At 39.1% G+C, this 59322-nt stretch overlaps 1 protein-coding gene across 1 annotated transcript; it reads left to right on the top strand.

Moving 5' to 3' along the window:
* Window positions 1-1877: 1877 nt before the first annotated feature.
* Window positions 1878-52617, top strand: syt9b (synaptotagmin IXb). The gene is made up of 8 exons (XM_040035927.1): window positions 1878-2732; window positions 25549-25724; window positions 28667-28884; window positions 31194-31734; window positions 44011-44131; window positions 44258-44429; window positions 44528-44657; window positions 51219-52617. Exons 1-8 carry the CDS (start codon window positions 2585-2587, stop codon window positions 51294-51296), a joined length of 1584 nt encoding a protein of 527 aa, XP_039891861.1. The 5' UTR covers window positions 1878-2584; the 3' UTR covers window positions 51297-52617.
* Window positions 52618-59322: the final 6705 nt, after the last annotated feature.

Genomic DNA, 59322 nt, shown 5'->3' with positions numbered 1-59322 from the left:
TGTAACCTCTCTCTCAGCACTTTAAATCAATTGAGCTTTGAAAACACAACCTTTTCATTCAGACTTTGAAAAGATGAACGGATTATGTTTTTCATTAAAAATACACCTGGTTAGTCGGCGAGCTTCATTCAGAGATGCAAATTAATCACGTCTCCAAAGACTCTGATTTCAGAAAGCTGGTCAAATTTGAAGTAATGTTATTACCAGAAAACTGGATCCATGTGAGCTCGGGCTAAAGCTGTGTCTAACGATAAAAGGTGTGATAAGGCTACCCTACCTATTTGAAAGTGTCAAATTTTGATAGGTACTCTGTGTTAGAAACTGCATCTGGCATCACACACTGGGTTCTGGGGAGTTTGTAATTTTTGGCTTTGTGCTTTGTGCTGGAGGTAAGATTGTGTTTGTCACAAAAGTTTTCCAGCTGCAACTTTCTTGTTCTTAAATTTCAACTGAGCAGAAACTTCAAGGCGTGAAAAATAAAGCCACTGTTTAAGTGCCAAAAAACACCACAGAAGTTCTTCCAAATGATGTTGCTTCAATTTCCGTGGAATCACATGTTAAAACGCCCAACTTAAGAGAGAATGTATTTACTTGATTATTTTCTGTGGTCACTTATAGCGTCACATTAAAGTCACTGTTGCCTGGGCAGACCCTTGACAACTGATGTAGAGTAACTAGAAGAACTTGAGGTAATTTCTGCTGTAACATAAATCGGGACAACCTGCCATCCTTCTGTGCATCCATCCATCATGTTCTGCTTATTCAGTGCTGCTGAATGCTATCCCTGCTGTCACTGGGCAAAAAGAGATGTACACCCTAGAGAGATTACCAGTCTATTGCAGGCTTCACACAGAGACAGACAATCATTCATTCCCATATTCACAACTATGGCCAATTTAAAATTACTACTCAATCTGACAAGTATGTCTTTGGATCGTGGGAGAGCATGGGCATGTAGGCTATGCAGATGCATGAAAGGCCCCTGCTGGCCAGTGGACTTGAATTCAGGGCATTTTTACACCACAGTGCCGCCCCTGCATCTGTTAATCACTGGCTAGTCTTTTTTTTTATTTGTTGTTTTGGTTTTTGCAATAACTCTTAACAGGGTCACTCATTTCTCTCGATCCAACTATGCATTACAAAGTTATGGTGCTTTGCTAGCTTTTTTGACCAACACCAGTCTTTTTGCTGGTGGAAATGCATGGAACCCATCCTAGATTAGGCAAGAGTACTGCGTTGGTGGGGTGTCAGTAATTGTTTTCCACTGAGAAGAGCTGCCTACTATTGACATGAAACCAAATAGTCATTTCGAAAGAAAGAAGCTTGTTTTAAAGCCAAGTTTCCATCAAAATTTAGCATGAAATTGAAATAAATTTGTAGAAAAACTGAAAATATGACATTGCATTAGTTTTTTCCTGTGATTATCTTCATGTGAACAGAGTACAAAAGCAAAACTATGATACATTTTTTCTCCCCTAATTTTCTGGGTTTCTGGGTTCTTTCTTTACAACAGTTTTGTTCCAGGTTTGCAACTGAAACACCCTCAACAAATATAATATAATATAATATAATATAATATAATATAATATAATATAATATAAGCACCGGAGATACTTTGTAGATACTGAAAGGTTCTCTTCTAACACTTTCTAAACACAGAGAATGAGGCTAAGATGTGGAGGTCGTTATTAGCCAAGGCTTTAATGTGACATTTATCCGTCGTTCTCGCCCTTCATTACTTCCATCAGTAAAGGTCAGGCTCGTACATGTGGGCCCTCGCAGGTGTTTGAGCCCCTTACATCTACTACCCAGGAGCGCAAGCGGATATCACATTACTCATGTGATTACCTGGTGAAAGGAATCCGATCTTTGACTTTACGCATGAGATAAAAGAGAATAAGGAGATAACCAGGGTGAGATTCCGTGACATTTCCGTTGTTTAAGAAGAGGTACTCTTGGCGGCTTTTCTTCCTCAAAGGACTTCGTTGGTGTGGGAAGGGGGGCGCTGATGGAGGCAGAACTTCCTGTCTGTCTTTTTGCATCCCAGTGCGTGGAGAAATAATTGAGTGCAGTGAAAGCCGAGCATTCATTCAAAGACCTTGACTGGCGCTACTGAAGCCTGGAGGCTCAGTAGTGATTCAGCAGCAGCGGAGCAGCGCTTAGGAGACAGTGGTGGTGAGAAGGAAGGAATAAAGGGAAAAAAGAGAAAAGGAAATTTCAAAAGAAGGAGGTGAACAACGTGAGCCGCGCGCCGATTTGGAGCCGCGTTTTCATCGCTTAACAAAACGGAGTGAAAGGGGATTTAAAAAAAAAAACAGAGAGAGAAGCCGGTGAAAACTTCTCCCATCGCGGCCAAAACCTTCTGATTTTACTTAAAAAACAATTAAACTCCGGGAAATTCGGTTTGCAGCGGATTTTGACGGATGCGCACCGGAGCTATCCAGGGGTGTAGCCGCGGTTCCCGTCGTGCGTCTTTGCGCTGTTAGAGGTGGTGTGTGACTGAGTGTGTGTGAGAGAGGAGGATACAGATAGAGGTGGAGGATCAGCCGGAGTGGCCGACCAGCCAGAAGGATGCTGGAGGGCAATGCCTGCAGAAAGAGAGGATGAGATTTGTCGAAAGGCGCTGGAACTGCTCTCGGACCTTTGCTCCAAGGGAGAGGTGCAGGACGACAACTGCCTGGATTTCATTTACTACTTCAGGGATCTGGCCAGACCCCGTTACACGGACTCAGGTAGGGCTCCACGGTCTTCTCTTTGATAAAGTAGGATAGAGTTATATTATATCCAACACTAACTCGTGGCAGTTTAATTTTATTATGAGCTCCAGGAGCTCCAACAAATAGGTTTTTTTTAGTTTTTGTTTTTATCTTTAGGAAAGCACTAAACAAACTCCAGTTTCCCCAAAATACACGAAACCCTCAAACGTTATTCCTCCAGTGTGTGTGTGTGTGTGTGTGTGTGTGTGTGTGTGTGTGTGTGTGTGTGTGTGTGTGCAAGACTCCAACTGTAGGAAAAACGGTTGCTCTGTACAATCACCACATTAAGAGAAACGTTCAGGGGGAAAAAGCATTTGAACCTTTTCCTTTTAATTGTATTTTTGCAGTAGTAGTCAGTCTAAACAGAAAAGAACTTTTTTTCTCCATGCACATAATTGTATTTCACTATTTTTCCAGTTCACTACAAATGCATTAAGAGTGTGAATTGTGAACTTGTTGCTTGCATCCATTAGTGCCAGCAGAATCCACAAAACATTTCGGATCTATAAGTGAGTGTGAGTGTTTGTTTGCAAATGCTCCGGCGGCATCCATCAGCTTCTTCACGCAGACTGAAAGGGAGTGCTGCTTTGATTTCTCTTTTACTCTGACAGCCTGGAGACAGGCAGAGAGAAAGCCCCACCCGATAATTCCACATAACTGCCATCATTGTGCAGACATAGCTCCAGCAAAAGGAAATAAGGATCGACAACTTAAATTAGTTACTGTATTTTACACAATCTGTTGGGCACACCCAATAAATTTAAAGTTTTTCAGCAAAACCTTTAGAGATAAAATGAAGTGTAAAATCAATGAATTTGAAAGTTTAGAGAGTTACTTTTACTACATATTGATATGATGTCCTTCAATCTTTGTTTGTTTTAAGAATCATCCATTTGCAGCCATCGCAGCCTCGCAGACCCCTGCAGCTGTCACTTTCACACCGTGTTTTCTGAAGTGCCTCCCACATCTTGGTTTGGTTTGACTGACTCTTTTTCTTTCTTTTAAATACCATGTGGTCAGGGGTTAAAGTGGGATTTGGCAGGTGTGCACTCCTTAAGATCTGATGGAGCGGTGAAGTGCGGTGAAATGACTCACTGAAAAATAATTCACTTAATCTTCTCTACTGTAAGCTGCAGTAGATTTTTCTTTGTGGACAGGCTGTGATCGTCTGACCTGTGTTGCTGCAGCAAACTCTGATATTTATTGTTCCTTGTGGTCTTGCAGATGTTACATGAGTCATTGTGGGCTCTTTTTAAACCATTAGCCAGTAAAAAGATAATATAAAGGTGGAATCTGGTGTTGCTGAAGCACTTCATCGAATAACTCCTACCTTTAACTTAACTGAGCAGAGAGGACAGTAAACACAGTCTACCCTACACCGGATCTACAGTACCCATTACTGAAAAGTTTGGCTTGTCCTGTATACCCTTTCAGCCAAAGTCAGTCATTTGCAGTAAAATCACCACATAATTTCAGAATCACAACATTTATGCATTAATTGTCTGATGAAAAAAATCGAGCAAACTTACATCACAGTTATCTGACTTTAACTTTTTAAACTTTTTAATTTTCAAATATCGTTACTGTGCCTTTAGCTAGCAGACAGACTTTGTGCCAAACTGCATATAAAATACTGTATTTGGTGATATTTGTTAAGCCATTTGTGTGGTTCGCTTCAAAAAAATCACCACATTTTAAACTCACTCAACTCTATCTGCAGTTGCTAGACGCTGATGTACTGCAGCCACAACTTTATTGAGATCTGAATGCATGAATGCATAACAGGGATGAGAAGGAAAAGAGAATGTGTGGAGAGTGTGCATGCTGGAACATGGAGACACATTACTTTGTGATTTATTGAGTGAGTATCTCCGTGGCATGGGCTAGAACGAATGCCAAGCAGCAGCGTATGAAAAATCAACTCAGTTGATGTCATTATGCATTAAACTATTATTATCCTCTTTTTGATTCAGACACTTCAAACTTCCATTAGTCTGAAAATAACACTTTTTTCCTCCAAACCTTTTAGTGGCCAGTCTCTCAGATATTGATTGCTCTATGTCAGTGTTTAGGTGGCTGGTTCGTGTCAAAGTAACATCCACACGTAGGCCGGGACCTGAGGGTTTACGGGAGAGCATTGCACTATAAAGAAGTGATTAATTTTCTCCTCTCCTCCTGTCAGTGGTTTTAATGCTGTGGCTCAGTGTATTTCCCTCCTCTTGTCCTTGTGTCTGTGTACACATATGTTGTTTTTTGTAGATAACCGCATCCTTTACACATTCATCATTAAGCATATATGATGAGGCGGAAGTTCAAGCTTCCACTGGCTCCTCTGAGGAGCTCTGACCCACTTCCTCTTGTGTTAGAGTTCTAAAAAATGCACGTGCACTGTTTGATACACAGCAAACAACTGTCCCTTCGGGAATTGCGGGAGACTGGAGCTGGGTACAACTTTCTGATATCATTTAAATCTGATAAAATTTGATTAAAAAAATCTTTACTGGGTTTGGCATGAAATGAAACATAATAATATAATATAATATAATATAATATAATATAATATAATATAATATAATATAATATATCATGATTATAATAAGCCAGGAAGTATTAAAAGAGAAGTTCAAGGATATCCATTTTTCTTCGCAATAATCCTGTTGTACAGTAATTGGCTGCATTTCAGCCAGTGGCACAGCAGGGGGCGCTCTCAGGATAGTTCGCAATGAATAGTAGTGTGTCATTATTATGACACATTTACACCTGCTTCTAGACAAAACAAAACAAAAACCAAAACCCTTCCACATTTAATTTAGTCTTTGCATTTAAATCAAAATTCAAATAAAAAAATATTATGATATCCTTTAGTTTTTCTCACCATGAAGCAAATTTTGCCCTTAAATCACTAGCATTTCAGTAATGCATGCTGATTGGTGCAGGGGCGGAGCGTGGGGGTGGCTTACTGGGCTTAAGCCCGGGTTGTTTTGTCAGAAGCCCGGGGTCTTTTGAAGTGTAATTTTTTCATAGTTAGATGTCTGGCTGACAACTGTATAAAACAAAAAGTACACACAATATTCGAAGCACATAGTGCACACTGTGGGAATTTACGACTGTGCGTGAATCCCCCCTGATATTGGTATGATCCGAGCTCAGGCACTAAGCGACTGAGCGAGGGGGCGGGGCAGCTGCTGCCTGTGAGTGCGCTGTTGGAGAAACGGAGCCAGCCATACTAAGGAGAGTTTAAGTTTGACCAGGTACCAAAGCAAATCATTCGTACCGTACAAATAATGTAAATATGACGGTGTATCACAAAAGATTGATATCAAACTGATCACTTGACCCATATTACGTTACTTGCTCTTCAAGTGAATCAACAAATGGCGAAATGAAAAGCCGAACAAATGCTATTTTTTTTAGAGAGTCTTAGCTTACGTGTGTTTATTTCATATTTTCAGTTCTTACCCTCCCCGACTAAATCGGTTTCAGTTATGTACTGAAATATAAGAATGGACATTAGAGGCTTCTTTCAAAGAAAAAACTCAGGTAAATGTTATTTTATATATTATGCTTTGTATGTTGTTCAGTATATTTCTATGCAAAACAAGAGGAACTTCAGTACACAGCAGGATATTCACATTTGTAACCAGATATTTACACTTTAGGGAGAACACATTTTTACTGTACAACATCAATTTAGAGTAAACTTTTGTTTTGTTTTGGTTAAATAAATATTGAAACATCTTTTGAATTAGTTAAATGTCAGAATAAAGAGAGACAGAGCTGTCTATTTTTTATCACTTTCATCAAATTTAGGAGTACATGTACACTAAGTTTATTGTTAATTAATAAGAAAACTCCAGACATTCCATTCTGAGCTTAAGAAGCTTCTGATAGGTTAGTAGAGTCCATGTGAGTAAACTGGTGGCACAGCTGTGGATGCATATAAGGCAAAACACAGAGCCTGTTTCTGTGACATGGGAACATCAAGAGATGTCAACCAAAACAACAGGAAAAGAACTGTGGAGCTCCATAAGTGTGGCTCAATTTTGAATACAATTTGGTGCCATTTGCAATTAAGAAATACAGATAGTTTCTCTCTTTACTCTTAAAGTTAACAAATATGTTTTTTATATTTATCAATCTAAAAAAATAAACATTTAGTCTGATTTGATGTTACAATAAAAAAAGTGTTTGTGTTTTGATCTGAAGAGTTTGTAAATATCTGGTTTCAACTGTATATTTGATGATTGTCAGCACAAAGAGGGAGAGAGAGGAACAGAGAGGGAGAGAGAGGAACAGAGAGGGAGATGGAGAATGAGGACAGAACAGAGATGGAACAAGAGCAGGTGAGACACACATGTTAGTCAAATGGTTGCTTACCAAAAGTATCACCGTATCGTAGGTCCTCATGTATCTCGTACCTAGTGTTTCTTTTTAGGTTTGTTATTTTTCAAATTCTATATTTATTAAGTTATGCAGGCTTGTTTGCACAAAAAGGCTAAATAATTATATAAACTTTTCTCAATCTAAATAGTGGACTTTGGTAGAATTAAAAAATAAGTGTAGTGCAGGTCTATGATGATTTTTAGTGCTACTGTCATCTAGTTCTGATTCTGGTTCTGTCTTGGTTAAGTCCTAAGTAGTCCTGATTTTGAACTGTTGTAGTCCTGTTTTAATTCCGGATCAGTTCTGGGTCTGGTTGAATTGGGGTTTAGTCCTCATGTCTTGATACAGCCCCGACTTTGTTCTGCCTTGCTGCTTAATTAAAAAACTAGTTTAAGGTGTCCTGCACATGTGATATATATTTTTCCCTATATGAAGTCATTCTTTTTTGAACAAAAGTCAAAACAGAGCCAATTAATCTTTCAGTCATTTCTACCCCCCCCCTCCCACAAAAACAAAAAAAAAAAAATCCCACATGCATACTACCCTTTAGGGCTAAGCCCCGGGTGTTTCAAATGTCTGGCTCCGCCTCTGGATTGGTGCATTAAAAAATCACATGTGTGAAAGAAACAGCTCTCTGATGTGTTTGAAGGTGATGCCTAGAGCCTGACTGATATAAGATTTTGAAGACTGATGCTGATACCAATATTTGCAAAGCTAAAAATTCGATATTGCGATGCTTCAGCCAGCATTTTTTTTTTCTTTCAAACACATGAATAAACTGATTTCCCCAACATTCCCCATCTTTTATGCTCTACCTGACTCTGCATGGATCTGCTGATTATGTGTGTTGCCAACAGGAAAGTTGCAGATTGCGCTCTAGTGCACAAACTCTGCAACATCGCCACTCTTAAGGCGTTGAAGGATGTCTTTTCAGTCTCTCCTTTTTTGTTTTTAACTTTTCATTTACTGGCTGTTACAACACAGTACAGATAGAGCTGCTGTTATTTAACATCAAGTGAAATTTGCTGAAATTCTCAACCGGCTGTTTTATGTTTAAAATCAGAATATGTATCAGAGTATCTAAAAATTGAATAAAATACAGCTCTATTCAATCTAGACTATCTTGCGAGGACCCTGTGAGGGCTTTTATGAAACCAAAAGTCTAAAAAGCAGGAATTTTCAATTATACTCACAGTAGTCTGCTTTAATAATGTGTAGATACGCCTACCACACAGTTTAAACAGTCAGAAATTTCTAATGTGTGAATGCATCGGTGCAACAACCTGATTGGCTCAAATGATTTCAGTTCATCTGGCTCTCTTTTGGGAAAGACGACAGGATAACCTTCAACTTTGCTGTTACCGAATTCTGCAACAATTTCTTTTCAAAATTGTCTGAATGCCATTTCTCTTTCTTAGACTGCTTCTGACAGTACTTGCCCTCAAGAGGCTAAGGCTGAGTAAACTTGCAGAGAAACGATACATTAAAAATGACAAAAAAACCATCCAAAAACAACAAAAAGAGCACACACCTCAAGACAAAAAACGTTTTTTCTTTCTTAATTATACTGAAATTTCCACTCAGCATATGTATGAGATCCTAATTAAATGAGCAGAGAGAAAAACCAAACAAAACAATGCATTTTGCATTTTAAAATGGATTTTCCACTAGTGCATTTTCTTTTTAACTTGTCCCACTTAGAGTGAACTTCTCTTCTGTTTCATGCATGTCTTCACAAAGGAGCTGGATGAACTGTGCAGATGACTTTATCCCTTCACACTTACCCACAACTATCACTGACATGAGTTTGACGAGTCAAAGGCAAAATGTGAAGTTAAACTTACATTTTAGTTAATGGGAGATTACCAGTAATTCTACCTTCTACTCAAAGGCTTGAGGAGACACTATACTGAACTATTAGACACATAAATGCTTAAATATCAAAAGCACATGTACTGAACTGAGCAAAACAGCTCTACACAACAGTAATGATCTCAGAATAAAAGCTCCTGAAATCAGAGGCTGCTTTTGGATCAAATCACCCCCGTGCTCTTGCTGGCCTGTGTGCCTGTTAGATTGAAAAGCATGCTTCTTAGTTTCAAACTGAACTTCTCCTGTATCTCTATTTTTAAGCGTGCAGCCTGCTCCATGCTGGACCTCCATAATGGAACCAGCTGTGGGGGCAAGATTAGTGATGCAATCACCAAGCTTTTTTTCTTCCCTGCCGTCTCTTATGCACTTGCTAAAACGGCTTCTTTCTGCCCATGAGAACAGTCCAACAAAAGGATATCTTTTTAGATTTTAAAATATTTTTGGAGTCAAGCTTCAACTTCTTTTAATGTATGTTAATGGTATTGAATGCAATAAAACGCAAAAGCAGGATTAACCTAACTAATTTCTTCATCCTTCATGTGCTATGATTCTGCAATGCAAAACAGATGTATTACTAATATGTACACATAGGTGCCGTGCTGTGAGATCCAATCTCCGAGGAAGATGAGGCACTAATTCACACATGCCTAGTTTCCAGTGTAGCTTCATTCAGGATAATTATGTGCAAGATAAACCAATTATATTATGACTCCCACAAGCACTTCTATGACTCACGTGTGTGTGAAAAAGAGTTGGACGAGAAACATTTAAATAATTTGCAATTTGCTTCATCCGGGCAGGGATGCACCTATTTTTATGTTTGTGTATACATTCTCAGTTACTACTAGCTAGTTTAGTTGTTAACTAGTGTTTTTCTGTAACTGGTTACACTGTTAAAACCTTATATTTGACCTCATGAGAGAAGTCCCAATCCAGGAGGAAGAGTTTAGTGGATTTATTCATAGAGATGGTGCAAGTAAGGGTTGCTTACAGGTAGATGGGCACAGGATCAGATATGTTCCATGACAGCAGGATGGCTGTGTGACATATCTCCCCTGTCGTGGAAGATTTGCAGTCTGACTGCGTGAGAAGCTGCTTCACCCATTATGAAGTTCTTACTGGGAGGTATGATTAAGCAGCTCTAATGTCCTGTAATGCTGTTTCATTGTAGCAGCTATCCAGATGTTGTCATTACTGGGCTATGACAAAGGAAAAAAAGGCAGGTTCATGTTCATGCAAAGTTAAGGGAATATCTCTTTTCCTCTCCTTTCATCCTTTGTGAAGAGTTGTTCCCAACAACAACTTTCAACTTTTGATCAACTGCTAAATTCAAACAGAGCAAAAACGAGGAGATCCAGTCCAGTTTTACTTATAAAACCTATTTAACCTTCATGTCGCGTTCAGGTCAAGTCTCAGTCAAAACAATGAGCATAGGACACTATTTCAAACTGATATGTTAAACATTGTTTAAAAAGATCAAAGATTTAAAAGTGGGCAATACCAAAAAGTTTAATTGTATTCTATGATTTTTATATGATTGTGTAAGATGAGAATGAGCCAGCTGTGATGCCTTATTCTTTCACACCCATGTGGTGCAGAATGACGATCAGATAATATACACTGTGTGTAAAAGTGAAGCCACTGTGACATCACCCATTGGTTATTGAGGTGTTGTGAAGCCTTAAGTTTGGTATTTGAACTCGGAAATGATGAATGAGGGGCCGTAGATGCTCATGTGTGCTAGTCCCACGTCAATGCATAGTCTGCTTTTTCCTTGTTTTTGCCTCTGATACTGGTGGTGGTCAGAGGGCCCGGTGGCGCCTGTGTCCGGCAGCCTCGCCTCTGTCAGTGCGCCCCAGGGCAGCTGTGGCTACAATGTAGCTTGCCATCGCCAGTGTGTGAATGTGTGTGTGAATGGGTGAATGACTGAATGTAGTGTAAAGCGCTTTGGGGTCCTTAAGGACTAGAAAAGCGCTATACAAATGCAGGCCATTTACCATTTACCATTTAATAAGAAACACATTTTATGAACTCAAACTCATGTTGTTTTTAATAAGACTTATTAGAAAGTAATTACTAGATTATTATATTGCTAGAGATCGAGTGCTGCTGTCTCAGACTTTTATGTTTTTACATGTAACAAGAGTAGCTTTGTAAGAAACTTGTGGTCTGCTCAGAAAATGTTGTCACATGCACAAAATTAAATAAAAAATGTAAATAAAATTCCACCCTTATTTGTATAACCGTTTCATGCTCAAATGTACTGCTAACATGAAACAGAGATGCACAATGACCTTTTTAATCATTTAATAAATGACTTGATTTTTTTGTCACACAACAGTTTCTGCCTCTGAATGTTAACATTACTGTTTTATTGTCTTACACTGAACACTAAAACCGGGAGAGACAGATACAATGCAATTCAATTTTATTTATACAGCGCCAAATCACAACAACAGTCGTCTGAAGGCACTTTATATTGTAAGGTAGACCCTACAATAACACATACAGAGAAAAACCCAACAATCATATGACCCCCTATGAGCAAGCACTATGGCCACAGTGGGAAGGAAAAACTAGTTTTTAACAGGAAGACACCTCCGGCAGAACCAGGCTCAGGGAGGGGCGGGGCCATCTGCTGCGACTGGTTGGGGTGAGAGAAGGAAAACAGGATAGAAGACATGCTGTGGAAGAGAGACAGAGTGAGAAAGGTGACTGAAGAACAAACACTCAATGCATCATGGGAATCCCCCAGCAGCCTACACCTATTGCAGCATAACTAAGGGAGGATTCAGGGTCACCTGATCCAGCCCTAACTATATGCCTTAGCAAAAAGGAACATTTTAAGCCTATCTCTACTAAGAGTAATCTTGAAAGTAGAGATAGTGTCTGTCTCCCGAATCCAAACTGGAAGCTGGTTCCACAGAAGAGGGGCCTGAAAACTGAAGGCTCTGCCTCCCATTCTACTTTTAAATACTCTAGGAACAACAAGTAGGCCTGCAGTGTGAGAGCGAAGTGCTCTAATAGGGGTGATATGGTACTACAAGGTCATTAAGATAAGATGGGGCCTGATTATTTAAGACCTTGTATGTGAGGAGCAGGATTTTGAATTCAATTCTGAATGCAACAGGGAGCCAGTGAAGGGAAACCAATACAGGAGAAGTCTGCTCTCTCTTTCTAGTCCCTGTCAGGACTCTTGCTGCAGCATTTTGGATCAACTGAAGGCATTTCAGGGAGTTTTTAGGACATCCTGATGATAATGAATTACAGTAGTCCAGCCTGGAAGTAATAAACGCGTGAACTAGAGATACAAGTTATAGTCATGGGAACGATGTTCAGCCGAAAGCAGAAAAGCTTTATTTTCCATGCTTTCTAAGAAGAGTGATTGATTAAATGTTAGGAGAAATAGGTTAGGGTTCATTACACCCTCGATTGCATTTTCAAGGTATTGTTGCCAGGCAACATAACATTATTGGAAATTTGGTTTAGAAATCTCTGATGATTTTCTCGAATGAGCCCAATAAAGTTAATGTCTCTTCTCTTCTCTGTGAGGTGAATAACACTGATCTTCCTCTTGCAAAGCAACGTTGTGCTCAGAAAACCTCGTCCTGGCTCACGAGCGAATGTTACGTTGACCTACCTGAACATTGGCAGCAGCCTACTCCAGCAGGATGATGTCTCCTGTCACACCACAAAAGCTATTTGGGATTGGTTTGAGCAGTGCAACAAAGACCTCGGGGCACTGACCTAGCCTCCAGACATCCTGGATCCCAATCTAACACCTCTATCAGCTGGAAGCATCAAAACAAGCTTGAGCCAAAGTCTTCCCCTGCCTCTCAGCTGGACCCTGTTCCTGAGCATGCCATCTGTTTTTACACCACCCCATCTACAACCATTTACTGCTTGACACTTCAAGAGTGTTTTAGAGGATATTATCCCCATTCTTCCCCTTAAACCCTCACTCCTGTGCCATTCCACCCTTTCACCACAGCTATTCTCTCTTATTGACCCACTGCTGACTTGAACGTAGCAGCTTATTGAACTGTACTCAGTACTGTACTCCCTGGAGTGAGGTCAACTGTACATAGAAGAGTTTAATAAGATGACTCAATGCTAAGATCGCTTATTGACAGTGTGAAACTTTACAAAACTCAATAAATCGGTTATAACATTGGCTTCGTCCTCAGCTGATTACCATGAAGTTGTAGTCAACAACAACAACAAAAAAAATTCGACTAAAAAAAAGAATTCACAATTTTTCTAAATGAAATGAGTCTGTCAAATAACGTGGCATGCACTTTATTTATTAGCCTTGTGCTTAACAAGCAGCACAAATTCAGGTTTATTTTTCAACATTTCAGCATAAACACCCAAGAACACAAAATACAGATTACAAAAATTCATATGCTGAGTTACCGGAGTGACGTACAGATTGATATGTATGATTAACACTAACAAATGAAAGCTGTGTTTGTTACTTTCAGCTGTTTGAGTTAAGTTTAAGGATCCGTATGTGTGTCCCCAAAGCAAGAGAGCTGCACAGCCAATTACTTCTAATTCAACTCAATTCAAGTTTATCCCAAATCCCAGTAACAGTTGCCTCAAGCTCCTTTATACTGCCGAGGATTTCCAACATAAAGATTGTGTTTCACCGTCCTGACCAATCCACTATCTGCTGTGTACACCCGAGATGGGGAGGTGTTACACACAGCCACAGTTTTACTGTTTTAGTCTAGGCGGCTGAGCGGTGTTACACGTTTTGCTGTGATATCAGCATAGTGATATATATGGATACATAGGCTAGTTTCTTTGATCTCTTTACAAATATTTAACTTAAGATTCAGTGTCAAATGAAACGTCAGAATTTAGAGTAGTGGTTACTGCACTCTTGGATTATTGCACTCCTGGATGTTTACGACAAGCCGTGCTCAAATGTTCAAAAACACTAAGACTGATTAATTGTGTTTATATTATGTGTGAATGTGTGTGTAAGTGACAAAATAAAACATGTGATCTAAATACACTTCCAGTATAACCTACTGAAGTTAGATAAGCTATCACACATGCACAGAATTGTTGCATTGGAAGTTGTTCAAAATCAAAAGAATTTTGAAAAACAAAGTTAAGAAACAGCTTTGATAATTCATTATTTATAATATGATTATATATATATATATCATAGACTTACTTATTTACTGCCAAATTTTACATTAACCTTTGGGTGACTCCACAGATGTGAAAATTTAATGTTTGTCTTCCAATTTTCAACTTATGAACTTAACTAGAGAGACACTGACTGCAGTTTTCTTGGTCAGTTCCAGTTGACCATCCAATGACCAAGTGACCAACCAATACAGATTTTTGACTACTCTGATTTTAATTCTGAGAACTGCAACTAACAGCATACACAAACACATTTTTATCTCTTTGATACAAAATATTATTTTAATGACAAATGATTCAGCATTACAATTTCTACCAAACTGCAATAAGTTAATGAGATCTTCTCTCCTTTCAAAATAAAATGCTCCGCTACTGGAAAGATTTAAAAACTACTAACTGAAAATGAGTTGCTGTACTCCCACCTTTACCTCACATATTTTGTCTTACCAAACAAAAGCAGAACCAACAGTTCAAAAACAAAACAATGGTCAGTTATTTACATCATTTTCCAGAAGCATATTTTTATATCTTACAATATAACGACCTGGCTGATTTCTGTTCCTGACACTGACGATTAATGGCCAGTTATAATTTGGTCAGATGAGCACATATCAACCAAATACCTGACCAGTCGACCCCGAGACTATAGTCTTTTTGGTTAAAACGAAAAGAATTTAAAGATCAACAGATGATCAGAACTGATCTTTCTTAGAAGATGAAAATGTGTATCAAATCACATGGATATTTATCCAACCAACTGACTAACACTGCCTCTATTCAGCTAGCATGTGTCAGTTATATACAGATATTTATAGACGAAGATATTAAGCTTCAGTGTAGGACGCAAAAATGCTCTCCTGGTGATGCTTACATCAGTACAATAGTGTAATTGCAGGTTATTGTCTGTGTAGGTGTGCTGGATAGTATACAGGACTAAACAGAAATCATCATGACAGTGTTTTATGTGCCCCTGATTGGCGTCTGCTCTGTACAGAGACTAAACAGAGGGCAATAATCAGATTTCTTCAGAGGCATAGGGACCTTGGTATCCACTCTTCACCACTAATGCATGCAACCACAGAGATGGTAATGCACCGGAGGAGCAAAAACAAAGCCAATAATAATGAGCCAGAGTAGAAAGTCCCCTAACAGTTAACATCAGTTAGAGTAGTGAATGGCAGGCTTATTTCACAAGAATCGGCCCCACCTAGATTCTACCATGTGCGCTTCACATTACCGTAACGTCTCAGTCATTTTGGGCTGTGGAGAAAATTCAAATGTTTCCTAAAAGATGCCCATTATTTTGTGATTCTACAGCCCAAATTACCAAATAAGTCCAGGCAGCCCGTGTGATACTTAGGTGATAAAGGGTTAAGGTTATTATCAGGATGTATAGAGCTGTTAATGAACTGCAAAATGAAGCAGAGACAGAGAAGGCTATGTTTAGACAGCCCTGTGTCTTAAAGGATTCACATTAAAAATTATTATTAAATAGTTTGTAGAAAGATATGTCTGATCTACTACAGACCCAGTCTCATTTACATTAGCACCCCCAAATCAACCATATATAATGTACCACTTCCTTTTAAAAGGCTCTGATTGCAAGCTTGTTTCAGCCATCACATAACAAAGACAGATAAAGAGAAACTTTGCATACTGCGAGGCAGAGGTCCTGATTAACGAGGTACTGCTTAGTATACAGTTAATTTGGTCTCACAAAAGCGACATTCTCACAAGATGTGGACAGCTTCAAAGAAAGAAAGGAAGAGGTAGAGAAAACAAACAATACAAAAAAAGAAAACTTGGAAAAAGTTCATACACTGTGTAAAAGCTTTGTGGTTTTGAACAACTGCTAGTTGAGCCATGCTTCTATTTGGATTGTGCTATTAGCTATTAGCTGTTTGTTTGCAGCCTTTGTTAGGCTCAAAGCCTTTTAGATACTTTTGTAACCACTGATGTTTCTCCTTTATCAGCCATTTATCTTACAAAAATCTCTTGGATGGAGTGTCATGAAATTTTGGACATCCAGTCAAATAGTTCAATAGCTGCAAGATACCTGCAAGACACAAAAGTCTGTACAGATATTTAAGGGTCTGTTAGCATGATTCTTAGGCTAATACGCTGACATTTCCAGAAAAAAAATAATATTTAAACATTGCATTATTCAATTTCTGTACAGTGTTTGCTTAACAAGGGATAACGTGGTTTATATGTACATGCAAATGTGAGTGACTGTCAAAATAACGTATGTTAAATTAAACATATGAAACTGGCAGGAGCATTCAAGTCTCAAAGTGCTGGAGGCCCTCTTTAAACCTCAATTTCTGCTTATTCTGAGCCTCAAAACAAGTCAGCCTTTCTGAACGGTCGGGCGGCCTTAAGTGTTTTGCTGATTTAAACAACGCCTCATCAAAGAGAGATTTAGTCCAAATCAATAAAAGCAGCCATCTGTGTGTTCACTTTGGGGTTTTAAGCTTCAATTGGTTCAGAGGCAGGAGTACGCCTCTGCCAAGGCTTCTATCAGGACAATCCATTTGCATTGTTGGGCAGTGAAAATCTAACTCTGATCTCTTCTTCCTGTTGGTAAAGCATTCTGTTTCACAATCTGAAATGCATTGCTTTTTTCCACCATTTCCTGTGCAACGAGTGGTTGATGGGACTCGTGAAGATGCCTTGTGGCTCATTTGCGATTAAAAGTAATAAAGATGTATCCAAATGGCACCTTTCAGGACCAGATTTGCAAAGTGCTTGTCATTAAAAGCATCCAGTGAGCAACAAAACAGCAACCAACAAAATCAGTTTGTCAAAACACACCAGTCTCTTAATTACTCTTACTATGGGTGTTAAGCTGTTGCCAGGTGCATAATAATTATCATATTTAGCCATTTGTATTAAGCATGAGCCCTAATTCTTTCATTTCCATCATCACTGTTCTCTTACCATGGCAGTAATGCATTATTGGGGATGACAGTGGATCCAATCTCATCTCTGCTGACTATCAGAGCTGCTTCTATTTCCACTTGAAATACTTTTTTTCTATGAATATCTGATTTTCAGCATGTAGCACCTCTGCTTTTACTTCATGTGAATGAATTTACTGTAGAATATTAATGGCCTCACAGCCTGGAATTCTTTGAAACCTTGCATTCAAACAAAGGTCTAAAACACCATGCATTTCTTTTCTTATTCATTTTTAACTAAATGGCCGAGGCAACATAGACATCATAGACAGGTATACAGAGCATAGACAGGTGGACATAGACACATTCTAAAATATTGTTTTGAAGCCTCAAGATGAGCGTTTCTGTTGTCACCATGTTAGTTCCAAAAGTCGAGATTTCAGGATGGTTGAATGAACTGACAGTGAAACTGCGCGCTCACTTGTCTGCCCTAAAGTGTTAGTGGTCAAGAGTGCAGTTTCATAGCACAGGTAGTTCTCTTTTTTGAAACATGAAATGCTCAATAGTTGCAAAATAGATTCAATTTTTTGTTCAATTTGACCTAAAAAGAGCAACTGGGCCCAAAAACTTGGCATTAAAAGTGTTTATAGAGATCTCAGACTTCTATGGGAGCAGTAGTATTTTCTTTTTAAACCACAGCTATCTCCATGCAGGCTTTTAGGCACTTTTATAGTGGCTTCAATTTAACTGCATCCATGTTTTATACTGTAATGTCAACTTTATGTATCTAGTGTCTAGAGGCACTTATATAGTATATTTATATACTATATAAAGTGCATATATAGTATATAAATATACTCTGAAATCCTTCACGTTTTTCCTTCTTGTCTTCAAAATCATGCAGTCATTTTTTGCAAAATCCATTAACCTATCAATTTTCTACCACTTATGCAGTGATACTGAATTAGGCATATTCAAGCTTGCAGTTTTTGAGAATTAAAAAACAAAGAAAAAAAAATAACATATGAGGTAAAGTAAAAGTCAGGGTGTGCTACAGAGTACCTGTTAGAGTGTGCTCCATGTAGCAGAGCCTCTGTTCTCACAGCAGAAGCCTGGGTTTAATTCTGTCTTCCACCGCAGGCCATTTACTGCATGTCATCCATCACTATCTTACCTTCTGGTTGTTCAGCTGTCACTATCTAATAAAATAAAATAAAGTCTTTAAAAAATATTAGAAGCAAAAATGGAAGATCAATCCTGTCTAGCTACTTTATTAGTCAAGCAACACAGTGGCTGGAGTCATCCTTCATTGTAACTTTTTCCAAGGGAAAATGAACACAATGTTGTCCAGATAATGACTTATGAAGTCTAATTCTGACAGGAGGAATAAATATATTAGCCTAGGTATGAATTAGGCTACAAAGAGAAGCGGTGGGCTGACAGGAAGCATGTTGTACTGCTTTAACATCCACTTCTGCACTAATTGCACTGATATACGCCACCCCTTAAATCCCAGCAGCTATTAGAAACTTTTTAGGTGTACCTGTAATTCCTTTATGTATAGTCACATAAAAAAAAAACCTAGAAACCACAACTCAGACAATTATATTAATCAGAACCTCTCTGACCTTTTTTTAATTATAATTGTCAACTTCCTTTAGTGAGGAGTGAGCTTACTGATTAGTGGAGCTCCTGAATCTAATTAACTGCCACCAGCTGTATAGAGCTGAGGCCTTGGCGCGTTGATTGCACCCTGCACGAGAAGCTGACAAGCTGAGACACCCTGTGGCTTTAGAAAGGGCTGTAACAAATGTAACTGGATGAAACCACTAGATCAAAGAACAACAGTGTTTTCAGTATTTAAAAAAAATTCAAATATTGAGCAGAAGTGGGTTTGGAAGGAACACGGTGAGCCTCGAAATCTAACACGGTTGATCTGAGTACAAAATAAAGATATTCTGAGCTGCATTGTGTTTCAGTTTTTTTAAAAGCAGGATTTTGGGTGTGAAATATCGAAGCAAATGCATCACCTATTTGGCACATCAAAGCCAGAGCACAGCAGAACAAGCTGCACGCTTTGTATTTGTGCCAGCTGAGAGCATAAGCCAGGCACTGTGTCGGGGACACATATTGTAGATCATTTTTTTCTGCTTTCAGTTCATCCCAGCTGCTTGCAAAGTGCAGAGCTGCGCACAGGAGGACTGTGTTCTACCTGCCTCATTTCACAAATCATAGTGCTGACTCTGCTCTACTTCTAACGTCCGTGTAATGCAGAGCTTTGTCGACACATTCAGAAAGCTTTATGTTTTACCCGTCTTATTGTGACATGGCATGTCTTTACTGTTGTACACCACCACACTGAATTTCAAGTGAAGCAAATAAAATGGGATTAAAGTGCCTTGTCACACCATTAATTTGTTAATATTGCATGGCATTAAGTGGGGATTTTTTTACGTTGTCCCTCTATTTTCATAGGTTCAAAAGTAAGTTTTTCCATTATAATTTGAGTGTTGAATTTAATGTTTAAGCTGGGCGTTCATTTGATAGGTGCTCATGGGAACGTGCAGTTCAAAGATGTCTCGAATCATATGGAGGAGGCTAAAAAAATAAAAATAAAAAAAGCCTTTTACGTAAAGAGCAGAAACTTTTAAAGTATCTAAATCCACATTTTTTAACTAAATAATTAACTATTTTAGTAACAGGTTTTGCTCCTTTTCCTTCTTTCGGCACCATTATGTGATGGTGATGGTGACGGTGGGTCGCCCAGTTCAACTGTATTTATATAGTGTATCAGTCGCCTGAAGGTGCTTTTATATTGTAAATTAAAGCCCCAACAATCAAGCTTGGCAACAGTGGGAAGAAAAATTCCCTTTAAACAGAACCATGCTTGGGGGGCAGGGAGGCTGCCCCTTTCCTTCTCGCCTACATAATGGGAGGTCCCCAGCAGACTAGGCCTTTTGCAGCATAACTAAGGAAAGATTCAGGGTCACCTGATCCAGCCCTAACTATATGCTATAAAGCAAAGTTTTAAGGCTAATCTTAAAAGTAGTGGGAGCTGGTTCTGCCTTGCATTTATAACTTTATCTCCAAACTGATTAACTGGACCTGTTCCTCTGATGCACTCACCTCTAGTCTTGTCCATCCTGGGAACTCACAATGAAAATCTTAGCATCATCAACAATACCATGTTCAGCTCTTCCTAATGTCTGTATCATCTCCAAGCAATACATCATAGCAGGTTTCACTACCTTGCAAACCTTTTTCAGTCTTGCTGCCATCCATCTGTCACAAATCACACCTGACACTCGTCTCCACCCACTACGCCCAGCCTTCACTCTCTTCTTCACCTCTCTTGTGCACTGCCTGTTGCCTCATCTACTTTTACTACCAGTGACAGGCTTAGAAAAAAAAATTAAAAGCACTCACTTGGAGAGTCAAAATTCAAAACTCAGAGGCGCCTTTGTGATTGTAAATACAGAGGATTTACCCACAAAATGTAAACTGTGACTAAGTTTTGGTAAGAAAAAGGTCAAATTAGGCTTTAAGAAAACTTTTTTAAATGCATGCCCAGTTCTGGAGAAAGAACTGCTCATTGTTACTGAAACTACCAGAATCATATGATAAAAGACAGTAGGGAGAAGGAAAGGTTTATGATCTACAGCACATCATCACGTCATCTATCAAACACGATGAAGACAGTGTTAATTCATGGCTGTCGGAGGAACTGGGTCACTGGGATCATGATGGAAGTAGCAGAATTCTTGAGTGTATAAAGCTGTTCTGTTTGCTCAGATTCAGGGGGATAAAGTAATATGACACATGGATAATAAAACAAAACAGGGGCAAAAATAAGTGGTAAATCTTAAGATTGCTTAGATGAAAGCAGTAAAGAAATTAAATATGTGCTTATATTAAACTCATCAACAGGATTTTTCTTATTTCCTACTTATTTGCATTCAAATTTCAGCCTTGATTAAAACTGCAGGGAGTCTGGAAAGTAAAAAAAAAAGATAAATTCTCTTTAAAATGGTCTTCACTGTCACAGCAGCTTATTCCTTCAGTGTTTGCGTTCTGCAAGCTGAAAACCTCAATGAGTGAAAGTGTATTTGCATCATGCATCTTGCACAGTGATATCGTATTGATCTAATGTGCCACTAAAGGTCAGCAATATTAACGCAGCGGGTAATGAGTGTACTAATGTCTGCAATCCGACATGTTGGATGCAACCTATCCCTACGTGATGCTACAGTGATGTGTTATAGCCGTAGTGAAGGTAAACAACAGCAACAACCTGATTGAAACTGGCACAAAGTTGATCCTGAGCACATGGTGACCATGTTCACATTCACTGGCTTTGTTGAAGAAGCCAATTATAGTTGTTGCTAAGGAAACCATTCAGAACTGAAATCTCTGTATCTTGTGCCACTTAATATAACCTGACTCGATGAAGGTAGCATCTCCAAGGTAAATCATTAGTTGTGTAGCATAATTAACCAGTGTGCACATTCTTTTTTTAATCTATATTTTTGGGGGGCATTTTTGCCTTTACTGGATAGTGACAGTGAAGACAGACAGAGGGGAAGCCACAGCAAAGGGTCACAGGTCAGACATGGGGAATTCTGGGCAGGTGGTCACTTGCTCACCCACTAAGCTAAACCAGCACCCCACTGGGCACTTTGAATAACATAGGTACATATGGACTTTATGAAAGTGATTTTCCATTTGTCATGATACTGCTTTTATTCCTAAGTGATTACAGTACATAACTGTTTTTTGATTAGGTATCAAAATACTCATTTACAATAACAGGCCAGTTTACATCTTGTTAATACTGGGTCGGACTCCCCTTTATCTTTAGAACTGAGACCTGGTGACTGTGGAGGCCATTTGAACTGATTGAGGTGGCTGTGGTTTGGATAAAAGCACTGTATGAATGTGTGTGTGATTGGGTGACTGAGACTTCTAGTAAAAGCTCTTTTAGCGCTCAAGTTGAGTAGAAAGCTGCTGCCTAAGTATCAGTCCATTTACCATTGCCATGTTCAAGAAACTCGTTTGGGATGATTTAAGCTTTGTAACATGGCATCCTGTCATGCTGGAAGCAATCATGCAAAGCAGGGATAGACATGTTCAGCAACAGTACTCAGGTAGGTGTTTAAGCAATACTCAGTTGGTACTAAGGGGCCTAAAGCATTGCCAAGAAAACATTTCCTACACCACCATCACCATGTTTATGCCAAATCTTGACCTTACAATCCAAATGTGTAAGCAGAAAGTGAGACTTATCAGATCTTCTATTGTTTAATTTTTGTTGAGTCTGTTTGCTGTGCTTCACAGGAATGTCACCGGGTGTGATCATCTGCTGTTGTAGCCCATCTTCTTCATGGTTTAACATGATGTGAATTCAGAGAATTCTGCATGCCTTATTTGTAATGAGTGTTTTGTTGAGTTACTGTTCCATTTTTTTCTTGAGAACTGCTGCTCACTGGATAGTTTCTCTTTTCCAGATCATTCTCTGTAAACTCTAGAGGTGGTTGTGCGGGAAAATCTAGTAGATCAGTTGCTTCTCAAATACTCAGACCAGCACCAACAACAATGTCGGCGTTCAAAATCACTTAAATCACCCAATGCTTGGTTTGAACACGTCTACATGTCTAAATGCACAGAGTTGCTGGTGATGAGGATGGTTAGATATTTGCATCCAGTAGCCAATAAGCGTGAAATAAAAGCTTTATTTATAAATATTTATAATAAAAGACTAATTATATGTATTACTTAGAAAATATGGGGTGTTGTGTGCAAATCACTTTCACAGTGTGAAAAAACTCATCTAAATGTTTTTCAAAACTTCAGGATGCTGTTTTCATCTGTGTGCTTAGAATCTGTTTCTGCTAAATTGATTCCAAATATTTCGACATAAATCATTCTGCAAGGCTGCTTTCCTCAGTGATTCCGTATAAAGTAAAAGTAGAAGTTGAAATAAGTTGCACAGTACAATGCAAAGAAAAACATCAAGTACTAAACTCTAATGGCATCCATAAATTAGCTGATTTCACCCTGGTTTAAGCATTCTCTGCTGTACTGTTAAGAGAAGCTCTTAGCTCTGCTTAGCAGGAACGACAAATAATAAACACTGTTAAAGAAGAATGGGTTCACGACCACAGATGAAATGTAATATAAACATGGCTTTCGGCAGCTGTTAAAAATGTAGAACAGATTCTTGCTCATGTGATGGCATGCCACTGGTACACAACTACTGCAGACATTGTGAATGCTGAGTTTATCACTGCTATTGTTCAAGCATAATCAAGTCTGCAGGGCATTGTACTGAGCAAGGAGCCTCAAAATTTCAGACCTTTGTTTTTGTGCGAGTTTGATTCAAAATGACTTGCAGGAAGAAAAAAAAAAAAGAAAAAAAGGAAGATCCAGAGCGCTCAGTCGTGTCTCTAAGTTTTCCTCTTTAAAGCATCTTATCTCAGCAGACATTCTTAGCCAAGCTTTTAGATGAGTTTGAAAAGGCTGCTTCACAAGAAAGAGGTATCAACAAACATTATCTCTCTGAAGCTACAGGGTGCTATTACCTAGCAGATAAGAGGCAAACTCTCTCCTTAGCTAATGGACGACAACATTTTATCCAGTTGTCTCAAACGTCCATCAATCACTACTGCAGTCTGGAAATAAATATTGCATATTTTATGTGGTCCATACAGATGGAAATACAGAACAGATGCCCTGTAAACAGAGGGATACACAGGGATATTACATTTTTTAATGGCTGGAAACAGCACTGATGAGGACTGTGAGACAAAGAAATAAACTTGTGGCCAATAACCCTAAAACAATGAGGTGAGAGACATTAAAATGCATTGCAGTGCGGAACCGCAGTTTGGATAATCATTCTCTGTGGGTTTGTCACAACCAGAGACCCTTTCAAGTTTGCTTTAAGAACTGAAGCATTTGCGTCATTGTTTATTTAATGCCCTAATTGTTAATTTAACAATTGTTAATTTAATTGTTAATTTAACGATAAAAATGTAAAACAATACCTAATTTGACAATTTCTGTTTGCACAATGGAACCCACCAAAATCCAGGTGTTTCACATTAAACCCCCTCATTGACATTCGGTCGGAATTCTAAGATGCGTAAACATGTAAATGTGAATAAGCATGCTCCTGCTTATGGCTCTTTGGACCCTGCACAACCTTCTGTGCTTTGGTTTCTGGGTCATATTCAGAGCCCCTCACTCATGCAGAAGTCCGGTCAGTTTGTCAGATATTTTCCCAGCACACTTTGAGCCCCTTTGTACCAACTGAGCATGACTTCAGTGCCACAGCCTGCCTGTTTATTCAGCTAACCATGTAAATTCCTTCATGACTACAGTGTACCATGTCACAAAGCTCAACTAGCCAGTTTCACCACGGAACTTGGTACTAACTAGGTGTGCCTAATGAAGTGACCAGTTAGCATAGATGTGTACAAGTCATGTAATGTGATATAAGATACGATAATACACTTGTGCTTATACTTATGTATACAGTTGTTTGCCTGTATACATTTTCTGCAGCCTCCGTTGGCTCTCAGTGGCACTCCGGCTACTTTATGTAAGCTGTATTTTCTTAAAGCATCTTTTATTTACTACAGCTTCAAAGGCAGCTGGGCTTTATTTGAAGCAAGCTTTTGTTATTATTAGTATGTGATTAGTGTATGCAGTGTATGTATCCTCCACTAGACAAACTCTCGTTTTTCAGCATTATGCTGTTAACACTAATTCAACAGTTCGGTGTCCATTTCAAATTAAAAGCCCTCTTATGTTTCTGTGCATTCAACAGACCAGGCAGTGTCTGGCCACAACACATTCCTGCACATGTTTTCCTGACTGTAGGTTATTTGCAATTATTTATACATTGGTTTGTTCACCTGCAAAATATCCATCCATTGCTCACCTATAATTATGTGTGTTGCACTGAAAGTGTCAGTTGTTAGATTTGTGCTTTTTGATTTAAAAAAAAAGAAAAGAATGAGTGACATCTTTCCACATTTTCTTCTATCTATTCAGTCTTTAAAACATCCTAATAAGAGGAAAGATTATATGACTGTTGAAAAAGAATTATAATTAATAATCATTATTTATTAGAATTAGGTAATAATTTAAATGGGTCATCTCTCCCTGATCATTTTTTCCCTTTCAAGATTGTTTAGAATATTTTGATGTGGCCTTTTAGCACCTTATCAACATGGTAATGTATCTCTGTCTAATTGCTGGGATTTTTGGATAGTTCATTAAACATATTTTTTTCTTAAACTTTAGCCTACTATGAGAAAATGTTATATTTTCTTTTTTAACTTTGCATTCTTAATAAACACAGTCTGTCCTCCGTAGGGAGCTTGGTTTATCTGTGCCAGCATTTTTCACAGGCAAAGCTGCGTTCACCGTTCGCTGAGCATCTCCGCCTCCTTTTTCTCTTCCATCTCTAGATGTATCGGTGAGCCTGTTGTCTCTGCTGGTGACCACCTGTGGTCTGGCTCTCTTCAGCGTCTCCCTCTTTGTCTCATGGAAGCTGTGCTGGGTGCCACTAAGTGGTCGTTTCCTCCCAGATGTCCTCAAGGGGGCACACTTCTTGGGAGGAGACCAACAACCTGTCCTCACAGAGGTAAGGAGGAAGAGCAGGGTTAATTACTTGTATGAGCAACATTTAGTTTTAATGGGAATATCATGTAAACAGAAAGGAGCAGTAAAAATCATTTTTTTTAAAGAATACTTTTCTTTGAATTTGCCAGTATTGAATTTCACAGTACAGATGCAGATAGGAAACCAGGGGTCACAAGAGGATATCACATGCAACCAACGTCATATTCGGCCAAAATCCAACCCGGTTGTTACAGTGATATGGTGTGCATCTTGGACAACCAGATACTCCAAAAATCTCCAGTGAAAATTGTATTTCACTTTGTCTTAATGCCGCTTTTTTGTATGTAATCAGTCTACTTGCACTGCAAGATTACTCCTAAAATAATACGGCCTTTATAGAATATGATTTATATAAAACTCTTATACTACACAGTTTAATACTAACAGGACTTGATATTGTACTTGTGTTGTCAAACTGTAATGATGTTGTTAGATAGCCACTGCCAAATTAGAATTAAAATCCATTTTAAAGGTCATCCTACAACCTCATACTGCAATATTTCTCTCAAGCCCAAAGAGCTGCTCAGCTAATTGGTACACGATGACAACCTGAACTGAAATGCTGCTGATTGCAAGCAGGTGTCATCTATACCATCAGTGTCGCTTCTGCAGCTCTGCTACTGCCAGCCTTGTCTTTCTATATTGAGTTTACCTTTGACAATTATAGTCACAGTTGTGCCAGTGTAACAAACGGGGACACTAAAGCGGTCGCGCCAGAATGTCGTGCTAAAAAGAAAGATTCTTTAAAATACAAGGGGGAGCAAGCGAGTCAGATACCAAGGGCACAGAGATGAAGCAGGTCTGATCAGAAACAGTTTATTACTAGTCCAGAAAACACCAATAAAAACCACCCTTAAAAACATACATGATAAAAATATTATTGACAGCTAAATCTCCCCCCGGAATAAACAAACCCAATGCTAAAACTAGTAAAAATACAATTTTCTACATTTACTAAAATCCCCTGATGTAATGTCCCACAACCCTGGATGCATTATGGGTCCACCAGCAGGCCAGAGATTCCTTTGCATGAGTTGGGTCCATGCCAGCCCTGTCTTAGGCCGACGAGGAGGAGCCTCCTATCCCCCTCTTGTCCACTCACTGGGCCCACCACATCCCAGCCCAGCTTCCATTTCGCACCGGAATCCTCCACGCGATGCCACCATGGATCCCCTCGCGTCAGCACCCTGCAAATACACAAATAGGGGCCAGAAAACTCGTCCCGGAAGAGACCCTGGCTTATAGCCATGGCAACCCTTTCCCAGCACAGCTGCACCCAGCATATGACAGTGGGGAAAGCGTTACTCACATATGCCCATGTGCAGCCAGTCCACAGTGGATAAAAACCATGTCACATAAAACACTAAAAGCAATAGAAACAGAATAAAACCATGCAAATAAAACGACACTCATAAATAAACACTAAAAATCAGAATAAAACCCACATACAAGATATACACAAATTTCCACTGTGTGACACCAGCTCACATGTGGCATGGAATGGAAATACCCAGGTTCTGGGATCAGTGCAACTGCTGTACTTTTTGCACATTGGCAATAGACAGATAAGCTGGAAAAATTGAAAACCCTTTATAAACCCATCCAACTTTCTCTATAACTATATAACTAACTATACTATGTTGGAATTTTTGCGTGAGAATGCAGATACCCAAGGTAATGTATAAAACGGTTCTTATATATTCTAGATATTAAAAATGTAATGAAAAGCATAAATTATGTAATGCTATTGCCATGATATAGATATGACTATGAAAAGTGGTTTGTGGTCTACTTTTGCTGACAAATGTGTCACATCCAATCTCTACAAAACAAACAACTCACATGAGACTAACCTGTTAACATTGGTGCTAACAAAGAAGCACATGTGTCATGCACAGGTACAAGAAGCAGTGTCTCTGAGAGTCTACTCTTTTGAATGTTTTGTTGGGCTTGTTGAAGCTGTTGGGACTGGGCAGTGTAACCTTATCATTCTTCTTGGTCTGTAGAGTTTTTTCACTTAAAATAATTCCAGCTCTACTCAACTTTTACATGACTAAAGATCTAATCACCCAGAGTGATCCAAAAATGTCCTGTTCTCTATTAGATGGCCTTAAAGAGAGAACTTAGTAACATAGTTTTGCATCTGTTTCAAGCAGTAGTGCTATTTGAACTATGTATAATTATACACACAAACAGGAAGCCTTTTTTATAATGTGTATTTTCTATTTGACTGGGGTTTTCTACTTGGCATTGTACTGGTGCGAGTACACTGCCACCACTACTTTCAAATTGTGTACAAATTTCATCCTGAGTGTTTGTCGTCTGAGCTATGTTAGCGCAAAGGGAAGCTAAAACAATCGTTTGCTTAATCAATCAAAGCTACAGTCAAAAGATTTGCTTCTTTTTTGGTGGTTGTCTGCCAACTTTACAGCGATGATAAGATCCCAGAAACTTAGGAAAGACTTACTGGACTGTCCTTGAACTATTTTTTATTTCATCTAGTTCTAATGCTAAGCTAACAACCTTGCAGATATCAATCTCTTTATTTGATTGTTGCCATGCACTTATTTTTTTTTACTTATTTTCCAAGAAGGGCAGTCTTTAGAGCTTCATATTATAACATTTTAACCGTGATTAGTGGCAGTCGCGCTACAGGAATAAGTCTACAACAGAAACACATCATGTTTCAAAAAAGTACATGTCTTTTAAAAAAAATTTTTTATCTTAAAATAAGAAAAAGGATAATGACTCAAGTATTTAAAGAGCTGGAAGCATTTCAGGTTTAAGGCACTTCTGTTTAAAAATACAGCCAAGAAATTAATTTAACAGTCTAACTAAGCATTCCCACATTATATTTTTTTAATAGCATGCAGTAATGCAGACACATTTATATGTGCTGTGCAGGTGGACGGGGAGGAAAGGGAATACAGTGAAGATGGCTGTGTGAAGGAGCCTTCGGGGCCCCCTTCGGGTGTGCCTGTCCCGGAGTCGGCCTTGAAGATAAGCCACACATCACCTGACATCCCACTGGAGACGCAAACTAAGGTGGAGAAAAACCATGCTCACACTCTGGCCAGGGACAGGGTTCAGAGACAGATTACTGAACCTACCTCTTCTGTACGGTAAGTAGTTCTTAAAACTGTTGTCCAGTATTTAGTGTTGCTGACAGGTTAAATACAGATGACAGACAGAGTTCAGAGATTCTTAATTAGGAAAGTGACAGTATACATCAGGGATGTGTGCTACAAAGCAAGTTCGGGATATCCAGGATATCTTTTTCTTAACTTTCTTAACTTTTTCACTTACCCTGTTGGTTCTTTCACACCAAATGTTAACTTCCAATGTGACATCATTCATTCAACTAATGCCAGGTGAAGCTTCACATCAGCTGTGATTACACTACGACATCCTTAGCATAGAAATAAAGGTGCTCTTAATATTTATTGATGCGTATCCGGGAACAACAGACTGTATATAGTTTGTCAGAACTACAAGACCTACAGTGGGGCAAAAAAGTATTTAGTCAGCCACCGATTGTGCAAGTTCCCCCACCTAAAATGATGACAGAGGTCAGTAATTTGCACCAGAGGTACACTTCAACTGTGAGAGACAGAATGTGGAAAAAAAAAATCCATGAATCCACATGGTAGGATTTGTAAAGAATTTATTCGTAAATCAGGGTGGAAAATAAGTATTTGGTCAATAACAAAAATACAACTCAATACTTTGTAACATAACCTTTGTTGGCAATAACAGAGGTCAAACGTCTACTATAGGTCTTTACCAGGTTTGCACACACAGTAGCTGGTATTTTGGCCCATTCCTCCATGCAGATCTTCTCGAGAGCAGTGATGTTTTGGGGCTGTCGCCGAGCAACACGGACTTTCAACTCCCGCCACAGATTTTCTATGGGGTTGAGGTCTGGAGACTGGCTAGGCCACTCCAGGACTTTCAAATGCTTCTTACGGAGCCACTCCTTTGTTGCCCGGGCGGTGTGTTTTGGATCATTGTCATGTTCGAAGACCCAGCCTCGTTTCATCTTCAAAGTTCTCACTGATGGAAGGAGGTTTTGGCTCAAAATCTCACGATACATGGCCCCATTCATTCTGTCCTTAACACGGATCAGTCGTCCTGTCCCCTTGGCAGAAAAACAGCCCCATAGCATGATGTTTCCACCCCCATGCTTCACAGTAGGTATGGTGTTCTTGGGATGCAACTCAGTATTCTTCTTCCTCCAAACACGACGAGTTGAGTTTATACCAAAAAGTTCTACTTTGGTTTCATCTGACCACATGACATTCTCCCAATCCTCTGCTGTATCATCCATGTGCTCTCTGGCAAACTTCAGACGGGCCTGGACATGCACTGGCTTCAGCAGCGGAACGTCTGGCACTGCGGGATTTGATTCCCTGCCGTTGTAGTGTGTTACTGATGGTGACCTTTGTTACTTTGGTCCCAGCTCTCTGCAGGTCATTCACCAGGTCCCCCCGTGTGGTTCTGGGATCTTTGCTCACCGTTCTCATGATCATTTTGACCCCACGGGATGGGATCTTGCGTGGAGCCCCAGATCGTGGGAGATTATCAGTGGTCTTGTATGTCTTCCATTTTCTGATGATTGCTCCCACAGTTGATTTTTTCACACCAAGCTGCTTGCCTATTGTAGATTCACTCTTCCCAGTCTGGTGCAGGTCTACAATACTTTTCCTGGTGTCCTTCGAAAGCTCTTTGGTCTTGGCCATGGCGGAGTTTGGAGTCTGACTGTTTGAGGCTGTGGACAGGTGTCTTTTATACAGATGATGAGTTCAAACAGGTGCCATTCATACAGGTAACGAGTGGGGGACAGAAAAGCTTCGTACAGAAGACGTTACAGGTCTGTGAGAGCCAGAGATTTTCCTTGTTTGAGGTGACCAAATACTTATTTTCCACCCTAATTTACGAATAAATTCTTTACAAATCCTACCATGTGCATTCATGGATTTTTTTTTCACATTCTGTCTCTCACAGTTGAAGTGTACCTCTGGTGCAAATGACTGACCTCTGTCATCATTTTAAGTGGGGGAACTTGCACAATCGGTGGCTGACTAAATACTTTTTTGCCCCACTGTATTACTGTCAGTGAAACTATATCTTTGGACTCTTTAAGGAACGGTGACAATATTTAGTTTTTTATATTTTGCTCTCATTTCTCAAAAATAACTCCCTCCAGAACATTTTACATGTGCAGTATAAGTTATCAAGGAAAATTTGTACCAATCTTGTAACACTGAAAACGCAGGGTTAGACCTTAAGTTAGCCTGTTAAACCCAAAATCCTACTTTGTAGTACAGGCCTCAGCTGCTAGAGAACACAGTAGATGCAAATATTTAAGAATATATTTGCTGAATAATTTGAATTGCCTTATATACCTTCCAATTACACCACTTTGTTACAGGCACAACTCCTTCCGTCGTCAAATGAACTTATCCAATCCCGACTTCAACCCTGCTCAGTTCCAGCGCCAGGAGTCTTTGTCTGGTTTGGGTCGGATCAAACCAGAACTTTACAAGCAGCGCTCGATAGATGCAGAAGATGGCCATAGAACCTCTAACTGTGGGCGCCTTCACTTTATCCTTAAGTTTGACTTTGACCTGGAGCAGCTGATCGTGAAGATCCACAAGGCCCAGGACCTTCCTGCCAAGGATTTCTCAGGGACCTCTGATCCTTACGTCAAAATCTACCTGCTGCCCGACCGCAAAACCAAGCACCAGACCAAGGTGCACCGGAAGACACTCAACCCGGTTTTTGATGAAGTGTTCCTCTTTCCTGTGGCGTACGCAGATCTGTCGAATCGTAAGCTACACTTCAGTATTTACGACTTTGACAGGTTCTCTCGCCATGATTTGATTGGCCAAGTGGTGGTGGACAACTTCTTGGATCTTTCCGACTTTCCCCGGGAGACAAAACTGTGCCGGAACATACAATATGTAACCTCGGTGAGAACTAGCTTCTTTACATTCTTTGACTGTCCATTTTACTCTCTCTTCTCTTTGTCATATTAAGGCCACATTTATTACATTTACTAAACGTTTTATTATTTATTGTCAGTACCATGAGACTTGATGGCGAGACCGACACTATCTGTAGCTCCCAAAATCCCTTGTCCTTTTTTCAGTCTGTAACAAATCTGCTCAAACAATCAAAAAGAGCAAGAACTCCTGTAAAACCCTGTTATAACAGCAGAGGAAAGGAGATAAGTCAGCGGACTTGTATCTCATTTCCCCTCCAAGTGGAACTCATCTGTGGTTTCAAGAGGCATAGACATAAAAATATACTTAGACACAGTTAATGTTTAATGAAACCAGTAGGGAACACTTGGGGGTAGTGACCCAGATCTACACATAAGATTAGGGTTGGTTTGACAGAGATACAGTGACACTGTCTATATTACATTATTCACTGGAATAAATCTACAGGATTGGTACACAGAGTAACTCAGTTAGGAAGTTAGATCCTCCTATCAGGGAATTTGTTATATCTTCCCTCCTTGTTGAACAAGAGTTACAGTATGGGATAGACATTTTTGTTGTTGTTTATGGGCAAATAGTGTCAGATCACACTGATTATGAGCAAATGTAATCTGTTTATGGAATCGTAATGGGCGGACTAGGATTAAAAGACCGTTCTGCATATTTAGTCATTTGTAAGTGAAGCATTGCTTCATTGTGTACGGAAGTTTAGAAGTTAAGCCTTACACTAATCATTGAACAGAAATCATAGCATTTATTCCTCAAAACATACTCAAAACAAACTAGTGTATAATCTGATTTTTAGGCTGGTGAGATATGCAAATAGATTTAGCAGAGTAAAAACTCCAAATGAGAAATTCCGTGTTTCATTTAAAGCTGGTATCAGACTTTATGTTCATATTCATCTTATTCACGCTGCTGTAATTAGGCCATTTGAACAAAGAGATGCTGAAGTCAGGTAGACAAGTGAGTCAAGGACAAGGGTGGAATAATTAATTTAGTTTTGAGCCTGTAAACAATTTACAGAATAAAAAATAGGCCAAGGCTCTTGATTATGGATGCAGTCGATGTTTTCTGTGCTTTGTCTTTGTACTGCAAAAGTAATGACATATCCATTAGTCGTACAGAAATAGTTTGTGTTTAGCACAATAAAACACGCAACCAACATGGCGGTGATGCTATACACCTGCAAAACATAATTAGTGTAAGCTTGCTTGCATGATGATGTTTGCATTTAGCTCAGTTAGCAACGCCTCACTGTTACCATACAAGTGTAGAGGTTGTTGTGCGCCAAGTTGAATACATGCACTCAGGCAGGTAAACGATGGCTGTAGCTTCTGGGTGTGAAAAGTGATGCTTGTGCAGAAATGCTTTAAACCCCCCTTATTAACTATTCGTAAACTGTTTACTGTAACATTTCTGTAATGAAGTGCCTTGATATTAGTTGTTGAGGTACCTTGCTGATGCATTTGTAGTCAAACCATTTACTTTTTCCCTTACCTCTTGCCGCAGCCCTTTGCTCTGAAACCAAAGACATGATAGTGTGAGTTACATTTTTCAGTTTAGTAGATTTTGCCCTGATTCCCATTCCAGAACCAAAGTGTCCACCAAACAGAACATGTCCTTTTGTCCTATTATGCAACTCCTGTATCAATTGAGCATTCAGTGCAATTGTGATTTTTCTTTGTTGTTTCTGTTCCCTTGTCTAATAACTGTTGCAAGCAGCATTTTTACATGCAAATGATTAATTAAGAGTGTTTACATAGCTGAAGATGGTAGTGTGTATTAGACTTGTGTTCCTGCTTTTATCTGTGATTCTGTTTATAAAAGAGGCCCATACGTTTGCACGTCTTTAGAAAAGCATCTGACAAATACAGTGCATATGAACATGTGTGCCAAAGTGTCAGGATTGTGACCACCACTCAGCCTAATTTTGAGGCTTTGAAACTTACAAGGCCAACGCAGCTGCTCCTCATCAACTAATTAAGTTCAAAGAGAGAAAATGATCGTTAGCTGGGCCAGCGTTAAACCAGTTCTGACCTGTTTGTGCCTCGTTAACTACAGTGATGTGAAGACGCAGTGGGACAACACTCCCACCTCATAAACACACACATACTAATCTCGTTGGTTCACAAATATTGTTTCCACACTGCGCAGACTCAACAGCATTGCCAACTAAATAAGGTCAGTCTAATTGGGTCAGGCCCTCCTCTGAGACTTTCAATATGTGATGTATAGCTGTCCTGTCTTGTATGTCCAAGTCATAAGGCGTCCACTTTCTAGATATAATGCCTTTTTAACCATCTACCTTAACACCATAGATAAAAATGGACACTGACAGACATCTCCAACTCTGCATAGTTTACCTTTACCTTTATTTTCGTTTTAAGCAAGAGGATATACAGTATAGTTCAAGATGTCAAACTCAATCATACGTGAACTTTAGTTATAATGAAACAGTGCCATTAATACAGGTTCTATTTGACTGAATCACCTGTAGTTCAAGCTGCAAGGCTGAATTAGAAGTCGCTTTCTATTTTTTGAATTGGTGAATGGGTTTTTTGAACAAGAACACCAACTTTGGCAGATGGATAGTTTGGATTGGTGAAGCTGTATGTGGTCGTTATTAGGTTGAGTTTGGTTATCACTGAAGTATATTTTTAACCTGTGTCACATCAAGTCAAGAATAGACCAGAAAGAGCCCTGGTACTATGAAAAAGATCACACTCAACGCACGTAAAACAACGGACATGTCAGCCTCTAGAAAATGAATGAAATCAACTGGTAAATGGATACATTTAAACACAAAGGCCTCCATCACATAGTTTATATTGTGTCCACTGACTCAACTCTCTGAGAGCCACTGTCACACAGTGATATACAAGTGGGTGAACAGAGAGGGTAAAACTATCCCACTCTTGCTTATCACTAGGAAATAATAGTTATACACTATTCTATCAATTTACAGTGGAAACCGCATTTTCTATTTTTTTAATGTCACAAGAACAGGAAGAGAGCGAGATCATGCTGAGTTGCATGCTGAACATTTTGTAAATGTTTTCAGAGTATTTTCTCCATATATCTTAATATGACCCAATCTGACTTTTAGCTGGTTAAATTTCACAGGATTAAAAAGGATTTTTGTAAAGTTGCTCGGCAGGTCTTTTATTTTTATTTTGCTGCATTCATGTCAATTTTGTAAAAAATTAAAAAATATGATGTTGACGGCTTGTACAGCAAGTAACGTTAATCCAAACTGCAACTTGAGTCTCTCTAGCCTTCAGATTAGGCGTCCATAAACGAGGTTACACGTGTAACTGTGCTTCTCTGTTTCCAGAAAGCAGTCAAATCCCAGAAATCTGTTAAAACAATCCCATGTTTTTATATGCATGCACAAAATACATAGATAATGATTGTTCTCTCTTATTTTTACAGAGAATCAGTTTGATTACTCAGATTTGTGTCTGCACAGCCATGTGAACGTCTCAGGATTATAGGTCTATGAGGGAGGTCTAAAGAAAAATATAAAGTTTCTATTACCTCTTTCACTATCCCCAGCAGAACTAGGTTACCTCCCTTGAGGTTACAGATTGGGACCCCGTGTTGGTCTTCTCACAGTGTCTGTGCATTAATCATGGCTCTTGGCAGTGAATGAACCCCTAGCCATTGCAGGCCATATGCACTGGACTCTAATGCATACATGTTTCTGAGTTGCATGCTTATAGACATCAGAGCCATGATGTCTATAAGTTATGGTTATATATATAACGTTAGGCATAAAAGCAAATTCTCAAGAGCTTGAACCTGTTACTCTAGCATGTTGATTTTTAATTAAAATTAACATATTTCTAGAGTTTTTATAGCCCCAAGCAAGTAATAGAAAGATGTTTTGTGAATTTGTGTCAGAGTTATAACACTTGTTATGTTGTTGTTGTTGCTGTTAATGTGATTAATTACTGGAGCAGCTTTTGAAATCCTACTCTGGAATGCTTTGCTGGCACAGGAAGGAATGCAGCTTCACTTTGTCTTCTATTTTTCAGTAGCACTGCAAAGGACTTCAGTCATATTAAAAAATATATATTATACATACGGGGATTTTAGCGATGATGAATTAGGAAAAGGTTAAAATGGCCAGATTATATATCAAGACGCATACTTTTCGTTTTCATCAGTGGATTACCAAATGGGTGAAAAGGAAGTTCTGCATAATATTTTCCTAAAACTAAAAGCTTACTGACTGAACTGCTTCAGTTATTTTGGGAGTTTTGTCTTTACTCATCTCTTTTCACTTTCTATGTGTTTACAGACCACTCTGCATTTAATCACAAGTTATTATTTATCTCTGGCTCCCACCCTCACCCTGAACTCAGATGGCCGCCCCTCCCTGAGCCTAGTTCTGCCGTAGGTTTCTTCCTGTTAAAAGGAAGTTTTTTCTTCCCACTGTTGCCACGTGCTCTTATGATTGTTGGTTTTCTCTATATTATTGTTGGGTCTTTACCTTACATTATTTTTATATAGCGCTTTTCTACTCTGTCAAAGTACTCAAAGCGCTCTATACAACATGCCACATTCACTTTCTTCTAAACTTTGAGTGCTTCCTAACCAGGGATTGAACTGGTCAGTAGGTGACCTGCTCTACCTCCTGAGCTACAGCCACCCCACTATTACCTTTGCATTTAAATGTAATTTTGTTAGTTACATAAGATTTTGAAAATTCATGTTGTCCAGCTAAACTATACTAATGGAAACATAAACTGGAACAAAGAGCTAAGACTCGAGTTCCGAAAGAAGAAGAAAATCTGATATAAACAATAAATAACTAAGAACAAAACCAAAAAGTAAAAAAAATTTAAAGCCCAAGAAAACTCAAAATTCTGGGTTGGGGACTCAAAACCTTGACAAGCCCTTTCTATATGTTATCTGTATTTTCTCCCTTGAGCTATGCAGCTTCCTTGAATTATTTGCTTTCCAGCAGATGACTTTTTGCCACATAGACGTCTCTGTCCTCTTTCTTCTTAGCGAAAGATTTTTGGGGACAGCAAGGACAATAAAGAGCTCAGAGCCACTGTAACCTGCAGCATCTGCAGGGCCAGTCAATACTATTGACTGCAATCTGCTTGGCCTGTAATTAGGACAATGATGAATGGGATCAGCATGTACATTCAAAGTGTGAGTGTGTGTGTGTGTGTTGTTAATTCAGTAAAGGAGCTTTCCATTTCCCGACAAGGTCCTTTATCCATAATAATGGCATTTTTCCTGATTCATTATAAGATTTCTACATTTCTTAAGTCTTGCTGTAAAGGTATATGCTTTATACGTACATGTACAATGTATTTATATTGAGACAATAAGAGTATGAAATGCCCCCCAAACTGTTCAGTAGCTTGTTATACAAAGCAAACAACTACTGGTAAATTCTACTTCATGTTCATGCATGCACTCAAAACGTGTACTTGCTAAAAACGCTGAGAGTGTATGTGTGTGTGTGTATATATATATATATATATATATATATATATATATATATATATATATATATATATATATATATATATAAAAATATATAAAATAGCAGTCTTTCCTCAGAGGAGCAGATAGGATATTGGCATTCCAAGTCCTCCATTCTCAGCAGACGTTTTTCCCTCTAAAATATCCTGTTAAAGAGGGTAAAAAGCTAAATCGCCAAAGTTGTAACATAGTGGCTATAAAAGGTAATATGGACTTTCTAGTACTAACATCTCAGAGGTAATTGGACAATTGACTCACAAGTCATTAGGCTGAAGAAGCAAAACCTTTCAGAGAGAGCAAAAAAGTTAGGAATGGGCAAATCAGTCTGTTAATCTTAGATTGACTAGAGTAAGCATACATTTTATGCACAGTGTGCCAGAGGAAGAAATGTTCAGATCTATGGATGCATCTCTGCTGGAACCCATGTGACAGAGCAACTTTTCCTTTATAAGTTGCAATGGATTTAGTTTGCTTCTTTACAGATTAAAGTCTTACACTAGTCTTACTCGACTGGAAGTTATGAAGGATCCTTTTGCCTAACCTGATTCTGCCAGGGTGTATTTATTTATGCAGCTGAAGTTCAGCCTAGTCAGTGATTTATTTATTTCCACCATGTTCATCCAGGCAGATATATTGTACTTCTGACTGGCTCTCATGTAACAGGATTTCCAGTGTTTAAGGGAGTCAAATGCTCTGATGCTTACTTTTTGGTCCTTGTAGTTTTCATTTCTTTTACTATTCAAACTGAAAAGATGAAAAAGAAAAGAAAAATCTTGAAAATTTGATTGTAATCATAAATAACACTGCAGTGCATATAGTACACAGAGAATTTGTCACAATCAGATTGTGGCAGTTTACAGATATTTATTCCAGAAACAAGAAACATCTAACATCTAATGAAAGGTTGGAATAACAGACTCGGGTACTCCTCTGCAGGAACAGGAACGGGCAACAGGTGTGATCACTGAAGCGAAGGTAACCCAGCCCACATCTCTAAAAGGAAAACAATTTCTTGGCTCAAAGGGACCATGAGTTTTGGGCAGGAAACAAAGGTGGTTGTTACCCTAAAGAGGTCTTGATAGGAGAGCTTCCAGTAACTGCAGAGGTGGAAGTGTTAAAAGCATATTTAATCCAAGTTAGATAGTTAATACAGGAGGTAGGATTTGAAGAAACAAGACAACATAATCCAGCTTCTAACTCCTGATTTGGTCTCTTAGTTTGGCTGCTTGATTGGAGATGGAACCCTGAAGACAAGCTAATAACACTAGGTCTAAATGCCCCACAACAAGTCTTCCCTACTTAGGAGATTAATTGAAGGCCTCTATCTGATACTGTATCAACAGAAATGGGAGAACACGTGCTGGACAAGTAGTTGAGCAGTCTCTGTGGTCAAACGGGGCTTGGGTAATGCTATAAAAGGAGCAGCTTTAGAAAATCTATTGATAAGGGTGAGCATTATATAGTTGCCTTCAGAGGAGGGCAGACCAGTAAAAAGATCCAGAGCTATGTGTGACAGAGAGTGACTAGGAACTGGCAGGGATAGCAATTGACCAGAGAAAAGTGGTTAATAGCTTTGTGGTATTCCAAGTTTCTGAATAAATTGACTGTCTAACAAGCTTTGTTTAGCTCCAGAGTCAGTTACAGCTTGGAAAGTCACAGAATCCTGAATAAAACAGAAGGATGCTGGCAACAACATTTTAGAAACAGTTTGAAATTGGGTGCTTTCCACCAACATCCCCACTTCTCCTGGGAGGCATTTTCTTTTGGCCTCCTGGGGCTAATGAAATGGCCGGGTTGGCCACAGTAGATGCAGACTTTAGCCTTGATCCTTTTCTGCAATTCTTGCAAAGTTAGTTTAAGCACGGCTGAGCTGCACTGACTCCTCAGAATGATCCTGTCCACTGACACCGGAAGTGGAAGTTAGAGAGGATCAGGTGGTAGGAACCGCGGATAACTGGAATTTAAGGTTTCTCTCCAGAACCTGCTTCTGCTGGTGATAGTTAACTTTTATGGTTAATGAGATTAAATGATCCAAACTGGCAGGGTCACCTTGAGAAGATAGCTCAGACATGATAGAACATATACTCTCGTTTCAGCATCCAAAACTCAACAGAAATTGCTGCACACTTTTACTTACTTGACATAAATTTTAAACCCTCCTTGCTTCCTCTTCCTCATGAAAAGGATGGTCAAAAACCATCCTGAATCCTCCACAAATCATTCATAAATGAAGGACTCAACAGGGTTAATGTTTGGGTAAGATTCTGCCCACTGGAGAGCCCTACCTCTATAAGCAAACCCATTAAGTGGTGCATTTAAGAGGGATCATTTGTAAAGGAGCAAGATGTTTAGCTAAACAACAGTAACCATTGCAACAGAAACCATCCACAACAACCCAAATGACTTCCAAAGGGCTCAGGAGATGGAACAGATGGAGGGCAGGGGTTCAGCTTCAACCATCTGAGGCGTGCCTGTGGGTTCAGTGGAGCAAGGCTGTGTCAGCTCATGATTTGAATTGCACTGTTCATTTCATTTATTTCGCCATTTCTTTCTGTTCATTTGAGCCATTGGTGGACTACTTGTAGCCACTCAGCTGACAAGCTCTGAATCTGCTCGTGTTGGCCAACCAACAACATGACATGGGACACAGCTGCACGCATGGCCAAATCGTTCTGTCATAATGAATTGGAAAAAAGACTCAAAAGGAGGACTCTTACGTCAGTTTACAGATCATTATTACAGCAACAATACCAAATAATTAATCAAAGTAACCGAATTGGGTAAGTGCTGCTCTATAGGAATGGGTCAAAGTTTCCTGTCGGAGAGGGAAACAGGAGTTAGCTGAGATCCACATGAGTATGAAGTACTTGGTTATCTTTAGCAGCTGACTGCAGGCGAGTATACAGGCAGCCAATGGAGTCCAGAGGGAAAGAGAAAGAAATGAATAAGCAGAAGAGAGCAGGCAGGCAAGTGAGCAAACCAAATCTTCCTCCAAACAGAAGGTGACTGGCTGGAGTTAAGCAGGTAAGTGTGGCAGAGAGAAACTAGAGATCTTTCAGGCTGGGGAAGATGGAGGACTCTGTCTTCAGCTGTTGTTCTTCAAAGTATCACTGGGAAGGAGACAAAAGAGCATGGTCTCAGACCGAACACACACAAGGAAAACTTGATTTACAGCAGAGGGCCCGATCACCACCATAGGCAATAATGATCTGGCAAGAAATATGAGCACCACCTGGTCCTTAAATATGGCATAGCTTGAGTTTGACCGCTAAAGAGCCCAGCACCCCACTACTCACAGGGCAGGCCATCCAAAGAACCTGACCCATTACTACGCCTGAGAGTAGTAATTGAGTAAGGAGATAAAGGGAGAGAAGAAAGAGAATTGGGGAAACCGAAAACCTCCCATTACAGAGCACAATAACCTTAACGCAATGATTCATTGACATATGTATCTCTCTCTCTCTCTCTCTCTCTCTCTCTCTCTCTCTCTCTCTATATATATATATATATATATATATATATATATATATATATATATAGTCAGTAAAATATAAAGTAGAAGAAGCATGAATGAAAGCTTTGTTTAAAGCTGTGGAGATCTAATGAGCCAGTACAACTGTAATCAGTTTGCCATGGATACAGTGATTGTTAAAAAAAAAAAGAAGAATGGAGTATTTCACAGTCTAAGTGCATCTAAGTGGAAGAAAAAATTACTCTCAATCTACAAATGGAATGGAAATTTCTGAGTACAGATTGCAGCTGCTTGCAGTCAGATTCAGTTTATAGAAGTACAAAATACAATTATGTCAATAAAGCATGTGAAATGGGTAGGCCGTATAAAGTTGAGTAAAAACATAATCTTTGTCAAGTCAGTTCACGTTTGTAAAATTATTTAAATACATATATGTCTGAGCAATGAGAACTTTACAGGTCCTAAATATTAGCATAGCATTTCTGGGCACCCACTTTATTTTAGATGAATAATTTAACAGCAAATCTGCTTAATAAAGTAAAAGAGGAATACATTTCTTGTCTAATGGAATGACTAACTCTATTGCCTTGGAGTGCAATTGTTCAGTACTTCTGTGATGCTCTGCAGTATCAGGCAGCCAAACAGTACGGTCTACTACCACAACAACAGCAACTGACAGGGACTCTTATTGTCACAGCACAAAATGATTGTTTAAAGTTGTTTAACATTCCACTATGTGTTGTTTTGGTGGCTGTAGCTCAGGTGGTAGAGCAGGTCACCTACTAACTGGATGGTTGGTGGTTCGGTCCCAGTCTGCTCTAGTCTGCATGCCAAGTACAAGACGCTGCAAGATGCTAACCCCATGTAGCTCTCCAACGCATCCATCGGAGTGTGGATGTTGGTTAGGAAGCACCCAGAAACAGTGGAAAAAAAGTACTGTGTCAATGTGCAAGTTGTGTAAAGTGCTCAAGATAGAGTATAAAAACAAGCTATATAAGAACCAGTCTATGTACCATGTGTCATAAAATATATATTTAAGACGTGGTTCTTTCACGGTGACATGTTAGCATGTACTATTGCCTCACAGCAAGAAGGTCCTGAGTTTAATTTCCATGTTTGTGTGGGTTCACCCCGGGTACTCTGGCTTCCTCCCACAGTCCAAATACATGCAGTTAATGAGGATAGGTTAATTGGAAACACTAATCTGCCCATAGGTATGAATGTGAGCGTGAATGGTTGTCTTTGTCTATGTGTTGGCCCTGCGACAGACTGGCGACCTGTCCAGGGTGTACCCTGCCTCTCGCCCTAAGACATCTGGGATAGGCTCCAGCAACCCTGAGAAGCAGAAGCGAATGGATGGATGGTTCTTTGCTTCTCATTACCAGTAGAAAAAGTTACTTTTTGGTGCAGCACATAAAGAAAGTGCTTCATATGGTTTTTTATGTCCGGATGTCTAAGAAATATCAAACACAGTGGTTTATTTCATCATATCAGAATGTTAAACATGACACTTTAAAGACAGGCTACAAGTGGAAGGACGAAGCAGAATGATGAACGAGAGGAGAGTGATCAAGTTAGACTGCGTGATTATGAAAGACACAGCTAGAGAGAGGCTCATAGATAAAGCCTGGCTGCTCCTGAGGGAGAGCAGGTGTTAGTGTTATAATTGGAGAAGATGGACCGTCCATATGCTCTCTCTGCTTTATTGGAGCGCTTTAAAGCACCACTCTAATTTCATTGGCCGAGCGCAAGTGACCATAATCTTGACCGCAGGCTTGATTTGAGTGCTCATAAGAGTAGTGACCGACATCCTATAGTCTGAAAACTTTAGTATGTGTGTATGTGTGTGTGTATGTGTGAAATAGGAGAAGGAAATCACATTATCCTGTAGTGAGCTGAAGGGCTAGTTGATCTACCTTCCCCGCACACGCTTACCTTTATGTGAGTGTCAGAGTGTGCATTCCTGTGCTTGTGCCCCAACTTGTGTGTTAAACCTCGAAGGCTGCATAAGCTGCATATCATTAATGCCCGAGGCTCGCAGCTACACCAATAATGCGGTGTTGGAGGTAGATTTCGCCTCAGCAACACGTGTGATGAATCAACTCATCGCCCACTTAGAATGTCACAGGTCCTGGACGACGCATGTGCGCGCGTGTGTGTCAGTGTGCTTGCAGGCATGCATATGCTGTCATCTATGATGAATTAACTCATTTTGTTCAATTTGATTTTCAGTGATTTTCAGCTGAAGACTCTGAGCAGTAGCTTCTTAATGGGCATTTCTGCTGCTCTCATAATCAGACTCCAAATCATCTTGTACAGTATGCGATGGAGCACTTATTAATTTCCAAGTGAAACAATGGTGTTCCACTGTCTCTGCTACATCTTTAACAAGTCTTTCTAGCAGACTGGTTTCTCCTGGCGAATCTTAAACACATTATCGCTAGCATCCTCTGTATTAATCACTCTTAACCTGCTTTGCTACCCTATCCATTGAAACTTGTATTTTTAGTTCTTATTTTAAAAACTGCAAAAAAAAAAAAAACCTTTTCGTAAATATATCACTTAATTTCTAAGGTTTCCTAACATGAAGCTAACTACCAGCCAGATATGTGAGAGGAGGCATAAAAATAGAAATCAGAGTTTCCCTGTGATAAATCTTGTCAGTGCTTGTACCTCGTAAACGCACTGCTCACTATCACACCATCACACGTTATTTTCAGATGTGTTAATTGGGAAAAGAGTCTGGCATATGCATGAATGTGAATAAGAAGCAGAAGCAGTGACGTTTTTATAATCTTAGTAGTAGCTCAAACTTGATTGTAGATTCCACACATTTTAGCACAGACTGATACTGGGATACAGTAATGCCGTGGTGATTAGTGATTAATGATGAATCATCCGGACATGATTCTGAAAGGCTTCCGCGTTTCAGCCACGATCCATATGTGAAGTTCCTCTGGTGTTACATGTTGGATCCGCTTTAACTGTGCTGCTCATTATAAACCAAAGCTGCTTTTATCCATGATCGGTTTCCTGAAATAGATGTCTCTTAGTTTTTGTTTGGTTCCTATTCCTTCATGTTTGTTCTAACAGCAGTTGTGCTTTTCGTTACCCATATAGTATAATTTTATCACCAAACCTCTTAACTGCCAATATACAGATCCCTGTGTGTTCCATCTGTGACTGTAGTGTTGAATCTAAAAAGTTAATTAAAGTTGATGATGTGCAGTGCTAATATAGGAACACAATATATTTGTTTGTAGGACAATGTGGACCTTGGAGAGCTGATGTTCTCACTGTGCTATCTCCCAACGGCTGGCAGGCTTACCATCACAATTATCAAAGCCAGAAACCTCAAAGCCATGGACATCACTGGAGCCTCAGGTGGGTGCCGATCAACAGTACAGTGTGTCCAATAAGAGGTGGTGTAGGAAGATGAGGTATGCATGCATTAGTGTGTGTATATCTGTTTAATTATTTCTTCAGTCTTAACACCTTTTCTCTTCTCAGATCCATATGTGAAAGTATCTCTGATGTGTGATGGTCGAAGGCTAAAGAAGAGAAAGACATCGACTAAGCGTAACACTCTGAATCCAGTGTACAATGAGGCCATTGTGTTTGATGTTCCTCCTGAGAGCATTGACCAGATCAGCCTGCTAATAGCTGTCATGGACTATGATCGGTGAGTTACCTCTGTACATTTAGCACTCTCATGTGACATGCCAGCACATTTTAGAACATTTTAGAGTCTCTGTGGGTGCTGTTTTTTCTGTCCTGCAGGGTTGGGCATAATGAAGTGATCGGGGTATGCAGGGTAGGCAGTGAGGCCGAGAGTCTTGGGCGAGACCACTGGAATGAGATGCTGACGTACCCACGGAAGCCAATCGCACACTGGCACCCGCTCATAGAGGTATGGCCTGCTTTGTGTACTAGGTGTTTTAAATTGAAGATACACTTGATAAAAGTCTTGTAAAATAAAGCAAAAATATAATTATTTTTCATGAAGATACTGGAATATTTTCTTAATTGTAATGACATCTCTTAATAACATAGCACTAGACATAACTTAGAAACCACAAAGTCCCTAATGAGGCGGTGGATGAAAGGTTGAACAACCATAAGTCATTTTTCAGTTGGTCCTGAGGGGAGTAGAAAGATGTCCATCAAATTTTATGGCCATCAATCGAATTCTTTATCATAAATGGTTATAATGTAGAGACATTTAACTGTTAAAAGAAAATATCAAGACTCAGTGTGGCTCAATCTACAATAGTTTAGATATACAATGACAGCTATGTATAGGAGAGAAGGCACTGGACTGTTTGAACCAGATTGATGTTTCAATCATGTGGAGTGAGAGGTTCCCTAAAAAGTGGAGATGAAATGTGCTGTTTTAAGAGCACACCATGGGTATGGGGTATGGTGTTGAGGCAAAAGTATAGAGAAGGTCAGCTGTTGCACTGTTTTTGTGGATCTACAGAAAGCATATGATAAGATGCCAAGAGAGGAAATGTGATACTGCTTTAAGAAGTTGGGAGTTGCATAGAAGTACTGTATGTGAGGGTGGTGCAGGAAATGTATGAGGACAGCAGAACAGTGGTGAGGTGTGCGGTAGGAGTGACAGTTGTTTTTTTTTTTTGAACAAAAAAGTGAAGATAAACTGAGGAGAGATTGTGAAGGTAGCGTAGTTAAAATACCTGGGGTCAGCCATTCAATAAAACAGATAATGTGCAAGAGAGATGAAGTAAAGAATGCAGGCAGGTTGGAGTTGGTGAAGATGAGTGTTATCTCCACCAACTCCAACAGATTTGTGAGAAAAGGATAAGATCCAGATTGAAAGGGAAGATTTGTATGATGGAAGTCAGCCCGAGATGGTTTGGGCAAGTGCAGAGGAGGGATAGCAGATATATTGCTCAAGCGCTGTTGAAGATGGACCTACCAGGCATGAGGAAAGAGGTAAACCACAGAGAAGATTCATGGATGTGACAATTGTGGACATAAAAATAAGAAGGCTAAGGATAGTGTGAGATGGAGGCATATGATCTGCTATGGCAACCACTAAAGAAAGCAGCCAGAAGAAGGTTTATACTGTATAATGAGAAACACACATATAAAGATTTCCCCCATACTTCTGATGCAAGGTATAAAAGTTAAGTAGTCACCACAATCATTAAGATCTATCCTCTGGGTACCAATCATTTCTGAACCAAAGAAATGGATAGTCTATATCTGATATGCATTCAGATATTTTACTGAAGAGAGTTTTATGTATTTATGGATTAAAAGTGAGGGAATCACCAGTCAAAGGGATTCATACTCTGGTCCAGAATTTAATATTTAGCTTCTGGATGAATTGACATCAAACAAATGCCATTTGAGCAGGAAAGCTGTGGATCAACTAACTGGCATTGGTTTCCTGACAAGCAAGCTTTTGCCATAGAAAACAATCAATTTAGCATATCAATATTAAGGCTTCTAAGTGGCCATTCACTACTAATGTCTCTATTAGCTTTGATTTCAAATATGGCTTGACTGCTCATCTCTGACTCGCCATAATATACTGTCCATAAAAGATGGTTTGTACACTCTATCTGGCAAGCAGTAGCAATGGAGGGGGTTGGAGAGCTAAGCTATCAGCTAGTATTTGCTAGCTTTGTTAGCAAGATCCATAAACTTTGTGAACATATCACACAGACAGTCAAGTGCTAGCATTTTTAGTACAAAGGACATGAAGTGACATAATTTGCAGAAAATTTTCATTCAGAAGGCAACAAAAAGACATTGTGCTCGATATGTTTATGCTTAGGACACAGCCTGCCTTGGCACTATGAATTGCATATAAAATATAGACATATATTTTATGAAATTATATGAAACCCATTGGTTTGTGAATGCCCATTAAAAACCATATAGTACAGCATTTTCGTCATTGCCTTCCTGATGTAGATCTGACTGAAACTGTACACATATTGGGATTATATCCTAATATATTATTGTGGCAATGTCTTTTATACCATCTATGAAACTAGCTAAATTGATGTCACAAAGTAAAATAGCCAAGGGAAATTTCCTACACACTTATAAAACTAGAAGTCTTTTTGTAACCACAGGTTTTGTAACCATAGATTATGTCTGGCAGACACCAGGCTCTAAAGATGTTTATGTTTGCTACAAAGTTTTAGCAGCCAGCCTCAAGTGGCTGATTTGGATGTTCTGCCCCTCCATCCCTTTATAGTCACTCTGAGGCAATGCTTAAGCCAGATATACTTGTGTAATGCTCAAGTAACCATATATACAGAGATCCATTGAGTTACAGTAGTCTGAGGCAGTCCCAAACAACTGCTTTTAAATGCTTCTCTTACCTAAAAACAGTTCTGTCAGAATAGCGCACTATTCCGATAAAAAGAAAACTTATTTTAAATAAGCTTCACATTCCGTGTTAAATTTATGTTTTGTATAGTTCATTTGACGATATAGTGAATGAAAAAGAAATAAAACAAGTACTGCACAACCCCTGTGTATGCTTGACTTGTTTTGTTGTGATTGCCACAGCAGAGGCGCCTAGCTATCAGAGAAAGGGAGGGAGACATACAGAGAGGTGGCTACATTCGGTGAGATGCTTCTATTTCTGAATTCCCAGCCCACACTCATTAAAAAAAACAGAGCAAGCTAAAACAGATGCTGGACTGATTCATGTAAATTCATGATGAGTTGTCAAAGCCAAACATTTTGGTACTCAGCTAAAGGGGGTCACAAGATAAAAACACCTCAAAATGGAAAGCTGTCCAGGCAAATGTAATGACTGGCATCAGCCATGGCGTGCATTAGCAACTGCCAGCTTCATGTGCCCTGTCACTTATTTGCACAATTTAAAGAAGGACTTTGACTGAAATGAGATAACTTTAGCACCTTATAGTGATTAGCAGCTAGCTAAAGGCTAACTTGCTAGCTACTGACACTGGATTTAGCTATCTGTAGATTTTTTAACACAGGAAGTAGAATGGTCACTATGAAATCAGAAGCCTGGAAATTTACATGGTAACCAATAATAACTATTTCAAAGAATTAATGTGTGATTCTAGAGTTTTTAATAACATTCATTTGTTACGTCATAGCTCCTGCAGCGGTACCATCTGACTTTTCCAACGATATTGTCAATTTAAACAGACTTTTATATGATACCTTTAATCATTTTGGGGTTTGATGCCAGGAGCATACATATAAATTTTAAATGAAGCAAAGATGTTTATTATAACTTAATATTTCCCTAGAAAGGGCCTCTGGATGATAAAATATCCTATTCACTAATATTATGTTTATTAACTGGTTGCTTACTTTACACATTTCAATGACTTTAAAACTATTGGTATGTATACATTTTGAATTTTTACATAAATTATTTATTAGCATAAAAGAACAAAATGCACATCAATTTAGTGCTTGCCCCTTAATGAATTCCTATTATTTTCTTTTTCTCATTTATAATTCAAGATCATCAAACAAATTTTAATTTTAGACAAAGATGACCAACGCAAATACACAATGCAGTTTTTAAAACATGATTTCATTTGTTAAGCTGCCTGTCAAAGTGAAAGAGGCTAAACACAATGCAATTATATACAATGCAAACAAATTGTCATAAAAAACATAAACATAAGAATCTATTTTGGTAAGTAGAAATACTTTTGATTTAGGACAGCTGGGCTCCTTATATTGTGTGGTAGTCTTATGCTTTAGTTTAACACTGTGTATTTTATGGAGGTGAGTTTTGAACTTTGAAAAGTACCAATTCATGTGCCTTTAAAAAACATTGTTTTTAGTCTTATCTGCTATGTACACCGATTTCTTGGGATTCTTAGAATAAATCTCTAAATTCTTTTCGATTTATTCTTTTCTGTTACTCCTGAAAGGCTCAGCAGTGATTTTTTTAAGATCAAAAATTTTTTATGTATCAACACTTTGTCTTTGTGTTATTGTCAATTAAACGTAGGCTTCAGATTAGTAGTAATTCATTGCATTTTGTTTTTCTTGTCAATCATTTTTGAAGCTCTGATGCTTTAATTTTAGTTTTTCTATCTCATAATCTGCCTGTGAATGGTTTGCTGCCTCTAAGTTTGAGTGTGTATATTGTAAAATTAAACAAAATTCAACTGCTTTTTGAAAATAACATGCAGGTTGTTAAGTCCCGTTTTACACCACAGTGTCAGTCCCCACTTCTCCAAGTTAACAGCTAAGTGTTGTACTAAGAACCACATAAAGCCATAAAGGAAGCCATCCTAAAATAAAGTAAATGAAGCACTAGCTGTCACACTGTGTACTTTCAGTATTGGTGAGAGGTCAGTGACCCTGATATTTCCAACAGTGTTGAGGCCAGAGGAGCTCTTTCACTGTCTCTGAGGCCATTTGTGTAGCACTAACACACCCATCCACACAAACAATGGGCTGTGTCAAACACTCACCAGTAGCATTTCTTGTCTAAGGCCATTAGCAGCAGCTCTGGACTAGAGCAGCAGAGTCTGAGATCTCATCTAATGGCTTATTTGTGTAGAGATCCGCACAGAAGACCTAAGGGAAACTGGCTCGGGGGATATTTCACATCCTTGCACACAGTTATACACACATATGTAGCTGAAGCCTATGCATAATATGTAAGCAATGAGTATTCACACATTCGCACAAAATTTATGTTTCAACAAATAAAACTAAACATATCTGACAAGTTGGCTTTCACACTCACACACATGCACACACACGTGGCTTTCACACACACAGACATGTGCATGTGTGTGTGTGTTTTTCTGACACACACAAACACTTGCTGGTTTCCTGTCCACTTTAGTTTACGGCTTTTTGAAAGTGTCGGACTGACCCGCTGACCACTGAGAGCATTAATAATTCAGCAGCTTGAGCTCTTCGGCCCAGACTGTAAACTCTCTCACACACACACACACACACACACACACACACACACACACACACACACACACACACACACACACACACACACACACACACACAGTTCAGACGTTACTGAGTAGAAAGTAAAGTAAATGCAGAAAGTTGAAAGCTCGGTTGCTTCCACTTTGTCACATGAATGAGTAACTAGATAACAGACATGCACACTGAAGGGGCTGCTCTCATGAAGTGAGGTAAGTGTGTTCCCAAGCCAGCTTTGGAGTTTATATCTCTGGATTTTCAGTCTCACGGGGCTGGCTCAGGTTAAAACATTTCTCCATGGTAGTGTGCACTTTCATTCTGCTCCCGGGCAGGTTCATTTCACATCAAAGAGGACCAGATCAAAATCATAACACCAGCTCTCAGATAAAAAGGCTCACTTTGACAGAGTCCAACCAATTAATTATATAGCATGATTTCCATGGGATTTCTGTGAGGAACAAATTTGTGGTTTATGCATTTTTCACATTTTGCACTTGTCATAGCAGTATTTAAAAGAGAATTTACAAAACAAAAGATGACTGGCACCTAATTCGTCTTCATCTGTGAAGCTTTAAACTGCTCCACATAACCAAACATGACACAGTGAGTATTTCACAAGATTTTTAGAAACTCCCCCTGTCTGCCTGCCCACCCAGCAGGGTGACAACAATACCCCATCGGCCTTTTAATGGCTTTAATGGGGTAAAAAGTTTAAAAAAGAAAAAAACATGTTGAAGATCTGACTCTGGCTGCTGGGGTCATCATGCTGTCTGTGCAGATGTTTGGAAAGAACCGATTTTGTGTTAGCAGCAGTGGAGTTTATGTCTTGGATGCAGTTTGCACTTCAGTTCAATATAGCACCAAATCACAACACATTTTATATTGTATGGTAAAATCCCTTTTACAGAAACATGTAATGTAAATGTGATTGTTGGAACATGCCTGTTAGTCGGAAAATTATGACCTGCACCTTTGTGTTTTGCACTTGGTTTTGCTTTTACCTCCTGGAATGGATTAGGCACTAAAAATTCTGGATTACCATAACAAAGATATTGTGGTTTGGATTGAAAAACATCACTTTGCACTCATTACCATATGGTTTTATATTCAACGTGTTGGGAGTGACAGCCCTGTCTCATGCAGCAGACAAGGGATTTAACAAATGGGACTGAGAGCAACCTGTTAAATCTGAGGCTAGTTGACTAACTGACATGACTCATTATATAGATATGTGTCAGGTGAGCCACCCCCATTTAATTTTGAAGGGCATTTCCACATGTAGTTCATGATTTCTCAGCTGCAGAGGCTTCCACTTGGACAAATCTGAAAAATCTTCTTATTTAGAAAAACTGCCACAACTTTCAAAGCACATTAAGGTCTGCCAATTAACCCAACAGTCATAGCAAACCTGGATGCAAACCATCCTGGCTTACAGTGCATATTTACTGAGTATGTCAATCCAGTCTTTGGAAGTTTCTAGACTTTCGTTCCCTTTGGTCTTTAACTAAAACTCTCTTTCTCTGTTGTGGTTCAGTGGGTCGGACAAGGAGCGACGGTGAGTGGAAGCCAAGGAGGATCCACCAATTCCCTGAAGACACCACCATCACCATAACCACACACACACACACACACACACACACACACACACACACACACACACACACACACACACCAGTATACTCACACCAACACACACAGACACACACAGATATAGAGCCTCAGGGTGGTAGAACAACGGGCCAACAGACAGTCCTACTTGATGTTAAAACATACAGTACAAAGTGTGGCTAAGAAGTGGCTGCAGCAGTGGGCTAACATCAGCTATAAGCCAATACTCAAACTGTGTGTCATTAGATTGAACTAGGTGTTAGTGTGATAAGGCTGGAGCAAAGTCTGATTCCCACTTCCTCTTGTGTCTTCACAACCAAATAAACACTTAACTACATTCCAACTAAACTAGTACAGTACTTATTGAGCTGTTACTGACAGTATTAACAGATTATCTAACAGATTAAGCTTATGCCTCTTTTTTGTTTATAGGAAAATTGCAGTTTGTGGACCAAAATATTATATTTTTAGGTGAATATGCACAGCTGTGACTGTTGATTTGTGCAAGTGATCAGCTATCGTAGGCAACATATTTGCTCAATAGTAGGATTTAGAAAGGCGAGTTGCAGAATTAGAAAGCATCACTGTTCAGATCAACACATTTCAGCTCTTTTAAAAGTTTTATTTGTTGTGTTGAAGATTCATTCTCATCATGCGTTTGGTTATATCTTGTGTTGCCTTTATCAGTGGCAGCCGGAGCAGACACGAACAGAGGAGATTCAAATGCAAACCTTAGTTTTACTTCACTGGGCGAAGACGATTTCCTGTTAAGAAGTAAAATTGAAGAGGATTTGATTTGATCCAAGAATTTGCAAAATGTCAGAATGAACATTTTTAGTGCATGTTAAATTGGCATCCTTTTTTTAACAGGGTGTGGTCATAATAAAGGAAACATAAGTTGTCATCGGTGGGAAAAAGAGCAGTCCACTCATCTCATCTAAGGCAAATGAATTATGATTGTTTTTAGACATCATCCTGATAACCAGACATAAGTGTCATCATTACTTACTAATGTTATTTGGCTTTACAAGAATTTACAATTACAATTTCAGCACAAACATTAATAACATGAAATAAAAGTTTTACATTAAACTGTATGACTTATGGTTGACACTGTACTCTACTTGGTGTCTCGTCTGTCATGGTTACTTTTGGAAAATGTTTTACACTTTTGCAGATAAATGCTGACTGAAGGTTTTGACTGTTTTTAAAGCTGTTGCACTGGAAACAGCTGTGCGCTTCTGCTGGAAACAAGACTGATGAGCCATGAAAACAAAACATAAACAGGAATCTGTGGACTGTAAGATCTAAAGAAGTTCCGCAGAGCAAAAGGGGGTTGTAAACTTCAGTTGTTATTTTCAGTAGCTAAGGCAGGGGTCCCCAACTCCAGGCCTCGAGGGCCGGTGTCCTGCAAGGTGAATGGAAAGGGTCTTTTACAGGAGGCATTACTGCCAACATGAGCTCAGTTTGCTTCAACATGCTGAATTTAGGCGATCTAAATACTCTGAATAAACAGCTGGCTTGTTGTAGTTTGTCTGATTATGTGACTGCTCATGTTTTTCTGTCCCCTGTAGTGATGTCACCATGTTCCCAGATGCTACAAAAAATATAACCCATGTTGTAACAAATCAGTTATCCTTAGGGACTACACAATGACTGCAGATGTTATTGTGCAACCCCTTTGGGACTCCTTTGTGCCTTTTTAATGTGCTTTGCCATTTTGCCATTCAGTGTTCCAATTTAGAGAGGTGCTTCGAAGACCATAAAGGTGGTAACTCTTAATAATTTGCGAGAAATGAGGAGCTTTTGCAATTAAAGGGGTCCTATAATTTTTTTTTGTTTGTTTTCTGTTATATACAGAATATACAATAGGAGGTGTTTATAATAAAGATGGCCAACATTTAAAATAGTAATCCCTGTGTGCCAAAAGATGTATCTGTTCTTAGATCTGTATGATGTCAGACAGAGGGGATCTCCATAATGTGGTCATTTTAGCACACAGCTCTGACAGTTCAAGCCAATCAGAAGAAATCTGGCTGAAAGGGAGGAGCTAAAAAGGTTTGTTTCAGATAATGCATGAATTGAGATGGTTTTAAAACTTTGATTCATGCAAAGCTACTTTAGTAAAGTCTGATAAAATAAAACAAAGCTGGAAATGAGCATTACAGGTCCCATTTAAGTTAATTGAATGATTCCACAGTGAAGCTGCCCTGTCCCACTGTTATGACACTCAATGTTGCTTTTCTTTAACTGGAACCATACTCTGTGATAGTAATTTAATAAGCCAGTGTTTGTTTGTTTTCTAACTGAAATCTGTTTAATTTCAGATTAATACCAGTATTGTTTATGGCTCGGTATTGGACACTGTCACGAATAACAGTTTCCTCTGTGTTTGTAGGTACCATGCATGCATCATTTTTTTCATGAGTCATTTTTAATAAATATCTTTTTTTTGTGAGATACTAATCATATTGTAAACACAAGATGTATTATGAACCTAAGGCAGAGTGTGTACATTGTCCATTCAGATGTTATTAATAAATATTTCTATATATAGCATGGATTGATTTATGGGTAGTGTGAGATGCAGCGAGAAGATGCTTCAGAGAGAGAATGAATGAGACAGATATAGAGACGTGTATCCCCCTCAGGCTTCTGCTAACACCTGTGTTGTGAGCTCTCCCAACAGAGTGCTGTGATTGAAAGACCTATGAAAACCTTGTGACAGACACACTTTCTCTTACACACACCCTCAGTGATGCATTTGCTGCGCTAGGACCTCGCGCTCACTCAAAAGTCAACATTTAAAATATCAACATGTCTGGGTCAGGTGTTCCTCCTCTGAACATTTTTCCAATTAGCAATAATTTGGACACATTAAACGATAGCATATCAAGGCTCCGATTTAATTTTTTTTAAAGACAAACTGCAAAGTGAACATTTCCATATAATTTCAGATTTGCTAGACCAAACAATGATTAAACAGGCCCCATGAGCACTGGAGCCATGTTTTTAATCTTACAAAGTCAAATATTCCAATTTTCATCAGCTAATCGCTTTTTTTTTCTTTCTTTTTTTTTTTTTTTTTTAGCTCACAATGCTTTTAATCACTATGCTGTTTCATTTAGGTTAGTGAATTAATTTATTTTTCAAAACAAGCTCTGGTAAAACTATTCTATGCGTGTAGGACACGTTGTGCCGACATCTGTTCACAGTGATTAGTTGTTCTTTAAAAAAATATAAATGCCTTTAAATCCATCCATCCATTCGCTTATCCTTTTCAGGGTCGCGGGGGGCGCTGGAGCCTATCCCAGCTGTCATAGGGCGAGAGGCGGGGTACACCCTGGACAGGTCGCAAGTCTGTCGCAGGGCCAACACACAGGGACAGACAACCATTCGCGCTCACATTCACTCGCACATTCACACCTAATGGCAATTTGGATTTTCCAATTAACCTATCCCCACAAGCTGCATGTCTTTGGATGGTGGGAGGAAGCCGGAGTACCCAGAGGGAACCCACGCAAACACGGGGAGAACATGCAAACTCCACACAGAAAGACCCCGGCCTGATGTTGGAATTGAACTCAGGACCTTCTTGCTGTGCGGCAACAGTGCTAACCACCGTGCCAACCACCATGCCACCGTGCTGCCCCGTTTAAACCCCTATTGCAATAATCTGATCTGTATATCTCACTCAGTAAGCGGTTTGATGCTGCCTCAGTTGTGTGTGGAAATAATGTTGTTATCCATCTGCCCAAGGTTCAGTTTTGTCTGTTGTAAGATGAGCAGTTTTGACTGGGGAGATGACGTCCAGGTTCCACCTACATTTGCTGGAGTTATTGCAAGGTGCTACCGCCAGCAGTTACCGTCAGTATGAAAAAGTTATTTCAGGCTATTGTAATTTATGAACAAATTATTCGTCTTGTGCATTTGTTAAAGTGGCAATATTTGCCACAGCAGCTTTATGCCTGTCTATCATGAAAATATAATGATCCCTAAACCCTGCGTCGTGATTATAGTCCCTCATAAACTCAAACTTTCATTGGTCTCCTCTGCCACTCCTGGATTCATGTGCAGGTGTTTCATTTCCAGTTATCCCAGCAACTGCAGCACAATCTGGCAGCTACGGTTAAGATTCTCTTGGTGGCAGCGACATTCTCCAAAATGGAAACAGTTTTCCACATTAACCCAAGATGAGTTTTTGAGGGAGGAGGAAGTTGTCAGTGTCTTCCTACAATACCACAAAGCTGTATTTAATTTTATTGAAGCCTAAATCAAAACTTTACCACAGAATTTTATAACATGGGCACTTGAAAGTGGCTTCCTGGAGGTTCAAGTATAAGCCTGTTATAGCCAAAGCAGTCAGCATTTAAAGGACACTTTAATATCATCTAAACTGGGGGAGCTGCATCCTGTAAGTCTTCTTTCTCAGACTCTATCGTTTCATTCTTTTGCAACTATTTCTAAAAAAAATATGAAAGAAAAAATTGTCCACAAAGTGTGTAAAATTACCCCCCGTTGGAACTATTTTTATATGTTGTTTACAAGAAACCATGGCTGTGTCCAATGGTAAAATTCAATTTTGTTCTTCACAGAAGAAAATTCACATAACAACACAGGGAGTCTCTCCTTAGATCAGCCTGAAGGTAGTTTATTTTAAGCATTTGGGGAAAAACACGGCTAAAGTTGCTCCTTTTCTGGTGAGGCTCTCAAAAGTTTCAAATCAATTTAGAGCTGTAGCTGGAGTCGAGAGAAACCCAAACAGACGTACATCTCATTAGTGTGCCAGTCAAGTTTATTGTGATGCTTCTCACGCTCAGATCATTACTGGCGTGATTTGATTTCCCCCTCCTTTTTTTTATAACTTAATCTGCCGGTGTTACAAAAGCCCCTGCATAATTAAAAAAGAAATAACACGCAATAGTTGATATCTATTTATGATTACGTCACCTGAAGCCACTTTATGTTTCAAATAATTTGACTGTAACTAAGACTTTTCATGAGATAGCCGTGCAGTAAAGGATGTCATTTGCTGTGGGACCTGATCGATCTTATCTCTGTGTGTCAGGGATAATTATGAATTCTAAATAATTACTGTAGTAATTGACATTTTTTACCAACTCTCTGACTGTGGAGACACTTACATCAATCCTCCTGCAGTGTGATGGCTAAACAATTTACTAAACTCTGTTATGACGTACAAAAACCCCAAACATTCATTGGCACAAATTATGAATCACTTTCTCTGGCAAGTAAGTATTGCATTACATTTGAGAAAAGTAACGAGTAATGTGTAATAATTACAAAGAAGAAGAAGAAGAAGATGAAGACACAGATTGCACTGAGACAGAGAAAGGGTTTCCTGCAGAACCCACTGCAAAAGCAAACACGTCCCTACTCAATTTTAAATAGTTTGCCTTAATTAATCATGTACAGTAGTTTATAGAAGGACTTTTGCTTACATTGAGTTATCTGTTCTATCTGCCTTTGTGTCGATGTGTGCATATTAATTATTGCTATTATGTGCTTAATTTTTCTGAGGGCAGAATAAGTGTGCAATGCAAGTATCTAATGTTTAACCTCAGTTCCTTAAATTAGCAGTGCCGTGATCAATGACTCCTGGTCAATGTTTGTGTTCAGGGATATTAAAATGTTAATTAAATCTGTGTTCCTGTAAGTGTGTGGTGTTCGGGGCACAAGAATGTGACAAAAATGTATCTGAGTCGCACAAAATCTCAATATTGTGTACGAATGTCTACTAATTTAGACCACTCACATTTTCTTAGCATATTTATCATAAAATGCGCTAAGTTTTTTAACTGTTTTTTGTTGCCGATTTCTTTTATAGTCTAAAACTGTGTGTTACGTATGTTTACGTTCAAAAACATAAAGGTTATTTTTTTCACTGTTGAAAAAGATGTGGTGAAGAGACACTCTTCGCCAAGTTGCTGAAGCAAAATGAGAAGAAAATGTTTCAACAAAATGAGTTATTAAGCCAATCAACCAGATTTCCCTGGTTGTCTTGCTGCTGAGAGTTTGACAATGAAGACCAAACAGAAACACAGCAGAAAGACAAGAGATGGCTGATTCAACAGCGAGACAATAAAGCAGCAACGGTGTGGAGTGATGTATTCTGTTTGAGGCTTCCTGTGTTACACGTTCAATGGGATGACACTTCCATTTTGGAGCGTACAACGGCACCAGGGGAGCCAAAAAGATTCTCAACTGTGAGAGAGATGAAACCACAAAGACAGAATGCTGACACAGCATTTATGCTGATCATGGCAACATCATCAACCATTTGGATTTACAATTTCAAGACGCAGATCATTCATTACTATCAAATCTGGGGCCCATTTCAAAATAAAGGTGCATTAGGGAAGATAAAGTGCTTCTTGGATGTAATTCAACTTATCAACAGGCACTAGAAATGATCCAATAGCACGGCACCTTCAGGCTGCATATGGTGCCAATTTGTCTGCTTAATTTATCCCTGTTGGGTTCTTGAAGGCAATTTGTAGAAAGCGGCTGCAAAGCACTTTCTGAGAGGTATGTGTTGCTCTGTGGATATTTTGTACTCTGGTGATCGCTCCTGTTGTTGTGATGGCTGCGATGGGTGCATAAGTGCAAGATGAGTCTTATGAAAACATGTCTCACCATAGGTTGGGCAGCACTGGCATGCTGTCTGCAGTCACACTGAATTTTCTTTCTTACTCTGTCGCTTCAGAAAACAGGGAATACATTCAGACAGCCACCGTTACCGTTGCTGCTTTCATTGTTTTTTTTGTTTTCTTTTTTTAAATTACAAACAAGCAAATTGTTATTGGTTCTGGGTTTTATTACCCAGGCCGGGACTTTGAGGGGCTTTTGGACTTTGTGATTCTTGGTATTTCTTTGGGTAAATATTGATGTGTCTTTTTTCCCATGTGTATTAGTTCTCTCCTTGGTCCTTGTTTTTTTAAAATATTATATTTAGGGTTTCCTACCTTTGTGTAAAGTTTCCACCAGTGATGGTCCCCACGTTTGGTTATTTCCTGTTTTATTTTGGTAAGCTGCATCCAGTGTGTCCTGTGTTCATTTTTGATTTTTTGCGTGATTAGGTTCAGCTGTCTTCCCGTACTGTTTCCCATATCCTTGTGTGTTTATTGTCTTTGTTTCCCCTCGCCCATTATCAAGTCGTCCCACTAGCATTGCTGTATCCATTGGTTTTCCCCGTGCTTCCCATACTTTATAGATTTGTTGTTACCTGTTTCTCTACCACCTGTACTTGTTCTTTTCTTAATAAATCAACACTTAGCTTTACATATAAATAACTAGGCTTCCGTTTGTGCTTCAGACCTGGGGTTGTGTGTTTTGTGTACAGGTCTCCATATCCCAGATATGTAAAATAAAGATCATTTTTAAAGTAAAAGACCACTTTGAGCCGTGTTTTCTTGGCCCTGAAGAATCCAAAAGAACCGGAATTAATAATTGTCATCTACTGCATCCTATATTTAGGTCATCAATCTTCCACCACACCTCGCACAGCATAAACTGGTACAAATTCTTTTCTTTTTTTTCTTGGGGGCAGCAGACACAACCTGTGAGCACAACACTGACATATGAAGTCTATACAGCAAATAGTTGCTCATTTATGCAAACAGAAGATAAATATCAAGATCTGCAGTAATTTGTGATCATGTTTGTCTTTTTTTTCTTTTTTTGGTGGACATCAGTTCCACCAACAAAATGCTGTAATACTGAGCCTATACCATCAAGTATGAGGCGAGTGAACATGCTGCCCAAATAGCTGATGGTAGCTGCACACAAAGTTGTCTTCCTCTAATCGGCTCCCCCAGCACATGCACATGTCGACTGCAATGCTAAAGCTAATTCACAAACAGTGTATATAAAACACGGATTTAATTTCCAGGTCTAAAAGGTGAATTCAACACTAAAGTGCATCTTTTTAATCTATATGTATATACAGTATGCATGTATTGCTATTAGCCTTTGAAAATCACCTTTGCCAGAGTACATCTGGTGAAGCT

The sequence above is a fragment of the Simochromis diagramma genome, unplaced genomic scaffold, assembly GCF_900408965.1.
Source record: "Simochromis diagramma unplaced genomic scaffold, fSimDia1.1 OVJJ01000333.1, whole genome shotgun sequence".
Taxonomy (NCBI): Eukaryota; Metazoa; Chordata; class Actinopteri; order Cichliformes; family Cichlidae; genus Simochromis; species Simochromis diagramma.
Note: the sequence above shows the minus strand (reverse complement) of the source record. Positions and strands in the feature narration are given on the sequence as shown.

What these genes read in the sequence shown, in the direction of transcription:
- syt9b (XM_040035927.1), top strand. Translation starts at nt 2,585, where the DNA reads ATGCCTGCAGAAAGAGAGGATGAGATTTGTCGAAAGGCGCTGGAACTG. An exon ending in AACAACCTGTCCTCACAGAG is followed by an intron (nt 25,725 to 28,666) that starts GTAAGGAGGAAG and finishes TGTGCTGTGCAG; the next exon opens with GTGGACGGGGAGGAAAGGGA. An exon ending in GAACCTACCTCTTCTGTACG is followed by an intron (nt 28,885 to 31,193) that starts GTAAGTAGTTCT and finishes ACTTTGTTACAG; the next exon opens with GCACAACTCCTTCCGTCGTC.